General features: G+C 40.3%; 4 protein-coding genes across 5 annotated transcripts; 2 read left to right on the top strand and 2 right to left on the bottom strand.

Moving 5' to 3' along the window:
• Positions 1–696: 696 nt before the first annotated feature.
• LOC114826305 (BURP domain protein RD22-like) lies at positions 697–1491 on the top strand. The gene has a single exon (XM_029106399.2). The coding sequence runs from the start codon at positions 697–699 to the stop codon at positions 1489–1491; it is 795 nt and encodes a 264-aa protein (XP_028962232.2).
• A 26585-nt stretch (positions 1492–28076) lies between these two features.
• On the top strand, positions 28077–44029 carry LOC103441685 (E3 ubiquitin-protein ligase UPL2-like). 2 transcript variants are annotated; one of them, XM_029107242.2, is made up of 17 exons: positions 28077–28270; positions 28492–28615; positions 30688–30783; positions 30860–31066; positions 31202–37769; positions 37863–38965; positions 39057–39359; positions 39440–39638; positions 39795–40060; positions 40165–40460; positions 40873–41995; positions 42075–42221; positions 42334–42414; positions 42505–42730; positions 42825–42964; positions 43406–43512; positions 43695–44029. In XM_029107242.2, exons 2-17 carry the CDS (start codon positions 28520–28522, stop codon positions 43795–43797), a joined length of 11061 nt encoding a protein of 3686 aa, XP_028963075.2. In that variant the 5' UTR covers positions 28077–28270; positions 28492–28519; the 3' UTR covers positions 43798–44029. The 2 variants fall into 2 exon arrangements, with proteins under 2 accessions (XP_028963075.2, XP_028963074.2); XM_029107241.2 differs by having other exon boundaries at positions 28489–28615.
• Positions 44030–44589: 560 nt separating this feature from the next.
• On the bottom strand, positions 44590–51090 carry LOC103441684 (kinesin-like protein KIN-14R). The gene is made up of 19 exons (XM_070825988.1): positions 50665–51090; positions 50221–50519; positions 49920–50091; positions 49751–49821; positions 49487–49670; positions 49232–49341; positions 49036–49135; positions 48879–48965; positions 48598–48774; positions 48172–48445; positions 47842–48003; positions 47496–47711; positions 47384–47421; positions 47025–47188; positions 46657–46908; positions 46498–46563; positions 45963–46037; positions 45381–45443; positions 44590–45291 (listed from the first exon to the last, which is right to left on the bottom strand). Exons 1-19 carry the CDS (start codon positions 50852–50854, stop codon positions 44815–44817), a joined length of 3177 nt encoding a protein of 1058 aa, XP_070682089.1. The 5' UTR covers positions 50855–51090; the 3' UTR covers positions 44590–44814.
• A 7953-nt stretch (positions 51091–59043) lies between these two features.
• Positions 59044–60022, bottom strand: LOC139198131 (uncharacterized). The gene is made up of 2 exons (XM_070826393.1): positions 59384–60022; positions 59044–59157 (listed from the first exon to the last, which is right to left on the bottom strand). Exons 1-2 carry the CDS (start codon positions 60020–60022, stop codon positions 59044–59046), a joined length of 753 nt encoding a protein of 250 aa, XP_070682494.1.
• Between the last annotated feature and the right edge of the window lie 12067 nt (positions 60023–72089).

Genomic DNA, 72089 nt, shown 5'->3' with positions numbered 1-72089 from the left:
CTTCATCCTTGGCTTCCATGTTACCCAATTGAAGTTGGTGAGTTTGATCATAGTGCCAATTCCTTCCATCTCGGAGTAAGAGCCAACCGGGCTCTGATACCACTTGTTAGGAATGTCGGTACTACAAGATAGAGAATGCACAAGGTAAAGTAGAAAATGGACACCAAGAATTTATATGGTTCGGCAATTTATGCATACGTTCACAAAACAAGAATCAATCTTCACTATATGAAAAAGATTAGTACAACAAGAGCAGTCTTACCAAGCCAAAGACAATGCTTGATGAATACAAGAAAGTATAACACACACTTTCTATCACTCTAAACTTCACTCACACACAATGTGTAGTGGAACACTCTCACTCTCAAACTTGAAGTGGAACAACTCTTATAACCCTCACTCTTGGAATGGAACACTCTTACTTCGTTTTTTCACATCTCATGATAGATACATGCACCCCTATTTATAATTGAGTTTTGCCGACTTACACATAAGCCCACCGACTTAGGCTTGCATGACAGCTTCAATATTATTCAAACAGCTAGAACTTTCTAGCTTATGCATGCACTCCACCGACATGCATATTTGGACCAGATTTTTTTAGTTCCTTGGCATTTGATAAGATGCTAGGATTTTCTAGCATCCATCCTTTATAATGGGTTGGACCTTTAATGTCTTTCATCATGGGCTGGACCCATGGTACACCAACAATATTCAACCGGTGTCAACGACGAGAACACTCCGTTTCGTTTCCAGAATGATGCTGCAGAGGACGCTTCCGCTGAAGCCAAAACACAAGCTGAAGTCAACCGAAACCGAAGAGTTTTCTTCTTGGAGAATGACCTTCATCCTAGCAGGGTAATCAATTACCGCTTAGCTGGAAGTGGAAATTCTAGTACCACACCTTTCCTATCCCGAAAAACTGTAGAGTCGATCCCCTTCAGTTCAAGCCAACTGCCAAAAATTCTGGATAAATTATCAGTGAAACCGGGGTCTGATGAAGCCGACTTGATTAAGGTAACCATTCAAAATTGTGAAAGTCAAGGCGCGAGCGACGAAGCAAAACAATGTGCCACCTCGTTAAAGTCGATGATCGACTTTGCCACCTCCACGCTGGGATCAAGAAATGTTCTTGCAATCGCAACGGAGGTGGAACAAGGAGCTGCCCCGATGCAGAAGTTCACAATAACCGCAGATGGAATGAAGAGGCTGGCAGCCAACAACATCACGGTGTGTCATAAGATGAATTATGTGCATGCCGTCTTCTGCTACCATTCAATTGAAAAAACGACGACTTGTGTGGTGCCTCTGCAAGGAGCTGACGGGTCGAAAGCCAAAGCCGTAGCAGCCTGCCATCAGGACACATCTCAATGGAACCCAAATCATTATGCCTTCAAAGAGAACAATGTTGAGCGAGGAACCGTTCCCCCCATCTGCCATTTTCTTAAAGCTGAGGATGTTGCTTGGCTTCCAAACCAAAAACCAACTTGATCTAGTTGAATTTGTTCGATCTGATCGATCACTACCCTATATGTAGAGTATTGAGCTATTATGTATATCCTCCGGTAATAAATGGAATTACATAAGACCAGATAAATCAGTTGTGTTTATGTCTGCGGACTACTGACTGCCATAGCACATCTTACTCATTAGAAACGCAAATTCCGAGTTACAAATTAAGAAAACAGTACATCTTAAATATAAAAAAAGAGTAATGTTAGGAAGACCACGTAAAGACGCTTTTATAACATTTTTCTTTATCTTGATCGGCTTGAAATGGTTGCAAAGAATCTCAGAGTTAAACGGTGTCTTGGTTTGCACCTCATCGGAAAATATTACTTCCACATAATGATACGACCAAATGTGACTTTTCATTCACACCTGCCAAACCCTATGTACTTGCTTCTAATAACAAAATATTCTGATTGATATGGAAAGCATAGTTCCTCTAAAAAAAGGCTGGAATCATTCATACCTGCCAAACCCAGAGTAATCTGGTTCAAGATGTGAGAGACCATTTATTTATGTGTAACCATCAGAAGTCTCACTCATCTGCCTCCCAATCCCCTCCAATCCTCCAACAGATGTATAAAATGAAACAATGAAAATATATGGGAACTCAAAACTCAAGTGACCTTTCTTCTTGCATGAGAACTCAAATTCAAAACTCAAAATTAAGTCTCATAAAAAAGTATAAAGGCATCTTCTTTTTTTCACTAGATAAACAACAAATTAGATGTAACTGTACACCCAGATAAAAAATTACTCAAATTAAGATAAAATTCACAAGTGAGTCATCCATAATCAGAATTATATTAACATTTTTCATCCCTGGTTTACATTCTTGTTTACAACTATATTACACTTCTAAACTTTCCTGGTCGTCACTTCAGAACTTCCGTCTTTTATTTTTCATGATATATATGCTTCTCTGTTACAATTTGGAAGAATAAAAGTTGTTAATGTAAATGAATAACGGTTTTAGTGAAGAGAGTGATTTTCCATTTTTCCTAATTGCTAAAATAATTGAGTAAATTTCTGTGGTACTGAAATGCATTTAATAAGATTCATTAAAATAAAAATTGCAAGCTACCTTTTATCTTCAGTCAGCAACCTCCTACAAACTTTATTTTGGCGCTAGCACGAAGAGTCACAACCTTCATAAATAACAATTGACAAAAACCTGTCCAGATTCAAGATAAATCTTCAATGACAGTTGTAGACATCGAAATTGCAGTGAAATAAATGTTCACCAACGCGTTAAAATTTTGACGTGTCAGGGCATACATGGCATATGCCACGTGTCATACAAATTGTACACATGGTGTGTGACTCAACAAAATAAGAAGAAATACCCTTGGAGGATTACACAAGTTTTTCTTCTCATTTTGGGCAATGACAAGGCAAGCACATTTCAATCCATTGAAGAGCAAAACAAGGTTTTCTTCTCATTTTGGGCAATGACAAAGCATGCACATATCAAGTTTAAAATGATATTAAGTGGAAAATTAGGCCATAAAATTACCACTTCAAGTTTAAAATTGTATTAAGTGGGAAATTAGGCAATGGTGCTTGGAAAAGAAAAAAATATTTTGTGGTGGTGATTTATTCTCAAAGCCTATAAATAGGCTTCTACATCAAGGTATCATCAACCAATTCAAAAATACATTTCTCTACTCCCAAATTGGAAGAGAATCCCCCAAATCTTTGAAGCTTTGAAACTCTAAAGCTCTCAAGCAAATCCCGAATGATCAAGAATGCCCTCTTCGTTCTTCATCAAATCCTCCTTCAAGATCAAGCCCAAAAGGCCCTTGAAGAACTTCCACAAATTCAAGATCAAGCCCCAACGGCCCTTTGGATCAACAACATCAACAAATCCACACATCCATTCATCCTAAGATCAAGCCCCGACGGCCTTTTGGATCAACAACATCAACAAATCCACACAACTGTTCATCCTAAGATCAAGCCCCAACGGCCCTTTGGATTAACAACATCAATAAATCCACACAACTTTTCATCTTAAGATCAAGCCCCGACGACCCTTTGGATCAACAATATCAACAAATCTACACAACATTTCTTCAAGATCAAGCCCCGACGGCCCTTGAAGAAGCTCCCAACCGTTCATCCAAAATCAAGCCTCAACGGCCCTTGGATCAACAACATCCATAAATCAACACCTTACGGAGATCGAATCAGAGGACCAAATTAGAGATCGTAACCCCATAAATAAAAAAAATCACAAAATATTATTTTATGCACGTTGTTCTTGTCTTGTTCATTTCAGGAAAATTTCATGTTCACAAATTTGGCACGCCCGGTGGGACAATCTCTACCTCTTATCTCTTTCTCCGTTCAAGAAATTCAAGCACACTTCCAAAATCAATGACATCAAGCAAAGGACAAGCCGTTCTCACCAAGGGAAGGATCCTGAGTTCTTCTGCCACAGACAGACAATCCATTAGCGCCACAACCGCTCCTCAACATGCCGCTTCAAAGTTGATGCCGCTGAGGGAGCAAGTGGAGCATCAAAGATGCAAGCCCGTCATCAACCTAACCTCGCTGGGGGCATCGAAGCATGTCGTTGAGGCATATCAGATGACATCCCAAAACGGCCAACGGGGTATTTCATCAGCACCCTGCATGCCTGAAGAGTCGCGTATGATGGTTGCACAAGTCATGACCATCGACGTCACCTCCATTGAAGAACAACTGGCTCAAATGAATGAAGCGATCGCAAGGCTAACACGGATTGTTGAAGAAAAAGACTTGCAAATCGCTGCACTCGTCAGCCGACTGGAGCCACAGGACGGCGAGAACCCCGACCCAGAGGATGATCCACTAAAGAGAGAAGCTGGCGAAGAAGATAAGCCTCAGGTGGAGAAAATCGATATAAAGCCAAAGCCAGACCAAGCAGCGGCACTCATGGGATATCTTTCTATCCAGCAGTTGCAAGAGATGATCGTCAGCACCGTCAAGGCACAGTACGAAGGGAGCTCAAACACCTCCGGGTTGTACTCAAAGCCTTATTCAAAGAAGATTGATGCCCTGAAAATGCCGAGGGGATATCAACCACCAAAGTTCATGCAGTTTGATGGAAAAGGAAACCCAAAGCAGCACGTTGCACATTTCGTCGAAACTTGCAACAACGCGGGGACGGATGGAGACTACCTCTCCAAGTAATTTGTGCGCTCGCTAAAAGGAAACGCCTTTGAGTGGTACACGGACCTAGAGCCTGAGTCCATCAACAACTGGGAGCAATTGGAAAGAGAATTCCTTAACCACTTCTACAGCACCCGCCGCACTATAAGCATGCTGGAGCTCACAAGTACGAAGCAATGGAAATATGAGCCGGCCATTGACTACATCAACAAATGGCGCACTCTAAGCCTTGACTGCAAAGACAGGCTCTCGGAGACCTCTTCAATCGAGATGTGCGTCCAAGGCATGCAATGGGGTTTGCAATACATCCTTCAAGGCATCAAACCACGGACCTTCGAAGAGCTAGCCACATGCGCCCATGACATGGAGTTAAGCATCGCCCATCATAGGAAGAAGGAACCGATCGCCGACTACAAGAACGACAAAGTTCTTGAAACAAAGGTGGAGAAGGCTGCATGGAAATCCACCAAGGAAGCAGTGACGGTCAACACAGCTCCCGTCAAAGTCTCTACACGAGGCAAGGCGATTCAAACTGAAGCTTTTCGTGATCAAGAGATGCGTAGACACACTTTGAAGAAGCTTGAAGAGAAGACTTATCCATTCCCCGACTCTGATGTGGCTGCCATGTTAGAAGACTTGTTGGAAAAAAAGGTGATTGGTTTGCCTGAGTGTAGACGGCCAAAAGAGATGAATCGTACTAACAGTCCAAGGTAATGTAAATTCCACCTTTTCATCAGTCATCCAACGAAAAAATGCTTCGTACTGAAAGATCTCATCCTGAAGCTAGCACAACAAGGGAAAATCGAGCTTGACCTCGAAGAAACGGTTGCGGCACACACTACTACTATCGTGTTTGGATCACTTGATCATGTGCCTCTCCAAAGCATGCATGACCATTCCCGTCAATGTTCAAGTCACACGGCACTTCCTACACAACCATCACCGGGGGCAAGCAACCAAGATGCATCTACCGGTAATAAGGAAGGGTGGACATCGGTGACCTACAAAAAATGAGAAAGCCAAGACCACAAGCCACAAGGCCAAAAGATGAGCCTAAACTCGCCCCTCGAACTTCAGTCTTCGACAGGCTAAATCATTCAAAACTTAGAAATTCGGCACTTGATCGCATCAGTGGTCAAGACCGAACTTCCGTCTTCAAAAGGCTTAAGACGCCAACACCGCAAAGATCTGTCTTTGAAAGGTTATAAAAACCCAAGAAACAAAGCGGCACAACTAGATCTCCCCCGCAACGGTCGGCTGCAGACAAACTTGAAGAAACTAAGAAGCCTTCTAGAAACGGGAAGACAATGCCAAAGGAAGAAAAGCTCGACAGTCTGGCAGGAAAAAACGATGTTCAAAGCTTGATTCCTTCAAGGATGAAGCGCCAAGCAGCTTTGGAGGTCGACACAAAAGGACCACTAAAGGTAAGGAGACGCACCATCATCTACACCGGCCAATCTTCACGGCAACAAACCCAAGAGGACCGCACTGAAGAAGAGGCCCAAAAAGACAAAGAAGACAAAATTCCGGAAGAAGACGTCACTTCCGGCTCTGTTAACTCAAAATCTTCACCTCAATCGTTGGGGGCATGCTCCAAAACCATGCCAGTCAAGCCGAGTGAAGTTGAAAGATGGACTCATGTCACGCCGAAGAAACTGCACAAGAAGCATATGTCTTCTCCACAAGTGCACCAATCGGAAAATGGGCAAAACAGCTTTCGCCAACCTCCAAAGCAATGTGAAAGTGTTGAAGATGAGGAAATTTCTACACAAAGATCGACCATGCGCCATCTTTTCTTCCTCAGAAAATTATTCAGCTACTCGGTCAAGGCTCCTTGCTATAAAGATTGCGAGGAACGCCTCTCCAGGCAGCAATAATCTCTTCCACAAGTTCACCAATAGGAAAGGGGGCAAAGCAGCTCTTGTCAACCTCTAGAACAATGTGAAAGTGTTGGAGATAATGAAACTTTGACACGAAGATCATCGATCCCCATCACGATGCGTGACATCTTCCCAGAAGACTTCTTCAACTACTCAGTCAAGGCTCCTTGCTATGAAGACTGAGAGGAACAACTCTCCCGGATCGCTTGACGAACCACAAATGCTCCTTGTTCGCACGAGCCTAAACTGCACGAACCAAAGCTCCTTATTTGTATGAGCCTAAACTGTAGGACACGAGGCTCCTTGCCTACACGAGCGTAAACTACATGGCACAACGTTCCTGGTCCGCATGAGCATAAAAGGCGACATCAATGCTCCTGATCTGCATAGCATAAAAGGTGATACCAACGCTCATGGTCCACACGAGCCTAAAATGTGACAACCAAAGCTCCTGGTCTGCACGAGCATAAAAGGCAACACCAACGCTCCTGATTCGCATGAGCATAAAAAGCGATACCAACGCTCCTGGTCTGCACAAGCATAAAAGGCGACACCAAAGCTCATTGCCTGCATGAGCTGAAACTGCATCAGGCACCATCTGCAAAAAAAAAAATAATAATAATAAAATAAATATAAATAAATAAATAAAATAAAATAAAATAAAAATTCTTTATGCTTTTGGCACTAAATATATATATACACACATACACAAAGAATGAAATAAGGCTCATTTATTGATTTCTTTGAAAATTTACAGAAATGTACATTTTACATCAGTAAAAAAAAAAGAACAAACATGAGGGAGCCTTCACGAAGGTTGCTCGTGTGAAGCCTCACCACTCGGTGAAGCTCCAGGAAGAAGAGGCGTCAGAGGTTGACTGTTCAGCACCTCATCACTCGGCAGAACCCCAGGAGGAGGAGGCACCGAAGGTTGATCATTTAGAGCTTCATTATGCGGTACAGCCCCAGAAGAAGAAGGCAAATGTTGTTGGAACAAACCCACGAACCTCTGATGATCAAGTAAAATCTGACCATCAGATTCCTGCATTTGGTCAATCTTCCTCTTCATGTTTGTGGCATAGTTATGTGCGAGCCTATGCAACTGTTTATTTTCATGCTTGAGTCCTCTAATCTCCTGTTTGAGACTCATCACTTCACCTGCCAATGATTCAACTTGACGGGTTCGAGCAAATAGGTGTTGGGCCATATTAGACACAGAACCTGCACACTAAACACTGAGAGCCAGAGAATCCTTAACAGCCAACTCATCAGACCGTTTGGAAAGTAGTCTGTTATCTTTGGGAGTGACAAGGTTCTGGGCCACCACCGCAGCGGTCATATCATTCTTCAACATCAAATCCCCAACGGTAAGAGGACCAGTAGGGGATATGAAGGATGGGCGCCATATGTTGTCTGAAGAAGGCAGGACTGCCTCTTCACCAAGGTTCAAGTCAAAACGACGGTCGGAGGGTCCAGACATTTTCAAAGGTGTTGAAGAAAGAAGAGGTCGGACAAATCAAGATCTTAGAAGTGCAAGAAGGAAGTTTCTACAAGCAGAAATTCAAGTGTGCTTTGAAACGTCCTGCGTACCTCTATAAAAATCAGTACTCGACGGGAGCTCAGAATTCGAAGAGGCCAATTCAAAAATCGAAGAGGTGCTAGCTTTCTCAAAAGCTGGGCTTGCTCGGAAACCACGGGCCAATCTTCCTTTCCAGACTTGTCCGCACTTGTCACATGCAACCTCTGCACTCGACGGAGCTCAGAAATTGAAAAGGCCAATTAAAAAATCGAAGAGGCAAGCTCAGAAATCGGAGAGGCATTTTGCTTTTCCAGACGCGTCAGCACCCATCACACGCAAACTCAGCTTTGCGGAAATCACGGGTAATTTGTCGAAGAGCCTATCCCAGATATCGAAGAGGCGCCAGTCTTTTTCAGCCTCGTCAACACCTGTCACATGCACACTCAGCTTGGCGGAAATTACGAACAATTTGTCAAAGATTTCTGATGAAGAAGAAAGCACGTTAAGCCATACTGATCAATCACTCAATGGTTGCCGACACGAGAAAAAAAAAAGTACCTCTACAGGTATTAAAGAACTTCCTATAACTATCTACCTTCACCTTCCATAGCAAGGCAGACATACAGGGCCTTTCTTCATCTCCGAGAATGCCTTCCTAGCGAAGCCTCTCAAGTCACTCAGTGTTCCTTATTCCTTGGGGGTACCTCTGCAAACAAATGACACCAAAGCAAAAGTATCTCATATCACCAGGGTAGAAAGCAAGAATATCTCATATCATGCTTTCTCCATGTCATTTCCTTTGTCCTTGTTCTTACCTGCAAAGACAAGGATAAAAAAAGCAATATGCCGGAACCTCCACTCAAACCCAGGTAAGGAATTGACTACCTGGAACCTTGGCCTGGTTGCTTACATGGTATTGCTCTCAGTACTCGTCTTCCACTGCTGCTGTACTTCCAAAGAAGCTGCCACATCTGCCTGAAGAACAGATAAGGCGAGTGAAAATGATACCTTGCAGCATGTGGAGACAACGTGCAGAAGAAACAAGCAGAGAAGAATGCAGCTTGCACAGTCAACTCAGCAGAAGGAGTCTGAGTTGAGGAACTCGAATAGATACCACATTTTGACTGGAGAACAGATAAGGCAAGTGAAAATGATACCTTGAAGCATGTGGAGACAACGTGCTGATTTCTTTCAAAATCAAGTCTCCCCTTCCCTGCACAATCGACCAACCCAGCAGAAGGAGTCTGAGTTGAATCCAAGAGCTCGAGAAGCTTTAACAACATATTGACGGCACCATCGCCGAAGAGCAAAGCCTCGTTGTGCAACGCTGTCAAATCGCCACCACTTCTTCGAAAGCAAAAGTATTTCATATCATGCTTTCTCCCTGTCCTTTTCTTTGTCCTTGTTCTTACCTGCGGGACAATGAGAAAGAAAGCAATTAGCCAGCACTTGGTATCAATCTTCCGATCTGGAACCGACTGCTTGGAACCTTTCCCTGATTGCTTACCTAGCACTGCTCTCGAAGTACCCATTATCTCAACATCTTATGCTTCCAGAGAAGATACCACATCTGCCAGAAGAACAGATAAGGCAAGGGAAAATGATACATTGAAGCATGTGGAGACAAGCACAACAAAGCACGTGCCGATTCATCCGCTACTTCTTCAAAATCAAAAGTATCTCATATCATCAGGGTTGCAATCACTATGGGTGGATGACCCGTTTTGACCCTCAAATTCTTGGGTCGACTCGCTAGGCGTTGTGGGCTGCACGTGCCGATTCACCACCCTTGAAACAAATCCTTAAAGATCAAGTCACCAACTGGAAGAATAGCCCATCAATCTTGAAGATCATACCGTTGACCAAACTGCTCAGGCGTGAATTAGAAAGATTGAACAAAGCAACAAGTCATCACCTTCACCTCGTGCCTGTTTGCCATGTGTTCGAGTCAACCTTCAAGAATCAAGCCTTAACAGCTCTTGAGGAAGCTTCCAACCAAATTCAAGATCAAGCCTCGACGGCCCTTGAGAAAATCACAAGTCCGATTCAAGATCAAGCATCCACCATATTTGAATCAAATCCAATTCAAGAATAAGCTGTGGAAAATCAACAATTGGAGGAATCCAGAAAATCCTCCAACCCAGTTCAAGATCAAAGCTATGGAAAGTCAACAAAGCGCAAAAACAAATACGTGCCGATTCATCCACTACCAAAGCCAAAGATCATCTACCACATGAAGCTCCTTGTGGTCCAATTTCAACCTTCAAGATCAAGCCTCGACGACCCTTGAAGAAATTTCAAACAAAGTCCAAGAACAAGCCTCAACGGCCCTTGAAGAAATCTCCAGCCCAATTCAAGATCAAGCCTCGATGGCCCTTGGATCGACATCTACAGTAAGGGACTTCAAAACGCATCTCCTACACGTGACAAGCACATGTATACGACGCACCTTGAAGTGGGGGCATTTGTAGACATCGAAATTGCTGTGAAATAAATGTTCACCAACGCATTAAAATTTTGACGTGTCAGGGCATACATGGCATATTCCACGTGTCATACAAATTGTACACATGGTGTGTGACTCAACAAAATAAGAAGAAATACCCTTGGAGGATTACACAAGTTTTTCTTCTCATTTTGGGCAATGACAAGGCAAGCACATTTCAATCCATTGAAGATCAAAACAAGGTTTTCTTCTCATTTTGGGCAATGACAAAGCATGCACATACCAAATTTAAAATGATATTAAGTGGAAATTAGGCCATAAAATTACCACTTCAAGTTAAAAATTGTATTAAGTGGGAAATTAAGCAATGGTGCTTGGAAAAGAAAAAAATATTTTGTGGTGGTGATTCATTCTCAAAACCTATAAATAGGCTTCTACATCAAGGTATCATCAACCAATTCAAAAATACATTTCTCTACTCCCAATTTGGAAGAGAATCCCCCAAATCTTTGAAGCTTTGAAACTCTAAAGCTCTCAAGCAAATCCCGAAGGATCAAGAAAGCCCTCTTCGTTCTTCATCAAATCCTCCTTCAAGATCAAGCCCAAAAGGCCCTTGAAGAACTTCCACAAATTCAAGATCAAGCCCCAACGGCCCTTTGGATCAACAACATCAACAAATTCACACAACTGTTCATCCTAAGATCAAGCCCCGACGGCCCTTTGGGTCAACAATATCAACAAATCTACACAACATTTCTTCAAGATCAAGCCCCGACGGCCCTTGAAGAAGCTCCTAACCGTTCATCCAAAATCAAGCCTCAACGGCCCTTGGATCAACAACATCCATAAATCAACACCTTATGGAGATCGAATCAGATGACCAAATTAGGGATCGTAACCCCATAAATAAAAAAAATCACAAAATATTATTTTGTGCACGTTGTTCTTGTCTCTTTCGTTTCAGGAAAATTTCATGTTCACAACAGTCATATGATAAAATCTGCCATGCTTCTAGTAGCATCTTGCAATAAATAAAAAAGAAAAAGACAACCATTGAGTTGCTTTCCTTCCAAATTCAATTCATCCACCATACATAAAACAACTATAGAGAGGAAATCGGAAAAATCATAAATCATAAAATTTCCAGTGCATGCACCACGAAGCTCCATATACGGTTATATACCACTCCCAAAATAAACTTATGCAGATACTATACACCATAAACTTTCTCAAAGATACAATGTCTGGCTTGTATACTACTCAGAAGACATAATCCATCGAAAATTAATCTGCAAGAAGGATAAAGAAAATTTACCTTAACAGCACCTAAAAAAAAATGGGGATCCTGGAGATATTTTTGTTCAACCTGAAAAGAAAATCAACAGAATTTCAAATTTCAAGCAGTGAGCATTTTTTCAAACCCAAAATTGAATCATCACAAAACGAATTCAGTGCAACCATTATGCTCAAGGGAAATTATTGTGACAAATTCAAACGGATAGCAATCATGTCCGTGGATACCTATGACTTTTCTTATAACAACTTGACACGTCCAATCCCAAATTCTGTCATTTTCCTAAAAATGTTCCAATTTCTCAAAATCTTAAATCCAACTACATTTCTCAATGACCAAATGGCCACATATGAGAACCAAAACAAAGACATTAAGGGGGGGAAAAGAAAGGAAAAAAAAATTGAGGAAAGGTACTGTTCGGCTCATGCAGTAACGATTTACCTTTTGTTTTGGCAAAAGTTCTATTTTGTTGGAGGCTTAGGCACTAGCAGCTGTAGAAAGCAATAGAATATGTCATTGGCAGTCAGACATTATGCTTAAGAATACAATAGCAACTCCTAAATCGATTACAGAAAAAAAAACCAGCAGCATCAACAACCTTTTTGCGTACACTAATATTTTAGTCAACCAATTTACATGATAAGAACCGTAAATTGGCATCACGATAAAAGGGGATAAAAAACAATATCAGCAATTACCTGAAAATACCGTTCTACTTCTTTTCAATTGTGAAGCCCTCTGCATGTATTCACTATCAAATGCTTATACACATGATTAAACCTGTCAAAACAACATCGTTTGAAAACCTTCGTAAAAAATATACCCAAAATTAAAACTAGTAATAAGAAACTAAAATAAAAGCAAGAAAAATAAAAATTGAAAATTGTTAGGACTTACAAAAGCTCATCTTTTCTTTCTTCCAGAAAACTACTCAAGAAACAATGAGATAAAGAGTTCCAAAAATAAGAAATATAAGTCTTTTTCCAACTTACTGCGTCTCCTACCGAAAAACTGAAATATTAATGTTGCATAATAGAAGAGAAAACAATGGTAGATTTCTTTTATGCACTACATAATGCTTTGGAACAATGAAGCAAAAGGGTACTTACTTGTTCCTTGTCTAAAACCTTTGGTGCCACCGCACATTGTTATTAATTGTGGGTTTATCAAATCCTTCATGACTTAAGACTGGATGAAGAAATAGAAACTAAAAGAAGAATATATGCTGAAAATCATCATATAAATGTAACTGCATTTAAAAAAAAAAGAAAGGAATGAAAAAATTGAATTATATTTTATCAGTATGTAACTGCATGAAAAGTTACATTGAATGCAGACTCAATCAATTTCTCCAAAGTCATTGTTAACTGAAAATCAATACCAAACCCATAAATACCACCATTGAATTTGGCAAAACCCAAAATCAAAATACAAAAATTTACTCATATAATCACAGAAAAACATGAAATTTGAGCACCCATTTGGCCAAGTTAAAGGATAAAGGGTGCTCACATCACCGTAGTACTCTTTGGGTAAACCTTCTAATAATGGTTCTTCCTTTTTCTTGCTCTTCCTCAGAACTGCCATAAAAACCTAGAGAAGCATACAAATTCAGAAAAGAAAAGGTACAAACGCCACTAACATAATCACCCAAAATTCACTACAGTAAACACAAAACCCACCCAAAATTACATTCATAAAAAATGCCACCAAAAACCTATTAAGCCCAGTTAATCAAGAACCTACTTGACTAATTTCAACTCAACAGATAGTCAGATTGTTAGTTTAGGTGAAGATTATTGCCCAATAAACATGTATAATCAAACTATGAGCATATCCAGTTAATATTACAGTACAGATTTTGCATCCCAAGAAAAAGTACCAAATTCAACCTCCACCAATAAAATAGCATTAAGCAAATGTGAATTTTCAACTATTTTGATGATATAAATAACTTTCAATTCAAATTTCATCAGTTTCTCAATAAACAAAAAAGGCAAAAATATATAATTAGAAGCCAATTCAACAATGAACAAAAACGTTTCAGAAATTAACTTAAATCTGGTAGCACAGCCTGTTATAAAGTAAAGGAAGTGCATGAGCCTCCTCAAAATGGATGTCCAGGGTTGACCCTTATGCAGAAGGAAGCATAAATGGGATATCAAGTGATGATCCCAAGTAAATTCACAACACAAAACCCAACCAGCAACAATTTGTTCATGACATCTTAAAACATCCAATTTCGTCCCGAAAACAGGACATTTAATGCAGAAAGCTCAAACTAAAATAATTGGTGAACCCAATATTTTCAATTGAATTTATCCTTTCAATTGCTTGGTATTTTTGTTTATCCTCGTATCTTTCAATTGCCACCCAAAACTAACACCTGAGAGAGCATTGCATTTCTTATCTTTAAAAGCATGAATGGTGAACTAAATAAAAGAATACGAATCTGCAATGAACTAAATAAGAGAGCAATTGTAAAAATGGATAAAACAATTTAAATAACTATAAGTTTTGAATTAAAACTGAAGAAAATAGTTCAAATTAAGAAAATCCCAGTAAGTGGAAAAGGATATGGTGAGTGAGTAGTGTCTATGAATCGCTCAGAAGCGCATATTCTTCGAATTCCTCACCAGGCCTATTAGTAAAAAAATGGAAAATGGTAAAATTAGAACGAAAACAACTTTTATAGACAACATAAAAAACGGGTTATGTTGCAGAACATCGACACTGAAACATCCAACTACCATCAAATTATGGATAATCAAATAATTAATTACCATCAAAATTCCAAAATATAATCTGACAATTAGATATAAACTGAAGAACCAAAAGGTACGGAGGACGATGATGCAGGACCACGCCACATGTCATTCGTAATCACCGTCGACACCTCATCGAACGCCGGCATATTTTCGCCATACGAAGTGCCGATTTCGTGGTTTTGCTCCAACTCCGGATGCTGGAAATGGGTGTGTTGGTAGCACTGATTGTCATAGTCCTTCTCCCGAACCTACGAAGCGCTCAAACATCATAGAGGCAGTGGCAGTAGCAGCAGCACCGCCTGAAGTATTCCTACTGGTCGAAGCAACAACAGAAGAAGAAGATGAGGAGGAAGACAATGGATGTTCTTCCATTGCAAATGGAGAGGAAAATTTGGGGGAAAATTAATTTCAAAACCCTAACCTAATTTAGAGGGAAAGGTAACGCACATGTGGAGGTCTGAGGAAGAAGACCTATGGAGGGGAGGAGGAAACAATCAAATTTCCCTGAGAGCAGTTCCAGCCTGGAACCCCAGGCATTAAACTATGCTAACAGTAATCGTGCTTTGCATCTCCACTGTTGCACTTCAATAGCCCTGACAATAGGCAATAAAATATTAATATTTTTTTATTTATAAAATAATACAAAATAATTTTATTTGTAATTTCGGAGATTAGTACTAGCTTATGCCAAGGCGTCTCTCCACGTACTAAACGATTGGCTAAGTAATTTCTAACGACTGCATATCGATTCTTTGATTCTTTTCCCATCCATTTTCTCAATATAATTGGTATGAATAAAACTCCATATTTCTCGCAACTGCATCTCATTACCCATAAGCGAACTATGACTAACTTCAACCCAGCTAGTACACAACGCAACATCTTCAAGAAGCGACCAATTCGTACATGCATCAGTAGTCATTTTATTGAAAAAAATTGGATTGAAACTTTGAGAGAAAGATAGGAATTTGATTGAAAGTAATTGAGAAAATATGAAATTGTAGTGTAAGGTAGATGATAATGAGAAGGTATTTATAGAAAAGTAAAAACAATTTTTTTTCGGATTTTTTACAATTTTTTTTAATTTTTATTGAACTAATTAATCTCTGATGTTGGATTTTTAAAAAAAAATTGAATTTCGACACTCCAAATTGTGCCACGTGTCACAATGGTAACATTTCTTAATTTTAAAACTATTTTTTTTCTTTTTATTTATTTATTTATAAAGCAGAATAATATCAGCCGTTGATCTCAGATCCAACGGTTGATATTAAATAAGATTTTTTTATTTTTATTACTGTTGCAAATCGGACGGTCCAATTTAAAGAGTTGTTGAGATCGAACGGACTGTGGGAAGCCACGTGGCTTCCCAACGGTAACCTCAGCAGACTGCGACGCGAGCCCGATTCTCTTAAAAGCTATATGCTGACGCGACCCCACGCACGGGTGAGTCTCATGTGTCTGACAGAAAAAAAATATAAAATTGGGCTGACGCCAGGATGACGTCAGCCCTGGCGTCACATCCATTTAGGCTCTTGGGCTGGCAATTCCTCACAAGCCCGGAGCTCGGGCCTTCGCTCTTCCTCGGGCTGCCCACGCTGGAGCTTTAAGGCCAAGCTATTGGCCCTATTTCGTCCCCCGTCCCCCGAGCACCAACCCATGCTGGAGTTGCTCTAACAAAAATCCATGATTATTCTATGGGTTATGAATGGCAAAGGTTTTTTATTTGAGATCAAGGAAGAGAATCTGAGGGAGAGAGAAAGGGAGGGAAGAAGAGAATGCTAAAGTGACGATCGCACCCTGCCTTTCCACGATCATCGACACGCGGGCATCATGATCAATGGCAGAGAGAGATAGTGGTAACTTCGAAAATAAAGTGAAATTCGATCCAAAACACTGTTCATTTTTACAATGCAATTTTGCGTCCTTCTTTAGACTTAACTAGAAAAATGCTGGTGCGTTGCTGCGAGACTTGAATGCACAAATCTTAACCACATGAATTAGACATATGTAACTTGAAAAAAAATTCAACAAAATCATGAACGAATAAAAATGATAGATGAGTGAAAGGTGAAAAAGTAGGTTGTTTTTGTTTCAGCAGCTAATCTTTCAAGCATAAATATTCAAAGCAATAAAGATGTAGTATGCATGTTTCCATAAGTTACAGAAGGAAGATGCAGTCCACATATATTTTGCCCATGCAGTTACGGAGGCAAAATACATGTCCTGCAATCTAGGCACCTGTTTAAGTAGTTACAAAAGAGAAACCCAAATGTTCAAAGGAATAAAGATGCAGGATGCTTGTTTCCATTAGTTACAAAAGGAAGATATATTCCACACATATTTTTCCCATGCAGTTAAGGTGACAAAATACATGCCCTGCAGCCCAGGCACCTGTTTAAACAGTTAGAAAAAAATGTTTTGTTGTTTCAACAACTAAGTTTTCAGCTACACATGTTTTAAAGGCAAAAAAAATGGAGAGCAACTTTGTAGCAATTCATAATAGAAACTGCAGTAAAAAACATGAATCATAGTTTAGCAACCACTGGTATAACAGATATTATGCAGGAGTGCATGCAAAAAACAAATTGTAATGTACCTATCCTTGGTTTTTTTAGCTTGAGGCTTCGTTTTGAGTGCAGCTATCGGTTCTTTGTTGGTGGGCTCAATCTCAAGGACAACCAGTTTGTGGAATTCTCTGACAATTCTAGCAGAATTGGTTGTCTCTATTTGCCTGGTGCAAGTTTTTTTGCTGTGAATGAAGGTATAATTTATAAGGTTAGAGAGAATTGAAATAAGTATGCAAAAAAGTGTCAAAGACTGGTGCAAAAAGATTGGCTAACAATTTTTTATCAGCAGCATGACACATATGTACACCCAAGATAAGCAAGCATATATATTAAGATTTACACATAAGACGATAACTAAGAGGAAAACTTAACATGTCTGGTTTGTCTATTTGATCAATGAACAATGTTCTCTTTGAAGTTTTGGGAGGTGCAACAGATTAGGGGTGGTGATCTAGCCGATGGGAAAGCGTCACTGGGGCGGGAGTCGTTTCACTCATAATTTGTTTTCCTGCGGTGGCAACAGCCATTTGTGGGTTGATTGAGGTAGTCGTTGAGTTCAAGGGCAACTGATCTTGAAGCAATCCATAAATGATGAAGTCCATCTTCCGAAAATCACTGTTTTGATTGCCAAAAGATAGCAAAAATCTTTTTGTCTCACCCACCAATTTTTTCAAATGTGGCAGCACCATGAAGGGATCGTCATATCTGTCCTCTATTACCAAAGTGTGGCAAGAAACATGAAGTATCTTTTCAGCGTGCCTTCCTAACATGAGGAAGTTGTGCTTATTTGTGTTGTCTTCCACTATAGATTGATTTTGAACTTGAAGAAGAGTTGAATATTATCATGTTAGGCAGTTATCACTACCATTAACATTTTGAAAGTATAGATTGCCAAAAGCATGTTAATAAAAAATTAAGAGATATGCCAATGTCCCTATAGACATCACAATAAATGAAAACAAAGTGTACTCAAACAAAAAATTTCGCAAATCTCACATTTCTCCTTTTTTTCTAGATGGGATGCACAGTAAATGCAAAACCATAGTAGAACATGTCCTCAAATCAAATATATGAACTGCCAAATAAGCCCTTGGATTTCAGCGCAATTTAAAAAATTAGGCAAACATAGATTCCTATTTCATTTTTTTCTATGCCTTTTTTTCTTGCAACATTCTCGAGTACCAAACACCACCAAAACTAATCTCATCAAGCCAACAAATTTAACCAGATACCACATAATGGGTGTAAAAATGCTAATGATGACAAAATCCTGAAACGAAAAAAAAAAAAACAATATGACTAAACTATCTTGAAGTAAAATATCGCACATAATTGGAAAAGCAGTCATAATAAGCACATCATTACAGTCTAAACATGTGTATAAAATCTTTTTTGGCATCAAATTACACAAAAATTTGTGTCTCAAACGAATGGAAGCTGCCCAAAAAGCAAGGAACCAATTAAATACCTTATTATATTCTATCTTAGGTGAGGATTAACAACATACAACATGAAACATTTAATGCCCATGATTGTGAAACTTGCATATATAATGAAAGGGGAAAATTATATTTCCTTCAACAAAACAAACAGAAAATATTTCCAAATTGGCATGCACCATGTAAGATGCAACTTTCTCATTCATTTATCAACAATCTAGTACCTTTCCCAACAATTACCCTATCTCACCAATTAGTTGTGATCCAAATACAAAGACGTTTTGTTTACAAAAACAACTTTGAATAAAAGTCCATGAGTATTCCAAAACTTTGGTCAACCAAAGACTCCCATTCATATGTATATCAAAGGCAAAAACGCCAGTTTCTTAACACATGCACACCAATCTCTTTATTAAGTGTAAAGACATATGTAAAGAAAGCTTTGTCATGCATTAAATCTTGTTGTTGTGCAAAAGATGATAACCATAAAAAGATCATCAATCATAAATTTTATAATTACAAGAAATTTAAAAGTGACTAAGCATTTTAATACAACAGTTAGATGTAAAATAGGTGTAAAAGAAATTACCATGGTTCAGGTAATCTGTTTAATAAACCATGTTCATTGCACTCAAATAATCCAAAAGTTTTTTTGACAGCTTTATGGTAGGACGGGCACGACTTGTATCACCAACCTCTAGTCAAATCGAATCCAACGACAGTCGCTTTGCATGCAAAACTTGCATTCTGTTATGGAATCACACAATTTTTAAATAATGAAATACATTTAATCATCATCTTGTAAACATGAAATATAAATGAATAAAGAAAATTGCAAGAGATAGCCTATTAAAAAGTTGCGATTTTTCTTAACAGGTAGGTGATAAGAGACTAACTTTGTGTAAAGCAGGATCAAGTATAAGGAGCTCATCAATTGTTTTGGACTCAAAATTAGGACTAATAGCACGGTCTGCATACATTTCAACTGAGGTGCACAATATTTGAACAGGTGATCTTAAATGCTCAAACCTATGTCGTGTATGTTTAGGTTAAGAAAGACAAATCAAAGAAATATAAACAACAAAGTTATTAAAGGAAGGTTGTTGATTTACTTTTGTTTGTATTGGGTGAGCTGTGGAATCTCTGGATTGAAAATACAAACAGTTGATCCAGTGCTTTCAATAATAGGGTTTCCTATATATAAAACATAAGAATTAACAAATTGAAGGTTTAAGCAGCTAAATAAAGGACGTTGAGGTACAACCTTAGTATTGTTTGACTTTGAGGCTTGTTAAAGCAATGACGATAGGCGGTGCACGAGATTGCATTCCAATGTCCTCAAAAGTCATTGCAGTTTTTCCCCATAAGGTGATCCTAACCGTTTCGCCCATGTAATTTTAAAAAATGTGATGTTTTATGTCATAAATATGACACCTTATGTGTAATGTATAATTTGAACTTAACGTAAACAAGAATGACCTGATATCTTGCAAGTTAAGATTCATCTTCTTCACAATTCTTGAGTTTTAGACAATCACCTCTTCAATAGGCTGCACAACCGTTAAGCAACCAAACACATCTGCGAATGATGTTTAACGGTGAAAATTATTGCACACCAAAGGCAACGAATAAATTATAATGATGATTTCAGATATTAGTGCAACACATAAAACCAAATTTGTTACCTGTAAGCTCAACATCGTTGTTGATTCTCTTATGAAGCTGATCAAGGTCAATCAAACTAAACCACTGCTTTAGGATCTCATGGTTTGTTTTATCAATGGGAACGATTGTGGTTTTCCTATTTAATTCGACCGCGGTAGGATGAGGGACAACTTTGCTTGATGTCCTATTGTGAGCAACACAAAATTTGCTGATCTCGTATGCATCGTCGATTCTTAGAAGGTCCAAAAAAAATTGGATGTCTCGAGCGTTCGTAGTCACATAAATTGCATCCCCTTATTAGAAGGGGAAAATTAAAATAATACAGATTATTAAATGTGTGGGAGAACATTTAACACATGCTAAAAAACAGTGAAGATAACACAATTCTGGCCACAGAGACAGCATTTAAGATAAAATACACCATAACAGTAAAGATCACTTTATGAATCAAAATGACAGCAACTGAAGCAACCTTGTAAATGAACTTTTAATTATATTTTTATGGGTAAAAAAAGAAACAAAACAAATTAAGAAAAAGAAGAATTGATGATTTCTACTTAGTTTTGTTTACATATGTAAAAAAACTTGTTTATTAAATATAATCTCTGTAGTAAAATGCAAAGAGAGCAAAAGTGTCAACAACACACTCTAAAACTTGTTTAAGCAGAATTAAATATAATCTCTGTAGTAAAATTTATCATACATGTTGCAATAGGCAACTCCGACTCGTATGTGTTGTGCAAAGTGTCATTCTTCACGTGATTGTAGTACTAGAGTGTATATCATTATTACACCCAGTCATGTTCATGTCAGAATACCTTTGCATGAACTTGTGTATCAGTATCTGTCGATGAGCATTCGATGTGATATGTTTATTTAGGCGTAAAATATGTGATTACGGACGTCATGTACTTATTTACGAAAGTTGTGACATATGGTATCCTTGAAATATTGCTGGTTATGGTAAGCACTTTTATACTATACGTAGTATGTATATTTAAGAAACTATACTTGTTTTACAGCGAGAGGTTATAACGTTTTCAAAAGGTTTTTAATAAAACTCTATTTTCAAGCCCACTCACCCTTGTTTTTAGCCCTTCAAGGTTTTAGCAGCTGAACTTTCATATCGATGAGGATTCTTGGCAAATCTCAGTATAGGTGGCTACCTTTGATGATATAATTCTTATCTTATCTTACTGTACTTTACTTATGCTCTAACATCACGTATGAAATGAGTTTATTCCCGCTCATAAGCACACTCTTATATTTAGGCACTTTTAGGTTTAAATTGATACACATTTTCCATATCACTACACTTTATAGCTTCGTCACCTTCCAGGTGTCGGACATCACAGCTCGATTCAGAGTCCAGGTGGACATTCCGGATCGAGATGTGTCACGCACAGATTTTCAAATTGATCCCAAATTAAATTATCAAGTAACTTGATTATTAGCGTTTCAAAAATATTATTATGCACTTTTTCGTAGACAACTAATATTTGTGTTCTTTATAAAGGTAGAGAGAGATATAAATAAAAGTCTTTTCGTTCAATAAATAAAAAACTATAAAAAGAGAAAAAGATTGGAAGAAAAAGCAATTTAAAGAGTACACACAATGGATGTCAATGTCAATTTTACCTCCCCCCCCAAAATACAAAAATACAAAAGAGCACAAATGATTTGGCATCACGAATATTCCAATGCTCTTATGAGGGTCCTCTTTCTAAGAAAAATTTTTAGTGTGTCGAAAACATGATCTGATACATTAAGTGTAATAATACAATTAGTTGGAAATTTGAAAAAAAAAATTCAATTAATTGCATTATGACAGTTGGTGTGTTGGACCGTATTTTTGACACACTAAAAATTACCTCCCCTTCCTGCCATGACATAGACATTTATGCTATTCTTCCTAGAGAAAATAGAAAATATTGCATGTGTTCCAATAGCCTATTGATAGGATGTTGGGTTTATGCTCATGTATCTCGGATTCAAAACTCTTCCTCCCTTAAACTATTGTAATAGTTTCGAACTCTCTTATCCCCTAATAATAGTCAATTTTTATTTTTAAAAAAATAGAAAATATTGTTGTAGTTATTGTTGTTTAAGAATGTAATTGTGTAATTTGGAAATTGAATCTAATAACATTTGGGAGATCAAATCTCTTTATGACTTTACTTGTACGACAATCATCTGATTAGCATAAATAAAAGCATAAGGTCACAAAGAAGAATATCCCGTTTGATATTACTTTTTTCACCAAAAACTTCTTCACTTTAAACTAAGCAATAAAAAATGTTCGGCAAAAGTTAAATATCATGCTTATCTTAAAAGTTATGGGCTCCAAACAGCAGCCTTTAAAAGCAGTCTTTAAATTGCTTTTAAAAGCTGCTTTAATAAAAAGCGAAGTTAAGCCTTTATTGAATATTTTCAATTCTTATAACACTATCATCAATTTTTTTTTAAAAACATTGTTTATCATGTTACACACATTTTATCTATTGGGCAACAAGGTTTACCACTACAAACACTACCTTGCATCACCACCGCCATTATTTCCACCACATAACAATCATCACCCTGCCACCACCACCACATGTCACCGCCACAACTGTTGTCTTTGCCACCTCCCCATACCATGTTCATTTTTGTTATTATATACAGTTATATCACTTCAAAATTAAATTTTACCAAACGATTTTACATTATTTTTTTCATAGTAACAAAAATTAAAAAACGTAGTTTACCGAACACTAAACTGTTTTATTGTATAGCAATTATTTTTTAGAACACAACATTAACAATTTTTTTTTAAAGCACATCAACCTCAAATTGGTCCTATATCATTTACAACCTCTAATGGCTATCAGGGTCGGGGTATGTCAATCACTTGTTCAATTTCATCAACAGTAGCCATATAACTCGGGTTGCAAATGATGTTCCTGGAAATCATTGAACATCAATAATTAGCATAATATTCATGTTTCTATATATTTTGCCCAAAATTAGACTCTCCTTGGTAAGTCGATTCGGTTTCATTTATTTATAAGATACCCATTACACTAACAGAAGACACCTATTCACTACTTCTTGTACTTAATCTATTTCGCCAACAGTGTCCATATGACTTGGGTTGTCCACCATGCTTTTGGAAATCATTTGACATCATTAATTACATAATTTTTTTTAAGTGACAAGCCACAGTTATCTACTTTTTTTAGGCTCGAAGAGGTTATGAGGAATTTCACCATACCCTTGACCACTGCCAAACAGACTTACCAGCTCGGAGTATCGAACCCGAGACATGACATTCATGTTTCTATGCTTTCTATAAAATATTCCAAAAATAGTCCCTTGAGACTACCGTGATAATGCTCATCTCCGTAATCAATTTCAACCAAACACCCAAAGTTACCGAGCAATGAAGGAACGTGTGATCAACTGAATGATTTGACTTGCATGCGATCAACCGTTGTGGATACAAGTAGTAAGGACACCCTCATTGAACCATGTCAAATGTGTCCACCCTGCCACAAGCAACAAACCAAAGACAATAACACTTTTCGAGCGTTAGATTTGCTATAGGGTTTCGACAAGTTGAAACCATGGAACCATGGGAAATGTCCTGCCAAGGGTTTTTTGACAAGTTCCTCGCGTAACATTAAGATGCAGGCCATATCTTCTTTTGACCACGGTGTGTCAATAGCATAAGTGTTTCTCCACAAATTAAGTGCCCACATTTTCTTTTGATCAAGTTTCATATTAGGGTTTAATAAATTGAAGAATAAAATTTGACATTTCCTAAACTACAATGAGTTTCGAATGATACGAGAACTACTAGTGATAATAAGGTATTCTAAAAAGCGGCATAGGCATTGTGCGGTGGATTCTGTGGTAATTTTGGGCAAAATAGTCACTAAATTTGGGGAGAGACTAAACAGTTTAGGCAGCACGCTAAGAGTTCAAGTTTGTTTCAATTAACTAATTAAGTTCAAATGAATAACGCGTAACCTACCCAAAAGAATTTGTTAAACTAATTAAGTTGTGAAAACTGTTCTTATATTTGTAATTTGTTAATTTGCTTACTGAACTTATTGGCCTTGGCTTTCGAATTGTATATTTGCTTACTGACCTTATTGGTTTTTATTGCATTCTATCTTTATTTTATTCCCAATACAAGTAAAGTTTTTTTTATTAAGTGTAAATAGACATTTTTTATGTGATATACTAATAGATTTACTTAAATCTGCATAGGCCCTAGCCTGCCACTCGACTAGCGCCTAACATCTTTTAGAACTTTGATTGAACTAGTCATTAGTAGGAGTCGAACCTCCTGCTATCTAATTTATTATCGTTAGTACAAAAGACAGCTGTATTTTTTATACAACAATATTGACTGTTGATAATGTGAACATAAAATTAAGTCATATAATGAGTATTGGACTAGTCATTCATAGGAGTGAACATGAGACCTCTAACTTTTAAGTAAATAGTGTTGGAGTTGTGCCCTAAAAGACAATTTCGTAATATTGGATATTACTTAAAAGTCCATTTTAATTATCTATATAACATGCCAAGATTTATTAGTTCATAAGTTTGTATTAGTATACAATGATAGAGTCCATATGAGTATGAATTAAGTTATAATGTCCTAAATGAGGTTAGGACATGGAGATTTGTATTCCATAGTCATTTAGTCCTTAAACAAAGTTCTTAGTCATTATGAAAGTCAATTGGACATTGACTATATGGAAATGCCGTTGTTTATTGCATTAAAGTTAGCATGATCTCATGCTACGCTTGTTAGACATGTGGTGGATATACAATTGCTTATCTGTAGACAAGTTCAATAAACACTGATCACCCAAGAAGCTTAAACTTATGGAATGTACCACATGTCAAACATTACAAAGTTTCGAGTTATAGTATGCAAATAGTTCTTAGACCTAATCATTGGATATCTTGTGCTTATAGCTATGAACTTTAACTTCACCTCAAAGCCATCACTACCTAGCAAGGCCAATGGTGTGTTGTAGGAGCTCATGTATATAAGTCTGGATTATCTATCACCTTTTGATAATTGTTCAATAGAAGGAGATATATTCCTCAAAACCACTTGAGGATCTATCCTAGAAATATTTGGTCTTGTCGATCAAACTCTATTTGTAAGAATTGCTCCAACATGAGATGCATCATGACGACCATAGATATCTACATGTGATTTCACATACCCATACCCACAGTCTAAAATATCGATGTTATCGGTGATATTTCACCGATAATATCATTTTGTGAGAAGACAATATTTTCACACTTATCCATTTAATTATCGTCAAAATATCGCGATATTCGTGCTCTTCATCTGTGCTATCACTGTGGCTTTCAGGATTTCTACGTAGAAAGCACACATGTATAAGGGTTTCCTCCCTTTTCTTATCAAAAAGGAAACTGGAAACGGTGATGACTAAAAAAAAAAGAGGTTGTTTACCTTTGTGCACTTATATCGGCTTAGATCCGTTTATGGGTTGTTTGCCCAATCGAAGCGAGAGGGCGAGATTTGCATAATGGAGGTGTGGGTTGCTTTGGTTTAGGGTTGCAGGTAGAGATGACCCATAGAGAAAGAGTTGCACAATGGAGCTACAAAGAGAAGAGAGAAATGGTTGAAATGGAACTCTTGGGAGCAATGGGAAGAGTCTGGAGAAATAAAGATATGTCAGTGGTTTGGCTCTGGGCTCGAGGTGAGAGTGCATGATAGCTGTTTGTTTAATACTCCTTTTTGCTAGGGTTCATGGTGCACTTACGTGGGCTTTCCTTCCAAGACTTGGCTTCTCCCGTCATCATGGTGCCCTTCCGTGGGCCTTTCTTCCAAACTCTACTTGGGTTTTCATGACCCAATGCATGGTTCATCAAGACCTTAGGTCCATATTCCACCAACTGCATTCTTTTCTTTTCTTTTCTCTCTTTATTTATTTATTTTGGTTTTTTTTTTTTTTTTGTGTCTTTTACTCATTGTTATCTTTCTTTAGGTTTTGTTTAGCTTTTTAATTTCCTTTTCGATTGTCTTTTATTTTTATTTTATTTTCCACATCTTAGGGACAATGTATGATTTAAGTTTGGGGGGGGGGGACATCAATTTGGAGAGAGGCACTACTTTGGAGCTTTTGACGATTCAATGTGTTTTCTATCCATATTTTTAATAATATTTTATTTTATGATGTTATGCATGCAGGTTGGGATTCGAACCCCTCCATTTGTCAACCACGCATCTGGGCATTATCCAACTCGCTACAGATGTGTTTGTGATTACATATTCAGCCTGTAATATTTATATGGTCATTAAGATGTCTGCAAGGTTTGCAAGCTAATATTTATTATCTAGAATAAATTTCTATATTAAAAAAAAACACCAAGGGGATTCGAACCCCTCCAATTTTACTCCTTCAACACCTTGATCACCATATCACTTATGTTTTTGTGAAAATATGCTAAAATACACTTACTCTACACATAGAGATGATGACTCTATGTGGTACTAAGTCACTCATGTATCTTACCATGCAATATATAAAGTGTAAAATATTGTACTAATTCATTATATATAAATGATTATGGTGTGTTTAAATTTCTTTCATTAATTACTACATATTTTCTACACTCACAATGTTCGCCAGCTCGCTATATAATCAACTTAAATCAGTTAAATCCATCATGCAATGCATTTCCTTCCAATTTTTTGTGATAAACTAATATATAATTGACTAAATAAACATCCTGCAAAGTTTCAATAAAAATTTCTAAGTTTTTCTTACAATTTCCGTGGTTTTTATTCAATTTTTATCGATATCGATAATATCCCGATATTTCCATATTTTTGGACTACCGATATTTCCGATATCATCAATATTTCCGACATGAATGATATAAGAACCTAATTGCATTGTACTACAATCAATGTTCAAAAGAGTATCATAATTATCTTACGAATAACTCTATCTAATCTACGTAGTCATAAAATGCTACTAGTAGTCACTCATGACTTATGAAATTAAATCAATTTCACTACCAATTTTAGTTAGAACCTAACATATACGTAAGACACTTGATCTGCGGAAAACTAGCACCTGTTGATGTACATTTCAGACTTTGTCAGTTTACTCCAGATGAGGGCATGTATGTGTGGCAACCTTTTTCCAAAATGTTGAAATGAACGATGAGATCACACCAAAGCCTATATATAATCTCTTATCACCGGGAACAATATAACTTTCGACCTGGTAGAATTATTCACCAAAATTTCCTTAAAGTCTGAGAATTTAGCTGAATTGTTCAGATTTAAAAAACAAAATGCCAAGTTTAAAATAATTTCTTCAACATATATTAATTTTGTTACAACTTAGAAGAAAGATGGGGATTTGAGTGGTCATGGAGCACCTAGCTATTGATGTTTTTTTTTTTTTTTTTTTTTTTTTTTTTTGGTGAAGAGCTATTGATGTTTTGATTATATATACCCCAAAACCAACAAGTTACAAGCGAACAACAGATTATAGACCGGGCAATAAATACCAAATACCCTCAAAAAGTCCCAAAAAGTGGACAAAAAAAACCCTAAAACTTGTAGAAGCCCGTAGTCCAGGAGACTTTGATGGTGTTATTATACACGAATATATAAGATAATGTTATTCATACACTCATTTTAACTTCTTGTACACTTTTAATTTTTGTTTATTAATCTATTTCAATTTAAAAATTTGAGTGTCGTTTGAAAGTGTATAAACTTCATTTTCTTGTTTTCCAAGGGCTTGAAATTTAAGAGGGCGAGACCTACACACAGACGCTACATACAACAATACAAATACTCCTCTCTCTCTCTCTCTCTCTAGACACTCTCTCTCTCTTCTTTCTCCTTCGCTTTCAGTTTGGGGTTTCGCCTCTCTCTCTTCAAATCTCTCGACTCTCTCTTCTCTCTGCTCGGTACGGCCCTTCGTGTTTCGGATGTGTAGGCATCCGTCGCCTCCGTCTCTCAGGTATTCCTCTCCGCTCTCTCTCTCTCTGTATCTATCGCTGTATGTATGTACCCGATCTACTTTTTTCAATCAAGAATCGAAATTTATGGTTTTTCTCGTTTTAGGGATTCGTGGATTACCCTAATCGCCGATTTCGTTCCTGTTTGCTTTGGATTTTTGTTTTCTTTTTGTGGGTTTTTATATTTTACTTTTCTGTTTTTGGTTTTGGGGGTTTGAAGTAGTTCGAAGTAGAGAAGCTGAGGTGGAATTATGACAACCCTAAGATCAAACTTGCCGTCGAGGATTCGGCAACTTCTTTCAGCCGACGGTCCTCTCGGTCCGTCCATCAAACTCGACTCCGAGCCAGTGAGTTTATCTCTTTCTCTCCCTCTCTCTCATTTGGTTTAGTTTAAAATTTGGCATTCAGCTTGTTATGTGTATCGTGCAAATTTTTGTATTTGTGTTGATTTATTTATTTATTATAGTTCTTTAAACATTAGGGTTTTATCAGAATCATCAGGGTTATTAGAGATAGGCCCTTAGGTTTTCTCACGGCCTTGCAAAACGGACTTTAGGTTAAATTGTGTAGAGGTTGTATTGGGCCTGTAAGATGTGTTTTTGTAATTTTGGAATTGGTTATATGCTTGGTTTTTGATAAAGTTACTTAAAGTTATGTATGGTTGTTTGGCTGCTGATGTACATGTGAACTTTCAATGCTTAAAGTTTTGTGTATAGGTTATCCACAAATCTACTACCTGCATTATACTGGGTCTAATTGGTGGATTACTTATTATAATTGTTAGTAGTAATAGTCGTATTCTTATAAAATAAGATGTGGTGGGACTCTTAGTTTCACTATAGTTTTTTTTTTAATTATTTTATTTTACATTTTGATATTTGATGACGAAGGACCGGCAGTATGTTTGTAATTTTTCTACTTCTCATTTTTCTGATCAGACTTTTCTTATTTTTAGTTATATTATACCATCTTATCTGGTCTAAGAAACATAGATACATTGTGTGGGATATGGACATAGTATGCTAGTGAGTATTCTGGTCCAGCAAGTACAGTTTCATTTCCTTGTTCTGAATCATTAAGTGTTCTGTGGTTATGCAGTTCAATAATTAGAAATGCATTTTAATTATATGATAGTTAGAGCATTGGCAAGCTGCTTTATGCACTTGGTTCTCTGAAATTTGGAGAGTTTGGCAGGTTTCTTTATGCTAGTTTGTGTTTAGGGAGAGGAGACTGCTCTTTTCCCTTTGGCTGCCTTTTTTAGTTACGATTGTCTCCAGTTGGTTTTGTGTGGTCTTCTAGACCACGTGCCTTCCTTTCTGTTATTTCCTATATATATATATGTATGTACGTACGTATGTCTCTTTATTAAAAAAATGGTAGTTAGAGCACGTTCTGTAATTAATGTGATTTACTGTTATATCTAAATACTATACTAGAGCGATTACATTGCAGTTTGGTATTTTATACTTTATAGTGAATATTGGATACATGTTATTTCTTTTCCCAAAAAATGGATATACCGGTCAAGAACCAGGTATATGTTGAGTGTTGAGAAGCAGTGATCCATATCTGGTTGGAGTATGCCATCAAAACTATTTGTGCTACACAGGATCTCTTGTTAAATTGCCCAGTTGTTCCATGTCCCACTATGTTCTGTACATTTACGTTACATATCATGCTTAAGATGCACCACAAGTTGCTAGTATCAGACCCAAGTGTCTTCAGTGAATTTTTGGAGTTTGAACTTAAGAATGCTAGTGGTGTTATATGTTGCAGTTGATGCAAATAAATTGTGCACAGCATGAACTTAGGTTCTAATAAAAAGAATATGTTAAATTTCTTAAGAAGGCTATTTCTGTTGTTATGGAGATAATACAAATTTCTTCTAAACCCAAAGTTGCTAGTGATTCTATAAGTTCGATGCTTTCTTTTTTTAATGTAAATAAGTTTCTAGTTGTTAAAATTACATTTTAGCTGTTTTTTGGGTGTTCATATTCTTCTAATTTGATGCTTTCCTTTATTTTATTTACTGTTCTTCCTCTTCTGTGTTTCCATTATTATTATTAGCTTCTTTTTTTGTTAGGTGGTGATTCCTTAAGCTCTGAATTGGATTTTTGTTTCCAGGATAAGATTCCACTGATGTCTATTTTTAAAATTGAAAATCGAGACAACCTGGCCATGATAAAATTTTGTTTTATATAAATATTCATCGATGTTAATAATCTCTGTATGGTATTGGAGTCATGTTCAGAGTTATATATCTTCCTTTTTAGGGTTGTGAAATTTCCCCTCCTTTATTTGAGGATATTACTGATAGCTTTATCACCTAATGTTATACATAGCTTAGTTTTCTTCGACTACATTTTCTTCTGACTTTTTTGATGTGCGATACCTTATGCCTGCATTTCGTTTGTTTCAGCCTCCTAAGATCAAAGCCTTTATCAATAAAGTGATACAATGTCCGTTACAAGATATAGCAATACCTCTTTCCGGTTTCCGTTGGGAGTACAGTAAGGTTGTAGCATGCTGCTTTTCTTGGGTGAAACTTCTTAATATTTTTTTCTGTCACTAATATGTTGCTTTGACTTCAGGGTAATTTTCACCATTGGAGGCCGCTTTTTCTGCATTTTGATACATATTTCAAGACATACTTGTCTTGTAGAAATGATCTACTGTTGTCAGATAAAATCTTAGAAGATGATAGTCCGTTTCCAAAGCATGCAGTGCTACAAATCTTGAGAGTGATGCAAACAATTTTAGAAAACTGCAATAACAAGAGTTCATTTGATGGCTTAGAGGTATGTTTTCTTGGAGGATGAAAAATTGTGCTTTATTTGTTGGGTCTGATCTCTGCATTTGCTTTTTGGGTCTGGTTTAGCAGCAGGTGTTACTACCATGTGTCATTTTAATATCAATATTTTATTTCTTTTCAGCATTTCAAGCTCCTACTCGCATCAACGGATCCCGAGGTCCTTATAGCTGCATTAGAAACTCTTTCCGCACTTGTGAAAATAAATCCCTCCAAGCTGCATGTCAGTGGGAAGATGATCGGTTGTGGTTCTGTAAACAGCTATCTCCTGTCTCTGGCACAGGGCTGGGGAAGCAAGGAAGAAGGATTGGGTTTATATTCATGTGTTATGGCAAACGAGACTAACCAAGACGACGGGCTCAATTTGTTCCCATCTGATGTAGAAAATGATTCTGACAAGTTGCAGTGCCGAATAGGTTCCACGCTCTATTTTGAATTGCATGGGAATGCCCAAAGTGCAGAGGAGAGCTCTAGCAATGTAAATAATTCTTCGAGTTTGGGGGTTATAAACATTCCAGATTTGCATTTGCAAAAGGAGGATGATTTAAAGCTAATGAAACGATATATAGAAGAGCACAGGGTACCTTCTGAACTACGGTTCTCACTGCTGACAAGAATCAGATATGCTCGTGCCTTCCGTTCTCCAAAAATATGTAGGCTGTACAGCAGGATTTGCCTTCTTGCATTTGTTGTGCTCGTTCAGTCTAGTGATGCCAGTGCAGAACTGAATTCCTTCTTTGCTAATGAGCCAGAGTTTACAAATGAATTAATCAGAATTGTGCGGTCCGAAGAATCGGTGTCTGGGACCATCAGAACGCAGGCAATGCTTGCCTTGGGTGCTCAGTTAGCTGCATATTCAGCGTCTCATGAGCGGGCACGAATCTTGAGTGTATCTAGTATCAGTTTTGCAGGGGGAAATCGTATGATACTCCTGAATGTGCTACAGAGAGCTGTTAGATCATTAAAAAACTCCAATGATCCAACTTCTCTTGCTTTTGTTGAAGCACTTCTTCAGTTCTATCTGCTCCATGTGGTTTCATCATCAGCTACAGGGAGTAATATTAGAGGGTCAGGCATGGTTCCAACATTCTTGCCTCTTTTGGAGGATTCTGATCCTTTGCATTTGCATCTAGTCTGTTTTGCTGTCAAAACTCTACAAAAGCTCATGGATTACAGTAGTTCAGCTGTGTCTCTGTTTAAAGAGTCGGGGGGAGTTGAGCTTTTGTCTCAGAGACTACAGATAGAGGTACACAGAGTTATTGGTTTGGCTGGTGATAATGATAACTCAATGGTCATCGGAGAAAGCTCAAGATACAGTGACGACCAGCTGTACTCACAGAAGAGACTCATTAAAGCTTCGTTGAAGGCACTTGGGTCTGCTACATATGCCGCTGGGAATTCCTCCAGAGTGCAACACTCCCATGACAGTTCTTTACCTGCAACTCTCTCTCTGATATTTGGGAATGTGGACAAATTTGGTGGTGACATTTATTACTCTGCAGTGACTGTTTTGAGTGAAACTATACACAAAGACCCAACTTGCTTTTCTGCTTTGCATGAAATGGGTCTGCCAGATGCATTTATATCCTCAGTTGTAGCTGGAATTCTTCCCTCTGCAAAGGCTCTTACATGTGTACCTAACGGTCTTGGTGCTATTTGTCTTAATGCCAAAGGCTTGGAGGCTGTGAAGGAAGGTTCAGCATTACGCTTTCTTGTTGACATCTTCACGAGCAAGAAATATGTTACTGCAATGAATGAAGCTATTGTTCCTTTGGCAAATGCAGTGGAAGAGCTTTTGCGCCATGTATCTTCGCTGCGAAGCACTGGTGTTGATATCATCCTTGAGATAATTGATAAAATTGCTTCCTTCACTGACAGCCACAATACAGGGGCAGCAGGAAAGGCAAATGCGAGTACTGCAATGGAAATGGATTCTGAAGAGAGAGAGAATGAAGGTAGTTGCTGTCTGGTTGATTCTGTAGATTCAGCTGCAGATGGGATCGGTAATGAGCAGTTCATTCAATTATCCCTCTTTCATTTGATGATACTGGTCCACCGAACAATGGAGAATTCCGAAACATGTCGGTTGTTTGTCGAGAAGTCAGGAATTGATGCATTACTTAAGCTTCTTCTCCAACCTGCTATTGTACAATCATCCGATGGGATGTCTATTGCTTTGCACAGTACTATGGTTTTCAAGGGTTTTACTCAACATCACTCTGCTGTCCTTGCCCGTGCATTTTGCTCCTCCCTTAGGGACCACCTAAAGAAAGCTTTGTCTGGTTTTGGGGCGGTTTCAGGATCCTTTTTGCTGGAACCTAGGATGGCATCAGATGGTGGAATTTTTTCTTCTCTGTTTCTTGTTGAGTTCCTTTTGTTTATTGCTGCCTCAAAGGACAACCGCTGGGTAACTGCATTGCTTACGGAATTTGGAAATGGTAGCAAGGATGTTCTTGAAGATATAGGACATGTCCATCGTGAAGTTTTATGGCAGATTGCTCTTTTAGAAGATACAAAATTGGACTTGGAGGATGATAATGCTGGTTCAACCAGTGAGTCACAACAGTCAGAAACAAATACAAGTGAAACTGAAGAGCAAAGGTTCAACTCTTTTAGGCAGTTCCTTGATCCATTGCTCAGAAGGAGGACTTCTGGGTGGAGCATTGAATCCCAGTTTCTGGACCTTATTAGCCTATACCGCGACCTTGGTCGCGCCACTAGTTCTCAACAAAGAACAAATTATGATGGTCATTCAAATCTTCGGATTGGATCCAGTCATCAGTTCCATCATTCTGGGTCTTCTGATGTTGTTGGCCCTCTTAATAAAAAGGAGTATGACCAGCAGAGGTCATATTATACTTCTTGCTGTGACATGGTGAGATCACTTTCTTTTCACATTACCCATCTGTTTCAAGAGCTGGGGAAGGTCATGTCGGTACCTTCTCGTCGACGGGATGATATTGTGAATGTTTCTCCTGCTGCAAAATCTGTGGCTTCTACTTTTGCCTCCATTGCATTTGATCACTTGAACTTCGAAGGGCATGCTAATTCTTCTGAATCCAAGGCTTCCATATCAACAAAGTGTCGGTACTTTGGTAAAGTTATTGATTTCATTGATGTAAGTCTACTGGAGAGAGCTGATTCATGTAATGCTGTTTTGCTAAATTGCTTATATGGTCATGGAGTTGTCCAGTTAGTTTTGAAGACATTTGTAGCTACCAGTGAATTGCTCTTCACAGTCAGGGCTCCTGCATCCCCGATGGAAACGGATGATGGGAATTCAAAGCAGGATGAAAGGGAAGATATTGACCATTCATGGATTTACGGTCCTTTAGCTAGCTATGGTAAACTTATGGATCACCTGGTAACATCATCTTTCATTTTATCTCCTTTCACTAAACACTTGCTAGCACAACCCCTGGCAAATGGAAATATTCCTTTCCCACGCAATGCTGAGACCTTTGTAAAGGTCCTCCAGTCCATGGTGCTGAAGGCAATTCTTCCTCTTTGGACTCATCCTCAGTTTGTTGATTGTAGTTATGATTTTACTGGTACTGTTATTTCTATAATCAGGCATATATACTCTGGGGTTGAAGTGAAGAATGTTAGTAGCAGCAACACTGCCCGTATTACTGGCCCCCCTCCTAATGAGACAACTATTTCAATGATTGTGGAGATGGGCTTTACCAGGTCTAGGGCAGAAGAAGCTCTGAGGCAAGTTGGATCAAATAGTGTGGAGTTGGCAATGGAGTGGTTGTTTTCCCATCAAGAGGAGGCTGAAGAAGACAATGAACTTGCTCGCGCACTTGCTATGTCTTTGGGTAATGAATCAGACACTAAGGAAGCTGTTGCAAATGACAATGCTCAGCAGCTTGAAGAAGAGATGGTCCAACTTCCTCCTGTTGAGGAGTTGTTATCTACATGCGCAAAGCTTCTGCAGATGAAGGAACCTCTAGCTTTTCCAGTTCGAGACCTGCTAGTAATGATATGCTCCCAAAATGATGGTCAATATCGGCCTAATATCATCTCTTTCATTGTTGAGCAGATTAAAGAATCTAGTTTGAGTTTTGACAGTGGGCACAGTACTTTGCTATCTGCTCTTTTTCACGTTCTTGCTTTAATTCTTCAAGAAGACGCAATTGCACGCGAACTTGCCTCAAAGAATGGTCTGGTGAAAGTTGTATCAGATCTACTCTTCCAGTGGGATTCTGGTTCAGTTGGCAGGGAGAAATGTGAAGTTCCAAGGTGGGTAACAACAGCTTTTCTTGCTGTCGATCGGCTGTTGCAGGTGGATCAAAAACTGAACCCTGAAATTGTAGAGCAGTTGAAGAAGGATAGTGTCAGTAGCCACCAAACACCACTTAGCATTGATGAGGACAAGCAAAATAAGTTGCAGTCTGCATTGGGATTATCTTCAAAACATATAGAAATGAAAGAGCAGAAGAGGCTTATTGAGATAGCTTGTTCTTGCATCAGGAACCAGCTTCCTTCTGAAACAATGCATGCTGTTCTGCAGCTTTGCTCTACTCTCACAAAAACTCATGCTGTTGCTGTTCAATTTCTTGATGTCGGAGGTTTAAGTTTACTGCTTTCTTTGCCGACAAGTTGCCTCTTTCCTGGGTTTGACAATATTGCTGCTACCATTATCCGTCATGTTCTGGAAGATCCTCAAACTCTTCAGCAGGCAATGGAATTTGAAATAAGGCACAGCCTTGTGGCTGCTGCCAACAGGCATTCTAATGGTAGGGTTTCTCCCCGCAATTTTCTATCAAGTTTAAGTTCTGCAATTTCTCGTGATCCGGTGATATTTATGCGTGCTGCTCAGTCTATTTGTCAAGTTGAGATGGTTGGTGAAAGGCCTTACATTGTTTTGCTGAAAGATCGAGAGAAAGATAAAAGCAAGGAAAAGGAAAAAGAGAAGGATAAATCTTTGGATAAAGACAAAACACTAATGGCTGATAGTAAAGCTGCTCCGGGTAATATAAATTCAGTAGCTTCTGGCAATGGACATGGCAAGGTTCCTGATTCAAATTTAAAGAGTGCAAAAGTTCATCGAAAATACCCCCAGAGTTTTATCTCTGTGATTGAGCTTCTTCTGGATTCTGTGTGTGCTTATGTACCGCCGACTAAGGATAATGTTGTCACTGATGCGCCACCTTCAAATGACATGGATATTGATGTTGCTGCTATAAAAGGGAAGGGTAAAGCAATTGCTTCAGTGTCTGAAGATAACGAAACTTGTACCCAAGAAGCTCCTGCATCTCTTGCAAAGGTTGTATTTGTTTTGAAGCTTCTAACTGAGATCTTATCGATGTATGCTTCGTCTGCGCATGTTCTGCTTCGGAAAGATGCTGAAATTAGCAGTTGCAGGGCCCCCAGTCAAAAGGGTCCTACTGCTGTATGCACTGGTGGAATATTTAACCATGTTCTTCATAAGTTTCTTCCATATTCACGCAGTGCCAAGAAGGAAAAGAAAGTTGATGGTGACTGGAGGCACAAATTAGCAAGTCGGGCTAGCCAGTTTTTAGTTGCATCGTGTGTTCGTTCTTCTGAGGCAAGGAAGAGAGTTTTTACCGAGATCAGTTTAATATTTAATGACTTTGTAGAATCATGCAATGGTTGCCGGCCACCTAACAACGAAATACAAGCTTTTTGTGATCTACTTAATGATGTTCTGGCTGCCCGTACTCCTACAGGTTCATACATTTCTGCGGAAGCATCTGTCACTTTTATAGATGTTGGTCTGATTGGGGCATTGACTCGAACTCTCCAAATGCTGGACTTGGACCATGCTGACTCGCCTAAAGTTGTTACTGGTCTTCTCAAAGCTCTTGAGTTGGTAACCAAAGAACATGTTCATTCTGCTGACTCAAATTCTGGTAAGGATGACAATTCTACCAAACCTCCTGATCATAATCAATCTGGAACGACAGACAATATTGTTGAGGGATCCCAATCTATGGAAACACCATCCCAGTCCCACCATGATTCTGGTACAGCTGAGCCCATTGAGTCTTATAGCGTGGTCCAATCTTTTGGTGGTTCTGTGGCTGTGACTGATGATATGGAACATGACCAAGATCTCGATGGAGGTTTTGCTCCTGCAAATGAAGATGAATATATGCATGAAAATTCGGAGGAAACAAGGGGTCTTGAAAATGGTATTGATACTGTGGGTATACGGTTTGAAATTCAACCTCACGAGCAAGAGAATCTTGACGACGACGACGACGACGATGAAGATATGTCTGAGGATGATGGAGATGAAGTAGACGATGACGAAGATGATGACGATGAGGAGCATAATGATCTGGAAGATGACGTGCATCACCTGCCACATCCTGACACTGACCAAGATGATCATGAGATTGATGATGATGAGTTTGATGAGGAAGTATTTGAGGAAGATGATGAAGAAGATGATGATGAGGAGGATGGAGTCATACTGAGGCTGGAGGAAGGCATAAATGGGATTAATGTTTTTGACCGTATTGAAGTTTTTGGTAGAGATCCTGGTTTTCCTAATGAAGGACGTCAAGTGATGCCAGTTGAAGTTTTTGGTTCTAGACGTCAAGGGCGCACTACTTCTATTTACAGTCTTTTGGGAAGAACTGGCGAGAATGCCACTCCATCAAGGCATCCTCTTCTGGTTGGACCATTGTCTCTATCGTCAGCCCCGCCTAGACAATCAGGTAAATAAGTTTAAATGCTTTTGATGTGCCTTCTTGTATTTGATATATTATTTTGTTAATTCTCTTCTATGATGGTGTGTTCCTGGCTTCCAGAGAATACCCGTGATATGGTGTTACCAGATTTAAACTCAGAGGTCACTTCGTCAAGATTGGATAATATTTTCCGATCATTGAGGAATGGGCGTCATGGACATCGACTGAACTTGTGGATGGATGATAACCAGCAAGGTGGTGGATCAAATCCAAGTTCAGTGCCACAAGGACTTGAGGATTTGCTTGTGTCCCAATTAAGGCGACCAATGGCTGACAAGACATCTGAAGAGAATAATACAAAAGCGGTGGATTCTCAGAACACAGCTGAAGCTTTAGAGTTGCAAGAACCACAAACAGGTGTCAGGCCTGAAATTCCGGTTGAGAACAATGTCACTATTGAAAGTGGAAGCCTGCCCCCTCCTGAGACAACTGATAACTCTGGAAATGCTGATTTGAGACCAACTACAGTGACCGAATCTCTACAATCAATGGACATGTCTAGCATGCATCCACGGTCCGTTCAGATGCAGTTTGAACCCAATGATGCAGCTGTGAGGGATGTAGAAGCTGTGAGCCAAGAAAGTGGTGGAAGTGGAGCAACTTTAGGGGAGAGCCTTCGTAGCCTTGATGTTGAAATTGGGAGTGCTGATGGTCATGATGATGGAGCAGAGAGGCAAGGTTCTTCTGATCGAATGCCACTGGGTGATTCACAGGCAACTCGAGCAAGAAGAACAAATGTATCTTCAGGGAATTCTGCCACTGTCAGTGCAAGAGATGTTTCTCTACATAGCGTAACAGAAGTTTCTGAAAATTCTAGCCGTGAGGCAGATCAGGAGGGTCCAGCAGCAGAACAGCAACTTAACAGTGATACCGGTTCTGGGGCTATTGACCCTGCTTTCTTGGATGCCCTTCCTGAGGAGTTGCGTGCTGAAGTTCTCTCGGCACAGCAGGGTCAAGCAGCTCCACAGACAAATGCTGAGCCACAAAATGCTGGAGATATTGATCCAGAATTCCTTGCTGCCCTTCCTCCTGATATCAGAGCAGAAGTTTTAGCTCAACAGCAAGCTCAAAGGCTACATCAGTCTCAGGAACTCGAAGGTCAACCAGTTGAAATGGACACAGTCTCAATAATTGCAACATTTCCTTCAGAGTTGCGTGAAGAAGTACGTTGTTCAGGTTCATTGGGTTGTGTTAAATTAATAATCAAATGTGTAATTCAAGTTGTAATATTTTGTTCTTGGTTTGTGTGCTCAGGTTCTCTTGACTTCATCTGATGCTATACTTGCCAATCTTACCCCTGCACTAGTTGCGGAGGCAAACATGTTACGTGAAAGATTTGCCCATCGTTATAATCGTACCCTGTTTGGTATGTATCCTAGAAACCGTAGGGGTGAGACTTCAAGACCAGGTGAAGGCATTGGATCTAGCCTGGACAGGATTGGGGGAAGCATTGCCTCACGTAGATCAATTGGTGCCAAGGTAGTTGAAGCCGAAGGCACTCCATTAGTTGACACAGAAGCTTTGCATGCAATGATTAGGGTTCTTCGTGTTTTTCAGGTAGTATATGAGTGTAAATAGTATTTATTCATTTTTGTTTTTATTTTCTTTACTGGAAATTGATGGTCACAATTTTGCAGCCGCTGTATAAGGGTCAGCTGCAGAAGCTTCTGTTGAACTTATGTGCTCATAATGAAACCCGAAATTCTCTTGTGAAAATTCTCATGGACATGCTAATGCTTGATACAAGAAAGTCTGTTGACCACTCAATTGCTTCTGAGCCCCCGTATCGGCTTTATGCTTGCCAGAGTAATGTGATTTGTTCACGCACTCAATCTGGTAAGATCTCCTTATTCGTTTGAGATATGTGCTAATGCTTCTCAGTTAATGCATGTTAGTCAGTCAAGCAGTATTCAGGGATGGCATAGAGTATAATGGATTATACCGTAGCAGCTAATTAGATCATCGGTTCTAACATTGTCTGATACTCTATAGGTGTTCCACCATTGTTATCTCGGCGCATTCTTGAAACTCTGACTTATTTGGCTCGACATCATCCTAATGTGGCAAAGATTTTGCTTCACTTTTCTGCCCCACACGAACCAGATAATATTGATCAGGGACGTGGCAAAGCTGTGATGGTTGTTGAAGAGACTGGATCAAATAAAAGTCCTCAGGAAGGATATTCATCAATTGCTTTGCTTTTGAGCCTTTTGAATCAACCCCTTTACTTGTTCAGAAGTATAGCTCATCTTGAACAGGTGAAAATCTTGGTTATTATTTAGTTTTTGTAGGGAGGGACTTATACCGTTCTGTGCAACTGCAGTAATGCGGACTTACTTTCATCCGTAAATTCTTTTTACAGCTTCTTAACTTATTGGAGGTCATCATTGATAACGCTGAAAGGAAATCATCCGTCAAATCTGGGGTTGGGGTTTCTGTTTCTGAGCAACCTTCTGCCCCTCAAATATCGACTGCAGATGCTGAGATGAATACAGAATCTGGTGGTGCTGCTGTTGTGGTTGGTATGTCAGATAAGGTTGTTGATTCCTCCAAACCAACAACTTCTGGTGTTGATAGCAAATGCGAAACTGCTAGTGTTCTGCTTAACCTTCCGCAAGAAGAACTTCGCCTCCTATGTTCACTGCTTGCACGAGAAGGGTATGGAAATGATAACTTTTCTTTTTCTGTAGCTTAATTGTTTTATTACTAAGAATGTTTCATTTCTTTTCTTATCTTTTTTTTTTCTTTTTCAAATTATACTGTCCTTGTTATTGGGAAAGGGCTGCTGTATAGTTAGTGTTAGGGTGTTTGGGAGATGGCTGTGTTTTGTCTGTTGTGTTTGGGGTGGTACTGGACTACTCTCTTTGTTCTTCTCTCCTTTTTTTTATGAAATGATTCGTCTTTTTTTCAAAACGAACAACGTATTAATTACGACTATTTTCCTGGAGATACTTGCATTCTCTTATCCTGCCTCTTCGTTGTAACACTTATGTTGATTACTAGGCTATAGGTTTTTATAAATTTCAGTTACACATATCTTGGATGTTGACAGATTTTGTTTTCAACCCAGATTGTCAGATAATGCATATACTCTTGTAGCGGAGGTAATGAAGAAGTTGGTGGCAATTGTTCCTACCCATTCAAATCTGTTTATTACTGAGCTAGCAGAGGCTGTTAGAAATTTGACTAGAGCTGCTATGAATGAGTTGCACACATTTGGTGAAACAGTGACAGCACTCCTCAGTACCATGTCTTCTGTTGGAGCTGCAATCTTAAGAGTTCTGCAGGCATTAAGTTCCCTTGTTACTTCTCTGATGGAGAAAGAGAAGGACACACAGATTCTTGCAGAAAAGGAGCATACTCTTTCTCTTTCTCAGGTTTGGGAAATAAATGCGGCTTTGGAACCTTTGTGGCTGGAGCTGAGCACTTGCATAAGTAAGATAGAGAGCTATTCAGATTCTGCCCCAGATACGATGACTTCATATAGAGCTTCTACATCTAAGCCATCTGGTGTAATTCCTCCTCTGCCTGCCGGCACCCAGAACATCTTACCATACATAGAATCTTTCTTTGTGGTGTGTGAGAAATTGCATCCTGGGCAGCCAGGCCCTGGTAATGACTTTGGTGTTGCTGCTGTTTCTGAGGTTGAAGATGCCAGTACATCTGCTGGCCATCAGAAAACCTCAGGTTCCTTTTTGAAAGTTGATGAAAAACATGTTGCTTTTCTGAAGTTCTCAGAGAAACATAGGAAATTGCTAAATGCTTTTATTCGTCAAAATCCTGGTTTGCTAGAAAAGTCTTTCTCACTCATGCTGAAGGTTCCACGCATTATCGATTTCGACAACAAGCGTGCTCACTTCAGATCGAAAATAAAGCATCTACATGATCACCATCATCATAGTCCTTTGAGAATTTCAGTAAGAAGAGCATACATTCTTGAGGATTCATATAACCAGCTTCGCATGCGATCAGCTGAAGATTTGAAGGGGAGATTGACGGTTCACTTTCAAGGAGAGGAAGGTATTGATGCAGGTGGGCTTACTAGAGAATGGTACCAGTTGTTGTCCAGGGTTATTTTTGACAAGGGAGCATTACTATTTACAACTGTGGGCAATGAATCAACATTTCAGCCAAATCCCAACTCTGTTTACCAAACAGAACATCTTTCATATTTCAAGTTTGTTGGGCGAGTGGTGAGTACAAGAGTTGTTTAGTTGCTCTTGTTGGATTGAGTTGTTTTGATAGAAGTTCATTCTGACGTGTATTTTACAGGTTGGAAAAGCACTATTTGACGGCCAGTTATTGGATGTTCATTTTACTCGATCTTTCTACAAACATATTTTGGGGGCAAAGGTCACTTATCATGATATAGAGGCCATCGATCCTGATTACTTTAAAAACCTCAAGTGGATGCTTGAGGTATGTAGAAAACTAGCAAATTTCCTACATTCTCTCACTTTCACTTTCTCGCTTTCATTTTTTATCAAGTTGTTGACCCTCTCCTACTCTTTCCTTGGCCATCCTTTTACAGAATGATATTACCGATGTACTGGACCTTACTTTCAGCATTGATGCTGACGAGGAAAAGCTGATATTATATGAAAGGACAGAAGTAATGAATTTTTCCTGTTACCCTGATGGATTAAATATTCTGTTTTAAGGACTTCATTTGTTTACACTAAGTTTGTTGAATATAATGCAGGTAACAGACTATGAACTGATTCCTGGTGGCCAGAACATTAAAGTTACGGAAGAAAACAAGCACCACTATGTTGATTTAGTTGCGGAGCATCGGTTAACAACTGCTATTCGTCCTCAGATAACTGCTTTTTTGGACGGATTCACTGAACTAATTGACAAGGAATTAATATCCATTTTTAACGACAAGGAACTGGAACTTTTGATCAGTGGGCTTCCGGATATTGATTGTGAGTTCCCCTGTCAACCCTTATTCCCCTCTTCTGTACCTTTAAATTTCAGGGCATGCATTCTCATAAAGATTTCTTTTTCCATGTATTTCAGTGGATGACATGAGGGCAAATACCGAATATTCTGGATACAGCCCCGCATCTCCTGTCATTCAGTGGTTTTGGGAGGTTGCCCAAGGTTTTAGCAAGGAGGATAAAGCCCGTCTATTACAGTTTGTGACTGGCACCTCTAAGGTATTAGTTTGCACTTGTTTTCTTTGTTTACTGAAGAACTGGGATATAATTGAGAAAACATTGATAAATTTATTACCGCTTCATTCCCTCCCCCACCCCCTTTTTAAGTCGTACCTTAGAAATATTTAGAAACCGGCATTGGAATTTAAAAATGGGGTTTTGATATTTAAGCGGTTATACTCGCGGCATAGCAAAATCTTAACATGTGGAAAGGTTTTTAAATGCATGGGTCTGTTTTAGCATGTATTCGGTCTAAGTTAAATTGTTCCTGAATCCGTTGCTAGTGATGTCTTGTTTTCTTATTACACGACTTCCATTTACATTCGACATAATTTGGCAACGTATTATTTTTTTGTGTGGTCAATTTGGAGATGTATTATCGTATGTACTGAATTTGTTGCATGAGATGTGGTCTGAGCATTGCTGCTTCATATTGTTCAGGTGCCTTTAGAAGGTTTTAGTGCACTTCAAGGGATCTCGGGCTCACAGAAATTTCAAATACACAAGGCGTACGGAAGCGCGGATCACTTGCCATCCGCACATACTTGGTAACTTCGACTCTCATGTCATCTTTTGGTTTTTTGTTTTTTTTTTTGAATATTTTCTCCATTACCTGTTTGAGTTATCAGATGCCGTTTGAAACTACGTTTTTCAGTTCTCTTAGCCTCCAAATTGAGTTTATTCAATCGCGAGTGCGCAGCTTATTAAAGAAATTTACTATTTTGTGCAGCTTCAACCAGTTGGATCTACCGGAGTATCCCTCTAAAGAACATCTGGAGGAGAGATTGCTTCTTGCGATTCACGAGGCGAACGAAGGATTTGGATTTGGTTAAAGAGCCTCGTTGTTTAAGTTGTGACCACTGTAGATAATATCAATCTTTGTTAAAAGTTGTCAAGTGGAAGGGGAACTGCCAAATGGTCGTATGAGATGATGGGTTTTTCTTGATACATTATAAACTGTACAGTCAGTCGTTTCTTTTTCGCAATGAAAAGCGCTTTTGGCAGTTATTTTTTGCCATGTCGCTTTCACTCGTCATTTTAATGTTCAATCACTGTTTGTTTGAAGCCCTGACCCTCCCTCTCTCCCTCCCCCGCCACAACAAATGGATTGGTTTTTACATTTTTCGATATCTAGATGCACTTTTGACACACGTTTTGTGGGGTCCTTTTATAATGTATTTTAACAATTCTAGCGTTTATTTTTTGTGTTACTTCAAAGATCATGTCTAGTTGTTTACTAAAAATCAATCAAATTCAAAATCATGATTGGTGGGTTAAATCATATTCGTCCATTTTATTCACTACAAGTGAATGTTTAATATTTTGGATTTGTTTGATTTTTTGTGAAGTTGATCTATGAATCATCTATTGAATATCAAAAGTCGCCTCAAAAGAAATGATCTATCGAATATCAAAAGTCACCTCGAAAGATGGAAAAGACTACTAGACTGATCTATTTGTTGTTCAATTTGCCACATAAGCACTGCCAACGTGTGAATAGGGATTGGTTTGGGGGATTTTAAGTAGTTGACCCAAAAACTAGATAGAGAAGATGTCCATGACTACTTCAAAGGGTTGGGCCTCTTACAGAAGAATATCGTTGTATTAGATGAAGAAACATAAACTTATAAATCTAAATTTTCTTGTTTCCATTCCTAAGATTTCTCGGACAATTGTACAACAATTCATCAATCTTTGTAACTCAGTGGTACAGATTTACATTTCTTTATTAGCCTCTAACATCTGGAGGATGTCAGAATATTCTCCGATGATTCAGTTGTTAAAGCGATAGAAAAGTACACAAGAAAACTGATGTATTGTCATGGAACATTTCTGAGGATGCCTTGGCTTTATCTTAACCAAATCCTTGACCTGGAACCTGGAACCTGATCTCTATGGTTTTTGTTGCTCGGGTTCGAAGGGCCTGCTTTTTTACCAGTGGTTGCCGGTTTTGTTAAACTTCTTGTGATCCTGGACAGTGCTTTTTGGTCGCCAGACTTGTCAGTGCTGGATTCGGCTGATGACATCTTCCTATCAGCCAAAGTAGCTGGCAACATCACATTCTCATGACCTTTGCTGTGCAACTCTCTTCGTCTCTTCAGCTCGCGGAGGGAGTCGGTTCCCTTGAGTAGGACAGACTCCTGGCTTGTCATTTGGTTACTATAGCTCAAGTTACTTAGCCTCAAAGGGTCCATGTCGCCAATGGTCTCTCTTCTCGACCAGGATTTTCTGCCATTGGGGGTTGTGGCACCTGACTTGTCGCCACAAAATGTCGATATTACATGTTCTTGTTCCTTCTGTCTCAACTTCTCTTCAAGCTCTTTAACCTGGAATTATTTTAGGAGGATAGGATTACTCACTAGTATATCAATCTGTCAAGCACTTTTAATTGCAGAATGAAATTCATAATAGGAACCTTCAGTTGCAGAGATCCCTTGTTGATTTCCTCCGTTATCAGCCTTTTCTCGAGTTCTTGAACCTGCCACAACAAAAATCAATAAATTAAAAATGTGGTCAATTTGCAGATGTAGTAGCATTTTTTGGTCGACCACAACTATAGCATTGAACCCCCGAATATGAACGATGTTCACAATTGCAACTACGTCGTTCCAACTAGTACACATCAGCATATACACATAAATAAATCAAAGCCTAGTGCACATCTAGTGCATATCTACATTACGCCAAAGTACCTACCCATTATGAGTATCTACATATGATACGTATCACTGCAAACAAGCGAAAAGATAACGGTAGAACAGTGAATAAAAATGTGGGGCTTATCCATTTAGCTACAAAAGTAGTCTAGAAGAGCAAGATCATTTTGCTGGATAAACTTCTCTGTGAAATTTTGTAAGTATATTGCACCCAAATTTTAGGTTGGCTTGAAATTGACAGAGAAAAAGAGCAATGAAAGACCTGGAAGCATTTTTGATAATTTGCATTGTGAAATTAGAGAAATATAATGAAATGTACCCTTGAAATTTTTGAGAATTACCTTCCGCTGAACTACAGCCGAATTGTGCTCATACTCTTGCGTTCTTTCTTTTAACTTGTTCTCAAGGTCCTTGACCTGCGTAGCATGAGAACGAAGTCAAAACTCAACAGATTTACAAGAGCCCAAACTTCTGTTAAACACAGGTGTCAGTCAGCATCTTTTGTTTATTGAAATTCCTACTCGTCTAGCATCTGACACAGAAACTGATTTTCAAGTTAATGATCACCAATAGTTCAGCCAGAGCTACAGTTAATTCTTCAAAAAGCGAAGATGACTAAGAAGTTCTACAACTCGTGTAACTCTCAATGATGGAGCAGCATGACAGGGCACAGAGTGCTGCCATTACATTACAGGTGTGATTAGAGCTTCCATTCCCACAATATATGCAAGTGGTGTAGTTAAGTGTTCTATCAAATGAAAGTCGCAGAACATAAAAGACTTTTTTGAGTCTATGATATTCGTGCGAGTGACAAGAGTTGTCAGAGAAAACAGCTACATCAAAATTATAGTTTTAGGTAGATTTCACTTCACATACCTTGTTTTGAAGAATCATGGAATCTGCACGTTCTCGTTCTTTCAACTTGTCCTCAAGCTCTTTGACCTTTAGGAAAACAGAAGCAATATGTTAGCCAGCATAATTAAACTGTGCACAACAAAAGAACATGAAATTAACATAAATTATCTGCCAAGCAACCTTTTTCTGAAGATTCAAGCATGATTCTCTCTTTCCATTTGCTTCATCTGAAAGTTCCAACAACTGATTTTCCAGTCGTTTGCACACATCGGTCTTCACAGCAACCTGGTCTTCAAGTTCATTAATCTTTTCTTGTCGACTTTTAGACAGTTGGAACTCCCGTTTTGACTTACCTTCTAGATTCTGAAAGTTCTCTTCTAATTTATGTAAATCATCATCTTTGGATTTCAACTCTTGCTTTAGCTTGTCAAGCTTCAAAACAGAAATAAAAGTTGAAATTAATAAAATCCGCCATCTGTTTTGCTGCTTTAGTTGAAGTTCTCTTCTAACTTTTGTAAAGCACCATCTTTGGCCTTCCCAGAACTTACTGTTAGTTTTAGCTTTTGAACCTCGCCTGTATCTATTTGCTTCCTTGCAGGACCCAATTCAACACCTCGAACCCGTGTTGCGAAGTTCAGAGAACTTAAAGTCTCACTTACATCCTGCTCAGAAGGGCTTATTTGGACAAACATTAGAGTTTTAGCATCACCACCTGTGACATGCCAAAAGAAATAAATGATATTACACGTTGATCTCTAAATAATTTAGCAATTCAACTTGATGCTTGTTTTAAAATCCTATTATCAATTATCAGTTGACACGCCAATCTTTGACATATTAATCCTCACATTGGTAATAATGGAGCATTCAAGCTGCAAGTAATATTCAATTTTGTGTGGATGCTTACCCAAGGAGTCTTGAAGTAGATGTGTGAGCTTGGAATTCCTGCAAACACCCACAAACACATCAGTTTATATGGGATAAACAAGTGTGTGAATACAAGAAAAATAACAACAAACCTGTACGGAATGTGGCTCTTTTTTGTTGCCAAAGCAGAGATGACATCCCCAAGAGCTGACAAAGATCTATTGATGTTTTGAGCTTCCTTAAGGCGTTCCCCTTGAACTTCTGTTTTTGCTAGCCTCTCACTGCCAGCCAAATCCACAAGCCAAAGCTTGCTCACAGTGGACTCACCAGTGATCAAATTCTTGGCTTTTACCATGATGCAGAGTATGCTAAATATGGAATGAAGAACATCAACAAATATTGTAAGTAATATTATAAAAGCCAACACAAGCACATCCTCTTTCTGCATGGATCAAAATAAATCAGACCAAATATGTAGATTAAACTAAGGTCAATTACCAATGAGATCGGCTGCTATGCTCGTTCACATTATTTGATCCAACTGCTCTTGCACTGCTTCCAGCTTGCAGAACATTCCAAACTTCCTTAATGCTCTCAACTTTGGCCTCAACAATTCCAGGTATGTGATGAGCTCCTTCAGGAGCTTGCCTCATTTCCAATCTATAATGAAAAGAGAACTTTTTGTCAACTAGACAACCTCTGAATCTTATATGACCAAACAAAGCTGTATCTACATTACACTAATTTTAAAGGCTAGCGAGAAAACTCTAGCTAGGCAGGTGATGTCTCTTAGTTTCCATAGTAAATTGTATTGGAGTTAAAATTTACCTTTTCGAAGTCGGAGAGGCTGCTAGCAAGTCCCTGATTTGCTCATTGTAGACTTCAAGCACACTAACAGATATGCCGTATGTAAAAATTTCTTTCCTTTCCTCAGCGGTTTTAAACAACTGTTCCAAGGTCCTGTAATTGACCCCTCGGTTGGTCTCAGAACCTTCCATCGTGAAAGTCTTTCCAGTCCCCGTTTGCCCATAGGCAAATATGCAAACATTATAACCATCTAACACTGAGGTTATCATTGGTGAAGCATCTGCAAATACATCAACTGTACAAGACAAAACTTTAGTCAACATATTATCATGCATGTAAAAATCATTGACTGACCAGTGCCCCAATATCAAACGTTAAAAGGAATTATACAAGGTTAAGTAATTTGTAAGGTAGAAACTTTTCAGGGTGGTATATAGTACACGATACCTTGATCATCCTCTGGTGTGTAAACTCTGTCAAACCTGAATATCTTTTTAGTGGAGCCACTAGTAAGTATCCCAAGCTCTCCATCCTTAGCTGCATCAAATTTTACAACTGTTGCATGCCCAGCTAATGACTCCTCTTTCCTCAACGGGCGACACCGACAAAACACCCGAATGTTCCCTGAAATATACGGTTAAAGGTAAGGGCAGAACCAATTCGACTCACCACTACTGACATTTGGTTATGAAGTATTGGTTATGGAAGAAATGAGGAAAATACAATACCTTTTGCCTCCTGCATTTGGTTATAAAGTATTTTCCTCTTTGCCTGCTCCTCGTTGAACTTAAGCTTAAGTTCATCAGACTGTGTAACTGCAATATGAATAGGTTAATTAGATATATCTTTTCAGAGACATCATATTTAACACTGATACAAACTTACCCATTGCTTGAATTGCAGATACCATATTGTTGAATTCTGGAATAACATCAGTAAATTTGTGCACTTCAGAATGGAGTTGAGCATAGTCTTCCTTCATCAACTGCAAATGGATCGAGAGATCATTCATTTTCAGTTCTACCTACCAAATGGGCCACTACATAAATTTGCAAGGAATAAATGAACATAGTGTACCTACCTTGACTTTACTTTCTAAATTGTCAGCAACTGCGGTCCACAAGCCCTTATCATGCTCATATCTAGTAGAAATATCTCTCAATTTTGCTGCCACTTCTTCTCTAGCTTGATCTGAAAGGGAATTAATGATAATCATAAGACAATCTGTCTTCCAGCATATAAGTGTTCTAAAATTTCATCGGGTCGACCATAGCTCCCTGATGATGCTCAAAAGGAAGTATTCAACACTCTGTTTTCTAGTTCGATCTTGCCTTACCTAAGCAATGACTTTCATACAACTTGTTATCAAGTTCCATGGTGATGTTCTGTAACTGTTTGTTTGCAGATGTCAGTGACATCCAGGCCTCATGGCATTCATCTGTCTTGAGTTGGAACCGTCTCTTTAGATCCTCTATCTTCTTTTCATACTTGGTTGTAAATTCCAACCTTATATATTTGTCCTGCAATTTGATTCAGAGGCAATGTAAGCAAAACGCCAAGTATTCCAATCTTCTAATATCCATTTGAAGCTAAATCTAACCTGAGCACATGAAATTTCTATCTCAGCAGCACAATTGTTACATACAAGATGTCCAAGTTTCATTTTTGATGCTGCATTCAAGTTACATACCACAAGGCATGAGTCTGGAGAGTAAGTAACGTTCAGATATATCTCATATACCCAGCTAAAAGTAGAAATATGAATATACCAGGTAATGAAGCTGCTCGCTTTATACAAATCCCCCCAACAATTGGACTTCCATTAAGTCCATCAAACCTTATCAAAATTGCCCCATCCTCCCCCACCGAAACTGCAACATCTACCAACTGTAGCGCCTTATTAGCTCCAACGATAGAATAGATATCAATTCCTGATAGAACCTGTTACTTTCACACACCGGAAAACAAACCACTTTCAGAAATTACTAGTCAACGAAATTACGCACAACAAACCAAACTTGATGGACCCAAGAAACATGTTAGCAAACTTCTTTAATTAAATTTACTTGCCTTCTCTTCCTGCATGAAGACATCAAACACTCTCATTCCTTTCGGACCATTCGTGTATACAATTTCCGCAAAGTGAAGATCCACAAAGTACTCTCCGGGAGATAGGTTCTCAAACCGGTACGAAAAATCCCCAAACCGAGCAGATTGATAAACGGATGGCACATCGCTGCCGTCAATGGCCTCATTAGTTCTTAGAACATCCCCTCCTTGGAAAAATCCATCGGGCTCCACTCGAAGCCCGGGATTTATATTTTCCGTTACGGCCTCCCCTCCGGCGTTCACAAATAACACAATGCTATCTGATTAAAGAGAAAAATCAGTGTGAAATTATACACCAAGAAACAAATACCAACAAAATGCAAGATTTTTAAACCCTAATTCTACAAATTTGGTCAATTTGTTGGATTCGTTCCAAGAAATGTGGGAATTGCGATTGTTACAAACCTGAGCAAGTGGAGTGAACAAGCCCGGTTCGGACCAATCTCGAACCGGGCACACAGAGCGCGGAGATGGTCGAGTCTTCGTTGTCATCGCCATTGCTGACCGGTTTGGGGTGTGTTTCAGGGCCAAGAACGTTGCAAGACCAAGAACCAGGGAATTCGGCGTGGGAATCGGTGGGCTGTGCCTCTGCCATGAGAGAGCGAGAGAGAGAGAGAGAGAGAGAGAGAGAGAGAGAGAGATTTCAGTATGCGCTTCCTTTCACTGCTTCACAAATTTGAAATCTGAAATTAATCGACCGTTTGAGGGTTTGAAATCTCGGTCTCTTTTCTTTTACTGTTTCACAAATTTGAAATTTGAAATTAATTGACCGTTGATTATAAATCTCGTAGATTAGGCAATTTTTTGTTGGCCAAATTTTGAACGAGGAATGCTAGCTATCTTTTTTCAATTGCCTTTTTCACAAAATAAATGGTATGTGGACTTATCTTACACTCAAATTTATGTATTAATTGTGCCTAATTAAATCTCATATGTCAATAAGTCTTTAAATTATCTATCAAATTTGACAAATCTAATTATTTTAATTATTAACTAGCAGAGAGCACAAATGTGTGTGTGAACAATTTCTCTTAATAAGTATATATTTTTTTTCTATACTATTATTAAGAGAAGCCTCCTCGTCAACTTTTTTCCCTTTGTTTTACTATTTTGTCCTCCTTATGTAAATATTATGTATCAAAAGTGTTATAGAAACCTCATCGTCAACTTTTTTCCCCTTTCTCTTAGTAAGTGCATATTTTTTTTTTTTGTATACTATTATTAAGAGAAGCCTCCTTGTCAACTTTTTTCCTCTTTTTTTTTTTCCTATTTTGACCTCCTTATGTAAATATTGTGTATCAAAAGTGTTATTAAGAGAAGCCTCCTTGTCAACTTTTTTCCCCTTTTTTTTCCTATTTTGTCCTCCTTATGTAATACTGTGCATCAAAAGTGTTATTAAGAGAAGCCTTTTTTCCTTTTTTTTTCCTATTTTGTCCTCCTTATATAAATAGTGTGTATAAAAAAATGATGGCAAAATTGGAAAATAAGTGTATGATTGTCATTTTCTCAAAAAAAAAAAAGAGAGAGAGGGTAAAATAGGAAAAATAGGGATATAATTGTCATTTTGTCAAAATATACAAAATTACTATTTTGCCCTCCTTTTTGTCAATATGTATCAAAAGTGATGGCAAAATAGGAAACATTTGACAAGGAGGGTTCTTTTAATAATATAGATATTTATTTTATACAAGATTCATTTTTCAGACTCTCCTTCTTATTTTTATTTTTGTTTTGGTTTTAGGCTCTTTCTGGCTTTTAATTATTAATATTTTTTAAAAATAAAACCTATGTCGCATATTAGGAAAACCCTTTGCAATGGCAGCTTTCATGACTTATCTTAATCAATTAACTAGCATATGGGCACACACAAAGTGTGAGAAAATTTTTTATTTTGTTTTTGAAATAGGAGGAGAGAGGAAGAGAGTGATAGAGAATGTGGGAGTGTGAAGTTTTTTTTTTTTTTAATTAGAGTTATGTTATGATTATATATAGGTGAGGCTTTGAAAAAAAATACAGCAAAATTTGGTTATGTGAAATTACATTTTTGCCCTTATATTTCTTATTCATGTTCTGTTTTAATTAGAAGATTAAACTGATAATTTCATATAATTTTAGTTGACAATGAGTGTTTTATTAATTAGTAAAGATATTGCAGAAGAAAGTCTTCCACCCATTGCTTTAACCCATGTCTCCATTAACCAAATTAATGTTGGAGTAGTTTCGTCCGCATGTAGTGCACATTGTAAATGATAAAAGGAGCAAATGGCATTTTATTTATTTATTTGTGGTATATGTCGTATCAAACGAAATGCCATCTCCAAAAATCTTGTAGTCCTCCACGGGAGCCTAAAATCAAAAGGGTAAAAATGAGAATAAAAAAATTGTATAAAAATAATATTAATAATTAAAATAATTAGATTTGTTAATTTTGGTAGATAATTTAATAATTTGGTTGACGTATGAGATTTAATGATTTGATAGATAATTTAATGATTTGGTTGACAAATGAGTTTTAAAATAATTAGGGACACTTTTTCCAATGAGAGGCAGAATAGTTATTTAACTTTCATGATTCCACTACTTGTTGTTTATTGAGACAACAACGGGTTATTGAAATTGCGGGCTGAAGACTGTAATATTGATGACTTATTCGTCAAGTTCATTAAGCAAGTAGGTAGGTAAGCCATCTTCGTTAGTATTTTATTATTTAGGCCTCATGCCTAATTAATTATTGATTGGGCTTGACCCAAAGACATTCACACACATATTATCATAGTACTCAATGATACTGTTGACCCTAGAAACTACAAAGCCTACGTGGCGCGCATGCCGAGTAATTAATGAGCTAACTACGTCCTTCGGTGAATGCGGGGCGTGCCAACTCGTCGGCCGAGCTCGGCCGAGGAGTAAAATTTGTTGATGTTGCGTTGGGTCGCGCTACTGACTTCTGCGTCTTGCGATTGTGGCCGAGAAAGGAACACATCTCGGCCTTTTGGGCTCTCGAACTTGAAGACAAGGTTACTAATCTTACGAAGTTCAATATCCAATTCGGCTTTCAATGTGCCGAATGTAATAACTGTAACACCTCACTTCGCCGAGAAGGCTAATGAGATGACCTCGACCAATAAGGATTTAGAAACCCTTCTCGACCGAGACTTGGATAGGTAATCAATCGTTCTCGCCACAGTGCTGTTGATGCCAACGGAAGATACTGCGAGACCAACTGACTCTACGGTGACAGAGCTATCTATGCCGACTTAAGATATCACCGGTTGCTTCCACAGTGCTGTTGATGCCAACGGAAGATGTGTCAGCGAAAAAGAAAAAGGAAAAAGATCTCAAGTTGTTGAGAGTTTGCGCAGGGCAATTTTGTGTTGATTTGCAGGGGGCCTTTTCCTGATGCACAACGTCCCCTATTTATAGTACTGAACCTTGAGTCCGAGTTTACATCCTACTCGGACTAGGTTTCCCTCTCCGGATCACCTCGACCAGTCCTACATCTGCTAGGACTATGAACCTAGTCCTTAGCTAAGCTGGATTAGTTTCCTGGATATCCGATCCCGTCGAGACTCCCCATTGCACTAGGATTCGTCCTAACCGCCCTAGGTTTGGACTCCCACGGGTTGACCGATCCATGGTCCTTTTGCCGCCCGGCCTCCTGGGCCGAGAGTGATCCTACCCTCGGCCCAAACTATTATTTTGGGCCCAAACATTGCCCCCTCGTTTCTAAGGTCCTCGGCCTGAAACCTTCGGCCGAGTTTCGGCCTTGAAGAAGCGAATCTACCACTCAGGATCCTAATACCCGAGTTCCAAGGCGCATTTATTGAGCACGATCGCACGATCTTGATCCTGCTAACCCATTCGCCACATGGCGTCCTCTAACATGGCCAATCCCCCATAATGACGTCTAAGGCGTGCGGCAGCCTGAACCGTCTTGCCATCATGACCACTATCTCAATTCGCAAGCCACTACCTCAGTCCGTGAGCCCACTTGTCATCGTGCGGGCGTCGAACCGTCTTTCGTCATTAATTTCGCCGTCACACGCAATCATGCGCCCCCAAAACCCTAACCTTCGGTCTTCTCAATCGCATTTCCCAAATGTTCATCATGATCAACAATTCCTTCGGTCGATTTTGCCCTTTGTTTTGAATTTCGAACGATTGCTCTTCCCCCCATAACTCTATAAATACCGAAATTCCCTCATTTGTACTTTTACGCTCTCAAACTTCCTGAAATCCTCTGCCATTGATTTCTAGTGCATTTCTCCTATTCCAAGTCTTCGTCTTTAAATCCCCAACCCAGACAACCCTTTTACTCCGTGATTCTTTCTCACAATGGCGTCCTTCCTCTCCAAGCTTTCCAGGGAATGTGACCAACATCAGAAGATTTTTTATCGAAGCTCGATCAAGACCATCCGGTTTGAAAACGACATGAGCACCCAGTACCAAATCCTGGGTCCTCTCTTCAAGGCTACAATACCGCCGACTATCATCGGCCTTCTACAGGGGCACTGCCTAACACCCTTGCTTCAAGGGTTTGAATGGTCGCGATGGGATGCGGCTAAACCCCAGGGCTCCTGGCCCTCGACGACCACATCCTGGGCAGCCTGGGTCGTCCGAATGGAACGACTCTTCGACGAGCAATGGAAGGCCCTTGGCATCTACGACGTCATCCTCCTTTCGTCTATAGAAATCGTCCCCGACAAGGAGCTTCTCCAAGCCGCTCTGTGTTTCTGGTGCTCGGCCACCAACACAATGGTCCTTCCTCTGGGTCCCATTGGTCCCACCATCCTGGATATCACTGCCATTCTGGGGACTTCGGCGACCGGGATCCCTGTCGATGCGACCCTCTCTGGCATCCGTCGAATATCGACCTGAAAACGCTCTTCGACCGTCAGGCCTTCGAGACCTTGAACCGTGACGGTCATATCCCGTCGAAGGAAGATATTCAGAAGCTCCACAAGAACTTCTGTAATTACAACACCCTCTATCTCCACTTCGCCGGCCGAGGAGAAGATGACCTGCGAGAGGGAGAGCATGAAGCCTTCCTCTTCTACTGGTACAACAAATACATTTGTTGTACCAAGTCAAACAAGTGTTTGGTCGAGAACATGCCGGTAGCCGAAGCCCTGGCTAGTGGTCACGTCTTGGCACTGAGTTCCAACATTCTCGCCCAACTTTTCCGCTGCCTGGCCGATGCGACCCTCCACAAGGTCGACCCACACCAGAATGGTCCTCACTGGGTCTTCCAACTCTGGTTGCAGGTATACTTCGCCTCCATTCGGCCGGCCATAGCTGAATTCTCACCAACAGAGGCGCTTGGACCTCAACTGGCCTCTCGACCGACACCTCCCCATCAAGCCGAAGAGGTATTTCGGTACCTCTTCGCTCTCGACGACTTCTCCAACGACGAGTTCCTAATATGTCGTCGTCGAGACTATCATTCCTCCATCAGGCTGCCTACCTCCCCATGGAGCGCGGAGGAGGACGCCGATCTTCGTCAGACCTGGGGGTCGTTTGTGCTTGCTCGCGACCTCCCTCTCGGCTGTGATGGGAAACGGTCAGGTTGGGAAGTATATCATCCGAACTTCCTTGCCCGACAGCTCGGCTACCTTCAGGGCTGCCCTATCCCCCTTCTCTCATCCCGAACGGTCCTAAGCAGTGGACGCGAACCTCGTTCCTCTGAGAAGGAGTGTAGAACCGCCGTGAGGGAGTTCCAATAGCGCTGCCAAAAATTCCGCCTTCGACCAGCCACCCCGGAAACCCATTGCACCGACACCTTTGGTGAGTGGTGGGAGAAATACACCCAGGAATTCTTTGGTGCGCCGGTCGAAGATGTGCTTAGCAGACTCTTCGGTGACCGGCCTAAGAAGGCCTCGGCCCCTCATCCTCAAGGTACCTGTTCCATTTTCCTCATTTCCATCAACCTTGCATATTGATTTGCCTTACTGAATTGTCTTTATCTTTTTAGGTAGTCGGCCTTTGAGAAAGACGGAGGCAGTTGCCGCTGCCACGGCCGGGAAAAAATCGGTCGTGGCCCAAAAGGATAAACCCGCTGGTAGGGCCGTGCTGATCAAACGACCTCGCCAAGAGGCCGAGCCGGCTGTCGAGCCTTCCCCGCCTGCTAAGCGGGTTAAACAAATGGCGAAGAAAGGTGCACGGGAGATCCACGTTATCTCCAGTCACACGACGACTCCCAGTGCTTCCCCTTCTCCCGCCGCCGGTCATTCTGGGGTCGAGAAACAGCCGACTTCGGCCGCAGAGACGGCCCCAGCGCGGCCTGCCTCTGTGGCCGGCGCATCAGTTGTACCTCCCTCTATCGAGAAGGCACCTGTCTCACAACAGGCGGTTTCTACGACCGAAGAAACCTCTCCCAAGAATCCAAAGCCCTCGGTCCTCGTGTTGGAAGAGAGTGAGGGGAGCGACGAGGTCCCGCTGGCGCATCGTCTTCATACTCGTCGACAACCTCCTCCAGTATCCGAGATGGCGGTTCAAACCGGCCCCTCCTCGGCTAATCGTGGCAAGCGCACGGTCGAGGAACCGACCCCGGTGGCCGAACCTCTCGTTCCTTCTCAGGACCAGGACGTCCCTGCCTCCTCTGAAGCAGCTGCGCCAGTCGGCCCATCGGCAGCCGACCGTGGCAAACGGCTGCTCGAGGAACCCGAGGCCACGGCGGAATCGCCGGTCCATCCTCAAGACCAAGGCTTCCACATTCCTCCACAGGAGGTTACCTCGGCTTTTGTAAGTACCTTCAATTGTCTCCTCCTGATTGCTTTTCTGCTTTAGAATTCTAAACAAGGAAAATACTAAATGTCAGGTGCCTGTACATTCTTTTCACCGTCAATTCTATGTGCCGAAGGGCGTTATCTATATTTCCTGGCCGCCTCAGTGGCCATCAAACGTAGATAACCTCCATCGGCCGCGTGAAGTGAGAAGCAATATGAGACACTGGGCTCGGCCATTGAGTTCTTTAGGTTCGAGCAACGATCCTGGGGACATGGCCGAGGTCTCCTCTCGGCAGGTTAAAAAATGACACCTTCTTGCTATTCTTGTCATGACTTCCTTTAAGCTTAACCTTGTCTATTCGTGCAGGCTTCGTGGGAGGTTGAATTCAAAGCCCTCCTCTCCAGCACGACTGCAGAGTCCGGCCCTTCGGCCGCTCCGACTGAGGCTGCCGATCCAAGCGCCCTAACCTAGTTGCGAGAAGTCATGTCGCTCTCATCATCGCAAGTACTTGAGCGCAACGGTCTTGATCTGCTCGGCGTGTGTCTGAACGACCTTGGAGCCGACGGTCGCCTGAGCGGAGATGCCATTGTTCGGGCATCGTCTGCCTTGGAGCGCGTTCGGGAGACATTTAGTATCTTCCAGACTGCTCTGAAGGCCGAACAGGACCTGCAAGCCGCCACGGCCGTTCAAGACACCCTCCGTCCGAAGATTGACGATCTACGGGCAAAAGGAGAAGCGTTAGCCGAGCTCGACCGTCAGATGGCCGAACTAGCAAAACGCCGGTCGGCCATTGCTTCTGAGCTTGCGAGGGACTTCGAGTCAGGCGGGAAGAATCGCCTAACTGAGTATGCGGCGGCCAAAAAACGGGTCGAGCGGCTGAAGCTGGACAAAAAGAATCGGCAAGCCGAAGTCATCATGGCCGACGTGCGGTGGTTGGAGTTGAAGGCTCTGCTCAGCACTCTTCTTCCCTCGTCTCCTTGAATGTATTCGACCTACTCATTTTTGTAATACCTATCAATCTTAATGGAATGATTTTTTTTCTACTGGTACAACAAATTTTTTATTCACGCATTTCCCATGTGACCGGATAGTATTTCTTCAAGAACTTCCCATTAATCGGTAATTTGTGACCTACTCCAGTCCGGTCTTTAAGATGATACGCCCCTTTGCCTTATACCTTATGCACAATGAACGGCCCTTCCCAATTTGGCGACCACTTGCCGAACCTAGGATCTTTTATTCCTACGGGCAACACCGTTTGCCACACTAATACACCCTCGTCGAACGTTTTCTGTCGTACCTTTTGATTATAGGCTCGCTCGGCAATCTGTTTTTGTGCCACCAGTAAGTTATAAGCGTCAAGTCGCGCCTCTTCCAAATCTTCTAGTTCCTGTCTCATGGATTGATTATATTCGGCGCTAAACAAACTACTTTGTTCAATTAATCGCAATGAATTTATGCTCAACTCGACTGGTAGCACCGCATCGTATCCATAGGTCAATGCGTATGGGGTTGTTGCAGTCGCCGATCGGGGCGACGTTCGGTATGCCCATAATGCCTCGTTCAACTTCAAATGCCACATGCCAGGCCTTTCTTTTATTATTTTTTTTAGGATGCCAATCAACACTTTATTACTTGCCTCGGCCTGCCCATTCGCCTGTGGATAATACGGTGTGGACTGTTCCAGCCGAATTTTCAAACTGGCCGTGTATTCTTTAAACCTTTCGGCTGTGAAGATTGTTCCATTGTCGGTTATGATCGTTTCTGGCACACCGAATCGGGTCACAATGTGTTCCTCCACAAAGTCGCAAACTTCTTTAGATGTTAACTCGGCATATGATTTTGCTTCGACCCACTTAGTAAAGTAATCAGTTGCGACTATTATCCATGCATGCTTAGCAGCTCCGGAAGTCGGCGTGATTTTGCTGATTACGTCCATGGCCCATCCTCTAAACGGCCACGGCTTAATGACCGAATGTAGTGATTCGGCCGAGACCCTTTGTATAGGCCCATGGATTTGGCACTGCACGCATCCTCGTGCAAACTCGATACAATCTTTCAGTATTCTCGGTCAAAAATAGCCGTGTCGTCGGAGTAACCATCGCATTTTTTGTCCAGACTGGTGAGCTCCGCATACCCCTTCATGAACCTCTGCGATCGCCCGAGCACTCTCTTGGGGGCCGAGGCATAACAATAACAAACCATCTTCGCCCTTTCGGTACAACTCGTTCTGGTACGTGACATAGTTCGTGGCGTGAACCCGTGTCCTGCGACTATGTTTTCCGTTAGGATTGTCAAGGTACTGCATAATGGGTTTTTTCCAATCATCTGGTACTGCCTCGACCGCGCAAATTTCTATAGAGTCCTGCCGATCTAACAACGAAGGCAGGGACATGACCCTGGTGCGTATCACATCGTCTCGACGGAGGATTTGCTGATTAACCAAAGCCGGGTATAGTTGTCGTAATATTGGTATCTCCCGGCCTAGCTTGCCCCCCAGGAGTTGTGCACCGGAGGCGATTTGAGCCAACTCGTCTGCGTCGGTATTATGAACCCGAGAAACATGCTCGAATGTAATACCATCAAAAGACTCGGCTAAATAGCTGGCGACCATGTAGTAAGGCGCCAGAGTACAACTCATGCAGTGAAAAGACCCATTAATTTGGTTAATCACTAGTTCAGAATCCCCGAGGACGGGAACACGAGTGGCGCGTAGGTCAAGAAGGAGGCCCAGACCAACGACCAAAGCCTCGTATTCGGCCTGATTATTGGTGCAGTCGAAATCCAATTTGAGCGAAAAAACCCAACGATCGCTGTGAGGAGATTGAATGACGATGCCTGCGCCGGCCGAGGACGAGGTACTGGAACCATCGAAATACATCGTCCAATAGTTGTCGCGGGTCACCACCATGCCGATTTCGACGTCAGCACCCCCGAAACCGTAAGGCGAAGGGTGCTGGGCAAGGAAATCGGCCAACGCCTGTCCTTTCACAGCTTTTTGCGGCACGTATTGCAAACTGAACTCGGACAACGCCATCGTCCATTTCCCAATTCGGCCTTTCACAATTGGCCGGGTAAGCATATACCGGATAACGTCGGTCTGGGCAATGACTTGGGTGACCGACGGGAGCATGTAATGCCGAAGCTTGGATGCAGCGAAGAACACGGCGAGACAAAGCTTCTCAACGGCGGAATAATTGATCTCCGGATGACTCAGATTACGGCTGAGGTAGAAGATAGCCTGTTCCCGTCCGGCATCGTTGTCTTACGCGAGGAGGCAACCGATGGACTCTTCGGCCGCCGAAATGTACAGCTTGAGAGGCTTACCGCGCTGAGGATGGACCAGGACAGGTGGGTTTGTAAGAGAAACCTTGATCTGCGTAAACGCCGCCTGATGCTCCTCATTCCACACGAACTTCTCTGAGTCCTTGAGTTTCAAAAGTGTGGAAAATGCTTTCATTTTACCTGCCGAATTAGCAATAAATCGGCGTAAAAAATTGATCTGGCCGAGTAAGGACTGTAATTGTTTCTTCGTCGTTGGGGGTGGGGCAGTAATGATTGCGCGTGCCTTATTCTCATCGACTTCAATCCCACGGTGATGTACGAGGAAACCAAGAAAATTCCCGGCCGATACACCGAAGGCACACTTGGCAGGATTCATCTTGAGGTTATGCCTACGCATGCGGAGGAAAGCCTGCCGAAGATCGTTTAGATGTGTCTGTCGACGCTTAGATTTGACGACAACATCGTCGATGTAAACTTCAACGATGGTACCAATTAAATCATGGAAGATGGCGTTCATCGCCCGTTGGTATGTGGCGCCGGCATTCTTGAGATCGAATGGCATAACAACCCATTCGTAAATGCCGAGTGCCCCCGGGCAACGGAAAGCAGTTTTGTGCACATCGACTTCGGCAATGAATATTTGGTTGTACCCGGCGTGTCCATCCAAAAAGGATAAGATCGCATGATTCGCCGCAGCATCGATTAACAGGTCTGAGATCGGCATGGGATACTCGTCTTTGGGAGTTGCCAGATTCAGATTGCGGAAATCGATGCAGATACGCAGTACGCCATTTTTCTTTAACACAGGAACGATGTTTGCCAACCATTCAACATATCGAGCCGTCCGAATGAACCCGGTTTTTAAAAGTCGAACCAATTCGTCCTTGATGCCGAGTTGCACTTCTGTCGAGAATCGCCGAGGTGGCTGGCGAAAAGGTTTACATCCGGGCTTAATTCGTAGTTCATGCTCGACCAGAGCACGATCTAAGCCGGGCATTTCATGATAACTCCAAGCAAAACAATATTTAAATTCCGTAAGCAAGGCACGCAACTCGTCCTTCATTTGTTGAGGAAGTAAAGCGCTAACAAACAAAAGTCGTGGGTCATCGGCCGTCCCAACATTAATTTCTTCTAGGGGGTCCTTAACCTGGGGCCGATGATCCTCGAGTTCGGCCGGGACGGCTCGGACTTTATCAAAAGATAGGGCAGGACCATGATCTTCTTCGGCAAGGAACTCGACGAGGTTAACGCCTGAATTCGGTTGCCGAGATATAGTATACCAATGAGCCAGCAGTCGTTCCATCGTAGATGAAACCGCGGCCCTACGTTTGTCCTGATCAGTGTCAGACATCAGACTCGGGGATGAAATTGGCCAATCCGAGTCTCGCCGAATCCTGGTGGACAGTCTCGGCGCCAACCTCGATAGCTTTCTGAAATGAAATCCGAGTCGGCCGTCCGTCTTCATTGAAGCCTTGCAACGTAATATAGCCGACGTGGTCATCATAATACCGGGCTTGGATCATGTTAGCTTCGAAGGGCTGGCTATCGGCCGGGTGAACAGTGACCGATTTGCCGTCCCAAAAGACAAGCACTTGATACAACGACGAAGGAATACAGCTGGTTTGATGGATCCAATCTCGGCCGAGCAGTGCATTATACTCGGTTTTGGAATCAACCACGAAAAAGGCGGTCATGTGGGTACGACCAGCAATAGTCACAGTTAACGGAAGTACACCTTTGGTTTGGGATTTGTCGCCGACGAAACTACTCATTGTGATTCCTGATGGAATAAGCTCGTCATTCGAACGGCGTAAGGCCTTCATGATGTTCAAAGGCATGATGTTGACGGTAGCTCCACAATCGACAAAAACTTTAGAAACTGGATATCCCTCGATATGGGCCGTCACATACAATGGCTTTAAATGGTGAAGCTTGGCCGATGATGAACGAGGGAACAATTCGGCCAAAGCGGCCTTTAGACTATCATCTCTTGTTATTGACTCGCCTTCAGCAATAGACACAAAATCAATATGGCCAGGTTCCTCAGCAACCACATCGCCATCAAGGAAATTTGGTTGAGCCGTGCTTGACTGGAAATCGGCAGGTAACACATGAACCATACTGATTTCCATATTATCCAGGACTGATGGGCCCATCTGGTCAAGACCTTCCTCGTTCGGTTGGTCGGCGACTACAGACTCATTTGTCATCAAAGTCAGACACCGAGACTCTTCTGTTCCCTCTTCAATGACTTCACTTGGCGGAGCTGCTTCGGCGACGTGTTGGTTCTGTGTGACCGCTTCGGAGATTGACAATGTATTTGAGGTCGGGACCTGAACCTGCTCCTGATAGTGTAGCCGAGCATCCCTCGTGTCGAGATAAGCATCTAGACGGGCAACACGTGCGATTTCATCGGCCGTAAGGCCGAAAAGGGAAACCGCCGAAAATACTTCAAAGTGATATCGCAAATACTGAAGGTCCTCTAGCGAGAAAGGAAGGTCGGCTGTATCGATATCAGTATACGGGTCGACTTCAAATCCAAGGACACGAGCTTCTCGTATGTGCTGGAACCTTGCTTTCAATCCTGGATCTGAGGTCTTCTGGATGATCCGCTCAGCATCCGGACAAGTCAGAACCAGATCAATGGTGTCCTGGCATGCTTTCGGCAAACCATACAAATCGTTGGCCGAATGTTTCTTATGAAATTCTCGCATCCAAAGACTCCCCAAGGAACGGGGGGTGCAAATTCCGTCGAATTCTGACCAAAGGTTCTTGTATAGCCGGCGGGGATAATTTGCTTTCGGCTTCTCGCCTGAAATGCTCAAGGCGTGCCCTCATCTCCCCTGGTCGAATGAGAAGTTTGATCCGTTTATCAGCTTCTTCGAACGTGGTCTCGATATCTTGATCAACCAGCCTTTTCCCTTGAGCCAACTCTGTCATAATTGCTGGAGGTGGTCGCTCATCATCAATGGCAGCTGTGTCCTTCGGCCGCCACTTAGGGGCCGAAGTTTCTTCGGCTGCTCGTCGGCGAGCCATGCAATCTATCCGTTGATGCCGGCGTTTCTGAGATTTGGACAACGCAGTGTAGACACCCTTCGAAGAATGATATGTATACCAACGTTGATCTCTAGGCTCGGGAGGCTTGAAGGTCTTTTGGCTCCGTGATGATTCTGAACTGCTAGAATTACGCTTATAGTAATCATCGTCATAGAATGAAGCATCAAAATCGAGACGCCGCCTGACCGAGGGTGTCTCTTCCATCCGTACTTTAGGACCGAGCCTCTCAAAAACCCCGTGATGTTGGCCTTCATTGCCTATCTTTTGCCGAGTCGCGGCCACAGGTTGCGAAGAGGGCTTCGCCTCTGGTTCACTGTTGACCTTCGCTCTACATTTCCTGCACAAAACCGCCGTCCCACTGTCTTCATCAGTGCTATAATCCACCATAGGTTTGACGATAGCGGGCCCCGTTAAAGCCGTCGGCGGTTTGTTTGAACGAAAATCGGCCATGAACCGTGGTCGAACATTCTGATTCCGCGGACGCTGCGTTTCGACCACTTCGGCCTTGCCTTTCCCTTTGTCCTTGGGTAGGTACGCGTCGACCATATTTACTGTTGCCATGGGGAACGGATCAGTATCAACACTCATCCTCTTCTCGGGAAACTTTAGTTTGCCATTATCGATCCAGCTTTGGACGTTATCGCGAAATACGACGCAATTGTTTGTCGTATGTTTGCTCGAATTGTGGTATTTGTAATACACCTTTCCTTTAAGCTCTTCGGCCTTAGGAATGTTATGACCAGGCCGAAGCTTAATGATTCTTGCTGATAACAGTTGGTCAAAAATTACGTCAGCCTTAGTAATATCAAAAGTATAAACCTTTGACGGTTTCAATGTTCCTTCAGTGACCGAGCGACTTTTGGCTTCTCTAGAATCAACCTGAGTCAATGCCTTACAAACGTACGGCTTATCTATCACTATCTCAGCCGCATCCACACTAACACATTCATCCTCGGTTGATGCATAATTGACAGTAGGGTTCTTGTAAATCGTTCCCCGAGTTAGAGTCTTCGAAGTCTTTTCCTCGCGGAGCAAATAATCATACTGCTCGACATGTTGGGCTAATTCGTACATATCCCGGAAATTTGCCCCCAAGAATTTCTTTTTGTACTCGACGTCAAGGCCGTTCAAAGCAAGCCTGACAAATTCGACTTCGGGCAAAGGTACTCGGCACCAATTCCTAGCCGATTTGAACCTGGTAAGATAATCCATTGGTGCCTCATCAGATGCTTGAGCCATCCGTGCTAATGAAGAGACTGACATCTCCATCCCCGGCCGATAAAACTGCTCGTGAAACTTCTCGACCAACTCCTCCCAGTTTTGGATGGAATTAGGCGGGAGATTGATGTACCAGGCAAATGCCGAGCCGGTCAATGAAAAATTGAACAGCCGTAACTTGTGGAAATCACTATTAACATCTCCGCATTGCGCGGTGAAACGAGCCACGTGCTCCAACGAAGACAGGGACGACTCACCGGCAAAAAGACTAAAATCTGGGATCTTGAAACCCTTTGGGTACCCAAACGTTTCTACGTAAGCTGGGTACGGATGAATAAACTTAGGAAACTTCGGCCCTTTCTTCATGGCCGAGTCGATCATCCGCTGAACTTCGGTCATATCAACAGGTGTTGCTTCGACCCTCTGGTCGGTCCCGTCTGTCCTACTATTCGACCATCCTCCTTTCTCCAAGTTAATTGGTTTGAGCGGAGCAGGAATAGGATCGACCGGTACAATCGGTACCGGATTGTTTCCTGGTGGACAATGCTGGAGAAGGTCGAAAGGTCTGCTGCCACCAACTTTACTAACCAGCATTTCGAGCAGCTTGGTTTGTCGATCATTGGCACTGAGTATCGCGTCATGCAGCTTATCAATACCTCGACTGAACGTCTGCTCGACTGACCGAGACTACTCGTCCAGTCGCTTTCGGAGAAACGACCTCGTTGGTGGGTCAGATCCTTCACCACCATCCTCGTCACACTCCTCTATTATCCCTTCATTGAGAACGCATGTGTTTCTGTTAGGGATCTCTAAACCACGGAGTTGACCGCCGAGATTAACTTCTCTCTCTCGGCGAGTCGCGCTCGTGGACTCAGGTGTACCAGCGCTAAGGGGATTCTGCGCCTGTGGCACACTCTGTCCTATGCTCTGACTCGGTAAATCGGCTATCGACTTTCCCATAGCTGTCTTCTTTTTTACCGATCGTGTTTCAATTGGCATGAACTTCGTAGTTTAGCACTGGGTCCCACTAGGCGTGCCAAAATGTTGACCCTAGAAACTATAAAGCCTACGTGGCGCGCAGGCCGAGTAATTAATGAGCTAACTACGTCCTTCGGTGAATGCGGGGCATGCCAACTCGTCGGCCGAGCTCGGCCGAGGAGTAAAATTTGTTGATGTTGCGTTGGGTCGCGCTACTGACTTCTGCGTCTTGCGATTGTGGCCGAGAAAGGAACACGTCTCGGCCTTTTGGGCTTTCGAACCTGAAGACAAGGTTACTAATCTTACGAAGTTCAATATCCAATTCGGCTTTCAATGTGCCGAATGTAATAACTGTAACACCTCACTTCGCCGAGAAGGCTAATGAGATGACCTCGACCAATAAGGATTTAGAAACCCTTCTCGACCGAGACTTGGATAGGTAATCAATCGTTCTCGCCGCAGTGCTGTTGATGCCAACGGAAGATACTGCGAGACCAACTGACTCTACGGTGACAGAGCTATCTATGCCGACTTAAGATATCACCGGTTGCTTCCACAGTGCTGTTGATGCCAACGGAAGATGTGTCAGCGAAAAAGAAAAAGGAAAAAGATCTCAAGTTGTTGAGAGTTTGCGCAGGGCAATTTTGTGTTGATTTGCAGGGGGCCTTTTCCTGATGCACATCGTCCCCTATTTATAGTACTGAACCTTGAGTCCGAGTTTACATCCTACTCGGACTAGGTTTCCCTCTCCGGATCACCTCGACCAGTCCTACATCTGCTAGGACTATGAACCTAGTCCTTAGCTAAGCTGGATTAGTTTCCTGGATATCCGATCCCGTCGAGACTCCCCATTGCACTAGGATTCGTCCTAACCGCCCTAGGTTTGGACTCCCACGGGTTGACCGATCCATGGTCCTTTTGCCGCCCGGCCTCCTGGGCCGAGAGTGATCCTACCCTCGGCCCAAACTATTATTTTGGGCCCAAACAGATACGAACATGTAATCATAGAGGAAACTCAATTTAGAATTATAATGAACGAATTATGTCCAAAACTGTGTTAAAATTACCTAAGGCAAATTCAAAATTCGAAGACCTATGTGCAGCGTGCACTAGCAGCACCACTGCATTGGTTTCACCTAGGGTGTGCAGTGTAAAAACCTGCATGCGGTGACTGTTTAAAACTCTCTCTCCCACTACCTCACGTCTCTCTCTCTCTCTCTCTCTCTCTCTCTCTCTCTCTCTACACCTAGTACCTACCTAGGATGTGCACTGTGCACTGTTTAATACTCTCTCTCTACCAAGGGCGGAGCCGGATTTTTTTCTTGGGTAAGCTAACTTAAATTAGTGCCATAAATTTTTTTTTTCTTATATAAAACTATATAGTAATCAATATAAAAGAACAACAATAAAATACAAATTATTCTCAAAATCATGACCTAGCCGATATATTCAAGGACAATATAAATAATTAACCTATTAATTAAATCAAGAATAAGCAAATAAAGATATTAAGAACGTACCAAAGCTGACTTCATTGGAAAATCGTAATGGAAAGTAAGGAATTGCGGACATAGGGATTTACTTGTGGATTTTTTAAAAAAAAAAAGAACTCTTTTCTTGAGTAAGAAGCACAGAGGCTAATAAATCGCATAAGGTAAATGATCTTTTTCTTTACTCCATACCATATCTGAAGTGAGTTGGTTGAAAGACCTAGAAGTCTAGTTGTTGAGGGGTTTTAGGATAGGATAAAGGGAGACGAGAGATAGAACTAATTTATAATTTTTAGCATAAAACTTATGGTGTGTGATATCTACACACCCCTTTTTACTTTTCACATATCCCTCATCAATTTCTGTCCTTTGATCTTCTTCAATTCATTTGATCCGACGATTGAAAATTAAGGTGTGTGAGAAGTAAAAAGGGATGTATGGATAGCACACCCCAAACTTATTATTTATTACCTATCCTCTACTAAATATACATTAAATAATAACTTGTACTGAAATTGAATGGCCTATAAGCATGAGATTATAAAAGAATAGTGTTATTCACACTCATTTTTACCTCCAACACACCCTTATTAATTTTTTGCCATTGACCATCTTCAATTCATTCTATTCGACAATAAAAAATTGAGAGAATGTGTGTGAGAATTAAAAATGAGTGCATGAATAGCATTATCCTTACAGAAATCCTCTCTGGGCTGTAGCCCACCTTAGCCTTGTGGGTGGCTCCACCATTGGTCTCTACCCACTCACTTTACCTACCAAAGTTTTCACAAAGCACCTAACCGAATATAACTACTGTGTATCTAGGGTTTGCAAGAACCTTACATTATGTTTGGATGAGAGAAATAAACTTGAAATTTGGATTAAAGTCATAATTTATAAATTAACATGCATCAATTCTCTTGTTTGAATTCATAAATATAAAAATTTAGAAATTCCGGGTTAGAAAAAAACTTAAAATTTGGGACCTCCAATTCCCAAGTTTAAATTCCATGTAAATAGGTGTCATTTTCCAATTTCTATGTTTGAGAGTTTAAAAATAACAAATTCCGTATTCAATTCCATTGTTTTTTTTTTTTTTTGGTTAACCAAACAAGAAAATTCACAAATTCTAGGAAATAAAATCTCGTCATTTTAAAATTCCTTAGTAATCTTAAATTTTTTCATCCAAACATAGTGTTAATATTTATATTGGAATCATTTTGATTCTGATCCCTAATCTACCAAAATCTTCATGCACGCTGTTTATTTATGGTGCAGATCCCAATCGGGAGTGCAGAGAAGAGATGCAGAGAAGAAAATGGCGACAGTGCTCAAATCCCAATGGAAACCAGCAGACGTCTTAAAAACCTCAAATCTTGAGTGAAAGGTATAAATCCCGGACAAGGATTGTCTGCCCTCTTATTTTTGGTGCCCTCCCATACCCTCTTGTTTGTGTGGTCACGGTTAAGCCACGTCAACATTTTATATTACTATTCATTTTTGTCTTATTATCTCTATAAAAAAACAATATAAAACGTTAACGTGGCTTAACCGTGACCACACAAAACAGGAGGGCATGGAAGGGCACCAAAAATAGGAGGGTAGACAATCCTTGTCCATAAATCCCCAACCCAGAAAACTACTTTCGACATGGATCTGTTTAATGCAGTCTTTGGATTAATGTATTTTGGGTTCATGGTATTTTACAAGGAGTTGAGATAACAAAAGATGCCATTATCAATTCGCTTGTGAGCAGCAAGTATGGGATGAGGTGCAAGTCTTTTGAGGAAGGTGATGTCCAAAAATGTTTGTTGTTTTCTTTACTTTCATTTTTTTTTTTTTTTGCATGCCTTGTGTAAACATTTCAAGTAAATTTTATATTTTTTTAAACCATTTCCAATTCTTGGGTGAAAATCTAAAAATTTTAGCCCATATAATTTGGATTTTAACTCAGACACAGTTTTTCTGCTCCAACCTCTTTTAGGTTAAATATTTAGTATCATATTATTAAAGAATGAATTTAGACTAATTCTTTTTAAAATAACTTTAAAATATAGGGAGTTTTAACGAAAAGCCCACGATACTGTTCACTTTAACAAAAAACCACATTTTTACACTAAAAAGTCAAACATGGTACTATTCACTTTACCCTTTATTTTGTCCTTATCATTAAAACTCAAAGTTTTCAAGCCCTTTTCATTAGTTTTCCTTAAAATATATATATATATATATATATATATGTAGACTATCCTAATTTAATTTTATGAACATTTTAACCAAAAAATATTTAGATTCTATCAAATATTGAAAAACTACTAAACCAGTACTATAAAACTCATGAAACACTATGGAATACACTAAACTGACAAGCACCCAAGTGGGTGGGACCCTGCCTCTTTAATGCCTCCATGTGTTGAGGCGTGAGGCGCTTCTGGTGCTTCTCATGTTAAACTTGTGAGAATGGTTACAATGGTTGTTTCATGGTTAGAATGGTTTCTATTTCATGGTTAGATTGGGCGTGAAATCCAATGTAATCATGTGCATAATTTTTTCAAATTTTTTTGTAATAAACACGGCATTGAGCACGATTTCAAAATGGTGCACTATCAATTAAATTGGTGTCAAACCTGTCAGAATTAAGGAACAAATAGGCTGCTGCTCATCTTTGAGCACAAAACAACATATTAGGCCCAATGATCAATGGCGCGCCGATAGAGCGCACATATAACATTTTAGTTGCTGCCTGTTGCTATTGGTCTATGAGCACATATGTTGGTGCCCTTAAGCCTCTTAGGGCACAATTAATTTTTCGTGTGCAGTGCCCAATTTTCTTATAGTGACTCACCCTTGTTTTTCACCCCTACAGGATTTTTAGTGGAAGAGCTCTTGTGTCAACAAGGATGGCTGGAAAAAGTTGACATGTATGAGGATTCCTCCATCTAGTCTAAATGTTCTTTACCTTATCTTTTACTGCAATTTACTTATGCTCTTACATTACTTGTGTGATAAGAGTTCAACCCTGCTCACGTGCGCACTCTAGAATTAGTTATTTTGGGTTTAAATTAGTAGCCTTTCCACATCACCATCACTTTATGGCTTCGTCACCTTCTAGATATCGGCCAACACAACTTAATTCGGGTGTCCGGGTAAACATTTCAGATCAAAATGTGTCAATTTTGGTGACCCGAGGCTCCACCCAAAATTTTAAACAAAAACAGCTCTAACACAAAAAAATAATAATAATAAAAAATTAACAAGGGTAATTTTGTCACAAAAATAAATAAATAAAACAAATTTTTTGTTTCTTTTGAACAAACGATATTATCTACACTAAAGAGGAGGGGGTGGACTTAGTCTCACAATGGGCTAGCAATATTTGGTTCAAATTCACCTTTGGTGAAAATCGAACATAATATCTCTCACTTACAAGTGAAAAGAAATGTCATTAGACCGTAATACTAACTGGTAAAAAAAAAAAAAAAAAAGCTAAAAAAAACGTGGTTTGTAACTGTGTATCTCTTCCACAACATATGAATGAATTTTCTACAGCAATCTCCCACAACTACCTGCTGTAAATTCCTTGTTCTCTCTCCAGTTTAAGGGTGTTACAAAAAAATATACAGATCAAACTAGATATACTAATCTTCATAGAATAAAAATATGGGGTGTGATATCCACACATCTCTTTTTACTTCTCATACATCCTTCTAATTTTCGACAGTTAAATCGGATGAGTTAAAGAATATCAAATGACATAAATTAACAAGGGATGTGTAAGAAGTAAAAAAAAGGTGTGTGAACACACACCCCTAAAAATATATAGTCGTTTTAGGTCAAAAATAATAATCTAAAATGACATCTCAAAAACCAACGCAATCTGCCAACATAATTGCCTATAAGTGCATGGATTACCAATAAATTCACCATAATTACAATACATAGCAAAAAATTACGAAAATTTGTAGAAACCTAGTAATACAACGTGTCGAAGTGTCCAACACTTTGGGATTTGGAGTGTCCATGCAACCTAGGATTTATGGGGTGATTTTTGGTATATAAATAGGTTTTTAGCCCTGTGACAATCAAACCACTTTCAGACTTGGAGGCTTACACTTACTATTCCCAGCTTACACACCCCCTCAACTTCCTTTTTTCTTTTCATTCTAAATGTTGCTATATACGTGGTTGCCACCCCGGAAGCAAATGGTCTTGACTTCCATTGGAGCCAATGATGCCACCGACCATAATGATGACCGTGCTGCAGCTTACAGAAATTTTATTGGAGCTCTTCGAGATGTATTGGTATGTCTGGATACGTGCAAGGTACATATATTTCGTGTGCTTCATGATGCATCAACATTGCAATATCGACAACTCTTCTTACAAGTCTTTTCAACTACAATGGAGATGCCACCACCGTGATAATTGATATTGTCAATGTTTGCATGATGGGATTTATTGCCTGCAACGTACGTCATCACTTTGACGGTACATTGCCGGTGATGAATCTCATCACGTAAACATTGACAATATCAATAATTACGATGGTAAAATCTTCGTTGTAGTTGAAAATACAGACTTGTAGGAAGCATTGTCAATATTGCAACATTGATGCATCACGAAGCACACGAAATCCATATACTCTGCGCGCATCTAGACCGGCCAATACATCTCAGAGAGCTCCGATGAAATTTCTGTAAGCTGCAGCACGGTCAACATTTTGCTCAGTGGCATCATTGGCTCCACTTAGATGGAAGTCAAGACCCGCCGCTCCCGGGGTGGTGGCCACATATATGGTAACATTTAAAATGAAAAAGAGTACTAGTTCATCATCATGGTGCATTGTTGATTTACTTTTTTACTTGAAATGGTAAAAAAAGGAACTTGAGAGGTGTGTGAGTTGGGAATAGTATAATGTACGCCTCCGAGTTTGTAGGTGGTTTAATTGTCACAGGCTAAAACACATATTTATATACCAAAAATCACCTCATAAATCCTAGGTTGCACAAACACTCCACATCCTAAAGTATCAGATACTTCGACATGCTGTATCTATATCTATTAGGTTTCTACAAA

Source organism: Malus domestica, chromosome 08 (assembly GCF_042453785.1).
Source record: "Malus domestica chromosome 08, GDT2T_hap1".
NCBI classification, from domain to species: Eukaryota; Viridiplantae; Streptophyta; class Magnoliopsida; order Rosales; family Rosaceae; genus Malus; species Malus domestica.
The sequence above is the reverse complement of the archived record's forward strand: the minus strand, read 5'-3'. Positions and strand labels throughout refer to the sequence as shown.

What these genes read in the sequence shown, in the direction of transcription:
- LOC114826305 (XM_029106399.2), top strand. Translation starts at nt 697, where the DNA reads ATGGTACACCAACAATATTCAACCGGTGTCAACGACGAGAACACTCCG.
- LOC103441685 (XM_029107242.2), top strand. Translation starts at nt 28,520, where the DNA reads ATGACAACCCTAAGATCAAACTTGCCGTCGAGGATTCGGCAACTTCTT. An exon ending in CTTCAGAGTTGCGTGAAGAA is followed by an intron (nt 38,966 to 39,056) that starts GTACGTTGTTCA and finishes TTGTGTGCTCAG; the next exon opens with GTTCTCTTGACTTCATCTGA. An exon ending in TGGGCTTCCGGATATTGATT is followed by an intron (nt 42,731 to 42,824) that starts GTGAGTTCCCCT and finishes CATGTATTTCAG; the next exon opens with TGGATGACATGAGGGCAAAT.
- LOC103441684 (XM_070825988.1), bottom strand. Translation starts at nt 50,854, where the DNA reads ATGGCAGAGGCACAGCCCACCGATTCCCACGCCGAATTCCCTGGTTCT. An exon ending in GCGAGCAGCTTCATTACCTG is followed by an intron (nt 49,822 to 49,919) that starts GTATATTCATAT and finishes ACTTGAATGCAG; the next exon opens with CATCAAAAATGAAACTTGGA. An exon ending in AGGGATCTCTGCAACTGAAG is followed by an intron (nt 45,292 to 45,380) that starts GTTCCTATTATG and finishes AAATAATTCCAG; the next exon opens with GTTAAAGAGCTTGAAGAGAA.
- LOC139198131 (XM_070826393.1), bottom strand. Translation starts at nt 60,022, where the DNA reads ATGGCGTTGTCCGAGTTCAGTTTGCAATACGTGCCGCAAAAAGCTGTG. An exon ending in ACGATGTGATACGCACCAGG is followed by an intron (nt 59,158 to 59,383) that starts GTCATGTCCCTG and finishes TCGGCCCCCAAG; the next exon opens with AGAGTGCTCGGGCGATCGCA.